Below are 72,089 nucleotides of genomic sequence, written 5' to 3' on the forward strand. Positions count from 1 at the left end.
TGACCTTGGATGACCTTGACCTTGGGTCAAAGTCACATGTATTTTGGTAGGAAAAATGTGTAAAGCAGTTCTTAGTGTATGTCATTGCTAGGTTTAGTTATTTGACCTTGACCCTGAAGGTCAAGGTCATGTAAAGGTCAAGGTCAAGCATGTGAGTCGTATGGGCTTTGCCCTTCTTGTTCGCATTTCGTCCCGATATAAATCCGATTCGTATTTTTGCTCTCGCCGAGCTTTGTGAGCTTTGTCGGATGAGACATTGGAGAGTCTGCTCCTCCTGAAATCAAGATCAGGAACCCTCGGCACCAGGCAGTACAGCCAAGCAGAACTTGGCAGATTTAAGTCATGCTATTACAAGTATTTGAAAAGTCCTCTACATCCAAATAAACTCTATGTTCATTCAGCAAACTCTTGATTACACAAATGATGGAGCGCTGGTTATGTGCGAGGCCGATTTCTCCAGATGTGTGACCACTGTGCACATGACATATTTTGCTTTCGTCATCCTAGATCGTTCCAATCAGTATAGTTTCCCAGTGATGTGTTCTAGGGTCGTTTTGACTGACGTCACAATTTGAGAAAATCAATGAAATTTTATTTTTGCGAAACAACTGAATATGAACAGAAAGTGTGCAGAAGAATGTTTGTGTCCTGCAAGATTTTATGAACAACTATTTCTCCGTTGGGACAAAAATGAGGATGTCTACAGGCAAGGTAGTGTCATATTCTTTATTTGGGTTCTCCTTTTAGTCACACCCACCGATGGCCGTTACTTTTGGCAACGAAAAACTACTCTTTCTACCACCAGATTATTCTTTTTGGCTGGGCTCATTACTCCTTGTAATTTTTGGGGTAGGCAGGTCTGAGTGCTCTTCGCCTACGGTATGTATCTCAGGCTTGGGATGCATTCCGTGCATTCCTTTTTTTTTTTTAATTTGTTATTTACTTTTGTCTTACTTCTTACTTACTGACATAACTTAATGATAGGAAGACCAGCTCATTATATTAATTAGCATTATTCATGATGGTATGATATTGCATGAAGGTGCATTTTGCCTTGCATGAACTTTCAATTCACTTTTCCAGTAATTATGTTATGTTATATGAAGTCTTATATCGCGCGCGTATCTCCAGATTCGGACTCAAGGCGCAGGGATCTATTTATGCCGTGTAAGATGGAATTTTTTACACAATACATCACGCATTCACATCGACCAGCAGATCGCAGCCATTTTGGCGCGGCACCCGTTTAATGAACCAAAAGAAGAAATGGTTCTACCAAAAAAATAGATGCTTTCACCAAAAGAAAAGATGGCTTGAGTGACAAAGAATTAAAGTACACACAAAAAATTTGATCCGCCCAAAAAATTGCTGTCTGAACAAAAAATAAAATAAACTGGCAAAAGCAAATATACTCAGGCAAAAGAAAATATAATCAGGCAAAAGATTGACTACTTCAGGCAAAAGAAAATATAGTTTCAACAAAAGAAATGGATAGTCATTCTCCAACACAGTGAAACACAGTGTGAGTGGTGGTCATTGTTTTGACTCACTGATTTCGCCTAAGCAGAGGTGATTTGTGATCACAAATTCAGCTGAATCAAGCAAGGACACAGATTCTGTCAGTTGAAAATGGAGTTTGAAGGTGGAGAGATGGATTTTGAGAGGATCGATCCAGTGAGATTTGATAATGATACGTCGGAGTCTTGACAGTGAGCCACCAGCTACAAGACGACGGGGAATTGGAAAGCAGTGGACCAAAGACCGAGAATTCACCGAAGAAAAGGTTGAATCATCGTCCTATGCTGACTTCGAGGAGTATGCCACATGTCGGAGGTCGGTGTGGAAGATTACGATCGACAAAAACAATCAGTTTTTCTGCAACTGTCCGGAGTTCCTCAAGTGCTACGTAACGTGTGTCATCATTCCATGGGCATGGAGATTCGTCTGGAGGTGACCAACCCCCCTGCCCAGGCCAAGACCATACCAATCGGCCAGAAGCGAAAGCGCGGGCGCCCAAAGCTGTCGAGACCAGCGCTTATCAGGCAGTGAACACACGGATCTTGACTGCTCTGTACACTGATTTTATCATTTTCATTTAACTTTCTTTGGACGTACAATTATGATATGGAGTGACACTATTTTGTCTCTGAAAGTACACTAAACTTTATATTTTTTGCTGACAGTAGCTATTTTGTTGTTGAAATTAACCTTGAATGGTTGAAAACGACGTCAAACACCAAATAAAGAAAAAAAAGTTGTTGAAATAATTCGTTTTTTTGTTGAGAATTCTTTTGCAAGTCTCATTTCTTCTTTTGGTAGAATCAATCGTTTTTTTGCTAGAAGCATCTATTTTGTGGGTGGAAACATCCGATTTTTTGTTGGAATATCTTTTGCTTACTAAGCAATTCTTTTGGTGAAAGCATCTATTCTTTTGGTGATTTAATTTATTGCCTTTTGGCGCATATCCTACTTTTCACGGCCTATTATTCCAAGTCACACGGGTATTTTGGTGGACATTTTTTATCTATGCCTATACAATTTTGCTAGGAAAGACCCTTTTGTCCATCGTGGGATCTTTAACGTGCACACCCCAATGTAGTGTACACGAAGGGACCTCGGTTTTTCGTCTCATCCGAAAGACTAGCACTTGAACCCACCACCTAGGTTAGGAAAGGGGAGAAGAAAATTGCTAACGCCCTGACCCAGGGTCGAACTCGCTTCCGAGTGCAAGTGCGTTACCACTCGGCCACCCAGTCCTGTGATCCGATTGTTTTAGATTTATGTAAAAACAAAGTGCAAATGGCACAAAAATGACCTTCAAGGGTAAAGCTCTAAAGTCGGTTATTAACTTCGACAAGATTTGAACGTCTTTTGTAGGCTTTACAAAAAGGCGTTTTTTTGTCATTGGGGAATATGCGTACAGTTTGACTTTGTTTTCTTTATGTGCTCTTTTGACTGTTTCAGTGGAGATGACTTTTTTGAAGAAAATTTGTCAACCAGGGATGAATGGATACCAGAGGTATGTATATTAACCCTTAGGCTGGTTGTTGCGACATATGTCGCGCTACTTTACGTATACGTTCACCTGGTTGTCACGACATGTCGCGCTACTGGCTCAGTCTGTTTGGTCGGTTCCGATTACCTCCCATGGATGCGAAAACCTATATGACCGTTTTTCTTTATTTTTCTCTCTGTTAATTCACCAGTGGCTATGTAACATGTGTTACAGAATTGCACCTGTGTAAGGGTTTATTTCCAACAGTAAAGAAATGCACATTTGTTTTCATTGTGACCAAAATGTCTCACCAACTCACACGTAATAACAGGATTGGATTCAATTGTTCCAATGCTCATTTAAAGTGCCCAGACCCAGTGTTTGAAGATGAAAAATGCTTTATGCTGTTCCTTTTTGAATGCATCGTGTTTCTTTGTTATAAATAAACTGTTCACCGGCACGGTTGGCCTAGTGGTAAGGCTTCCGCCCCGTGATCGGGAGGTCGTGGGTTCGAACCCCGGCCGGGTCATACCTAAGACTTTTAAATTGGCAATCTAGTGGCTGCTCCGTCTGGCGTCTGGCATTATGGGGTTAGTGCTAGGACTGGTTGGTCCGGTGTCAGAATAATGTGACTGGGTGAGACATGAAGCCTGTGCATCTTTTCCAACTGTCGAAATGGGAGCAATCATAGCAGCTTTAAGCACATACTCCCCCCTTAAAAGAAGACATGGGTGTTCAATCTTCTGTCTTGTGTGTGGCGCACGTTATATGTCAAAGCAGCACATCCCTGATATGGCCCTGCATGGTCGGCTGGGCGTTAAGCAAACAAACAAACAAACTGTTCGATTTGTGTGAATCTACCGCACCTCAGTAATTTCTTCCAAAGTATGGAAGTGAAGAGTTTAGATGTTAACGACTCTGGTCTCTTTCCTGAGAGAGTGAGTGTATGACCATGTAAGGGATTGTTTACATTTCCCTTAAGTTAGACATTTTGGGAGAATTTTCAAAAAGCTTCATTTAGGGATGTCGGCAATTAATTTTGCTTCAGCAACAGGGTTAAGCATTCTAAGGTCCAGTAAGTGTTTTCAAAAATATGAAAAAAGCGATGTATTTTCTAAATTTTCCATTTTTGAGTCACTTGAGAAAAAGTGACTCTATGTAATCGGTCAGTGTTAGTCTGTCCGGCCGGCCGTCCGTAGACACCACCTTAACGTTGGACTTTTCTCGGAAACTATCAAAGCGATCGGGCTCATATTTTGTTTAGTCGTGACCTCCAATGACCTCTACACTTTAACGATGGTTTCGTTGACCTTTGACCTTTTTCAAGGTCACAGGTCAGCGTCAAAGGAAAAATTAGACATTTTATATCTTTGACAAAGTTCATCGGATGTGATTGAAACTTTGTAGGATTATTCTTTACATCAAAGTATTTACATCTGTAGCCTTTTACGAACGTTATCAGAAAAACAAGGGAGATAACTAGCCTTTTCTGTTCGGCAACACACAACTTAACGTTAGGCTTTTCTCGGAAACTATAAAAGTGACCGGGCTCAAATTTTATGTGAACGTGACTCATTGTGTTGTGAATAGCAATTTCTTCCTGTCCATCTGATGCCTCATATAATATTCAGAACTGCGAAAGTGACTCGATCGAGCGTTTGCTCTTCTTGTTAAAAGATGCATTAACAATGTGTCTTGGTCTGTGATGTTGGTTACGCATACCTTCCGACATCAAAGGCATTGGCCAAATAGGATTGGTAGGAAAATTCATTCAATAATTAATCTGGTAAGTATGAGGGGTGTCCGAAAAGCTCTCGGCCTACCAAGGAAGGACTAATGCTAGATTCACCAAAATGTGCACATACTAGCAGATGATGACATGCAACAGTTGGTGTATGACGTCATAATAGTTTTGAGTAATTGGTCTATGTTAAGACCAACCCTCGCGATTTTCAGAAAAAATAAAACTTCAGTACCAACCAGTGATACGATATCTGTGTAAAAAGGGCGAAACACGCAGGCTAGTCATAATGAGATTGTACAAACCTATGGTAAGGGAGCACCTTCCTATATCACTGCGAAGAACTGGACAACAGAGGTTAGCAGTTCTAATGATGATCAATGTATTAAAAGCCTTCAAATTGCAGGCATGGGAATTGTCCGCCGAACGGCGGATTTCCGCCGAATCTTTTTTTTTGTTACGCCCAAAAAGCAAAAGTGTCCGCCGAAAAAATAAAGGGGAGAGGCACACAAAAAAAAGCACCGGTTACTTTTGCCTTTGCGCAAAAACTGTCCGTACTTTGTTCACGCACTGCTACCGCCCACCTCAGTTACTTGAACTTTTATGTTTGAAAGTAAACTTGATTGCACAGATTGTGTTACAAGTTACATTTTCCTGTTTGTCTCAACAGATCAATTTTTTTTAACAAATTTAAACCATATAATACATGTATATATTTTTTTTCTTCAAAAAAGCAAACATTGGTACTAAAAACTGATTCTAAAAACAGAATTTAATGGCAAACTTGGAGCTGAGATGACACCAGATTGCACCATCTGGGTTCTTTGGAGAATTTGTTTTGCGGGGGGGGGGGGGGGGGGGGGTGCATGCCCCCGGACCCCCTAGTAAGGCTAGGCGCTTCGCGCCGTCGACTTGATGCTTCGCGTCTTCAATTTTCAGCCTTTTTTACAATTTTCAATTCCCATGCCTGAAATTGGTAACCCTGGAAACTATCTCAACGGTTCGTGAACTCATGATTAAAAACTTTCTGTCAGACGTTGTACTTAAACAATTGACATATCATATGCAAATGCCGAATAAATTCTGACCAAGCATCTGGCCACAAGAGAGGTATTTGCCAGGTAGGTGGCAAACTTCTGACGTAAGATTAGAGTGCCTCGGGCTGGAAATGTATCGAGGAAACTTGAAACTGTATGATGGTGATCCAGAGGAATTTCTTGTCACTATGGATAACATACGGGTGCATCTTTTCCAACTGTCGAAATGGGAGCAATCATAGCAGCTTTAAGCACATACTCCCCCCTTAAAAGAAGACATGGGTGTTCAATCTGCTGGGAAGGGTATGGCCTGCGCTTGTTAGGATACCAAAGGGGTGTTGATTATGAAATACCTCAAAAAGGGCTAGAATACCGCCGGAGCTTTAAGCACATACTCCCCCCTAAAAAGAAGACATGGGTGTTCAATCTGCTGGGAAGGGTATGGCCTGCGCTTGTTAGGATACCAAAGGGGTGTTGATTATGAAATACCTCAAAAAGGGCTAGAATACCGCCGGAGAGGATTGTTGAACACAACTAAAACATATCCGGGACAATATGGATGTCAGGCTGTCTAGACGAGGTATGTTTGATCATGATGATGACCCAGCGCTTAAGCAAAACCGTTACCATGACAACTCTGCGAACCTTTGACATCCGGGTTATCGGCAAACCACCGTGCTCCCCTAATTTGCACCATCCGACTTCCACCTGTTTCCCAACTTAAAAAAAGAACTGGTTCGGAGGCGCTTCGGGTGGAACAATGACGTCATCGCTGCTGTTGATGACTTACAACCTTCTGCCACGAAGGCGTTGTAAGGTGCACCGGAAAAAGTAGTTTGTCTTGGAGGGTCAGGACTATGTATAAAAATAAGGTAACAAGGTTGTGCTACCACGCCTCCTTTATAGTTAGGCCGAGAACTTTTTGAACACCCCTCGCATACTACAAGGTTGTCGTCACCAAGACTGAGACTGGTCTTTTTTGCACAGAATCAAATGACGACATTTATAACAAATGACGTCATTATCAAGATTGGTACATAACGTATTATTGTGCATAATTTCTTTGTGATCCGTTGTGTTTTCGTAAAGATACAGTGTATTTAGTCATGTAAGCGAGAGACACTGGCCTAAAAAATGGCGGCAAAAAGCACATTTTCAGAGAAGGATTTTCGATCATACATCAAAATAAGAACGGCACTTGGTAAAACGGCCGGTGACATACTTGAAGAGCTGAGAACTGTAAGCCCAGGCACAGCACCATCTCGCGCGACAGTTTTTCGGTGGGCAAAGCATTTCTCAACAGGGAAAACGTCTGTGGAAGATGCAAGGGGAAAAGTGAAGAAACCACCTGTAACCGACAATAAAATGGTGTCCCATGTGCAACGGTTAGTTGATGAAGATCCCCGAGTGAGCAGTCATTTTATCGCCGAAACACTGGACATTTCGTCGTCGTCTGTCTTGAGAATTTTAAAACACAAACTTGGATACACAAAGGTGTGCGCGCGATGGGTACCACATTTCCTCACTGAAGAGAACAAGAGGTGTAGGGTTACGTTTGCCCAACGGCTACTCAAGATATACGACGGATGTGATCAAAAACGCTTGGATGAGATCGTGACTGGAGACGAAACTTGGGTGTACTTCTTTGAGCCAAAAAGAAAAGCTCAAAACAAAGCATGGATAAAAAAAGGTGCCAATGCCCCTCGGATCGTGCGAAAAAGTCGCTCCGGCAAGAAGGTTTTATACACAATATTTTATGACACAAAGGGCGTCATTTTTCAAAAACCACGCGAAAAAGGCAGAAGCATCACTGGGGTGTACTACAAGGAAAAAGTTCTTGCTGGCATCGTTCGTTACTACAAGAGAGCCAGACCAACTACAGGATTGAAAGGGATCAAATTACTTCATGATAACGCACCTGCTCACAAATCCAAGGTGGTGAAAGAGTACCTGGAGGAAGAAAACTTTGAAACTTTGCCACATCCTCCCTACTCTCCTGATCTTGCACCCTGTGACTTTTTTTTGTTTCCTCATCTGAAAAGACAATTGGCTGGGCGTCGATTTGACAGTCGATCAGCCCTCGGATCGGCTGTTTTCCAGTGTCTGAACCAGGTGCCAAAAAACGACTTCAAACGGTCATTTCTTGACTGGGTCCAACGACTTAAACTGTGTGTAGCCGCTAAGGGAGAATACTTCGAGGGTTTGAAATAAAAAACAACTGCATCATCTAAAGATTTCCCGGTTTTTGAGACCAGTCTCAGTCTTGGTGACGACAACCTTGTACAATATACTGAGATTTCTCAAAATCTATAATTCGTTCCTTCTGCCACGAAGGCGTTGTAAGGTGCACCGGAAAAAGTAGTTTGTCTTGGAGGGTCAGGACTATGTATAAAAATAAGGCCAAAAAAAAAAAATAGGTCTGTTTACGGTAACATAGGCCAAAAAAATAGGGTCGGTAGGTCGGGATTTTTTTTTATATATTTTTTTTTTCTTCAAAAAACCATTTTTTTACGTTATTTTGCACACAAAAAAAAAAAAAGATTTTTTTTTTTTTTTTCCCCCCAAATGCCAAAATAAAGTCCAGGGTCGCGCGAAAAAAATAGGGTCGGTCGCGTTACCGTAAACAGACCTTTATTTTTTTTGGCCTAAGGTAACAAGGTTGTGCTACCACGCCTCCTTTATAGTTAGGCCGAGAACTTTTTGAACACCCCTCGTATACTACAATATAGTGAGATTTGTCAAAATTTATCATTCGTTTTCTATCTGTTTCAGGAAAAAAGCCGTAGCTCTTCTTCTGAAAGTGGTGATCTGTTTGTCGAAAGGTAAGTTGATTGTTGTAAACCTTAACTTATAGGTCAGAGTCATGGTCCAAAAGCGTGACATTCTCACATAGTCATTGAAAAAGAAAAACAAGAGGCGAAGCCTTCAAGGCTCACGTAAGAAATAGACAAACAGTAACACAAACTCAATCACTCCGTCACACATACACACCCACACACACAGTAAGCTTAGGTGACACTGTGCAAGAAAGAGAGACACTAGATCTAGATCTGTCTGTGTCTGCATGTAGCCTACTTACAGGGACACGACTGCCAAATAGTCTCGGCCCGCTCAAAATAACAATGACCGAGACCACACACACCACGCGAGAGAGAAAGACTACAGGGAGGCATGCCGTCATGATGCATTAATTGACGTCAAACACTTTTGACCGTGACGTAATCTTATGCGAGCTTTATCCATAGTCTTGGATAACCACTCACACATAGACTCGGAAATGTTAAAGTTTCTACCACAGACATACACACACACGCACACACGCACGCACAAACGCACAGACAGACAAAGTTACGATCGCATAGGCTACACTTCGTGAGCCAAAAATGAAAATGTGCAATATAATCAATCAATCAATGAGGCTTATATCGCGCATATTCCGTGGGTACAGTTCTAGGCGCTCTGCAGTGATGCCGTGTGAGATGAAATTTTATACGGCCAGTAGATTGCAGCCATGTCGGCGCATATTTACCTTTCACGGCCTTATTCCAAGTCACACGGGTATGGTAGACAATTATTAACTGTGCCTAAGCAATTTTGCCAGGAAAGACCCTTTTGTCAATCGTGGGATCTTTAACGTGCACACCCAATGTAGTATACATGGGGGGTGGTTCGGACACCTAAGAGAGTCTGCACACAAAGTTGACTCTGTGAAATAAATTTCCGCCGAACCTGGGATCGAACTCGCGCTGACAGCGGCCAACTGAATACAAATCCAGCGCGCTACCAACTGAGCTATATTCCCGCCCCAAATATAATAGGGTGTGATCAAACTATAAGTGGACAAAAAGCTCAAAGAAAGTGTTGGTTTCCCTTATACAGAGCGGCAAAGTACGTAACCGTCCAAAACCATGTTTGGTCGAGGCATCGACAAATTGACAGGCACGGAAGTAACTGCAAGTCTCGTGCTCTATAACCAACCATTTCTACTGTTTGAGCATTTGTGGTTCCAGGCTCATGACAGGATGAAATTGTGTTCAAGTAGTTTTTTTTTTAAATACTGTTCATTATTTAATTAAATGCAAAAACGTCTTGTTCGGTCAAGGTCAAAATGTGTGACACCATGACCTCCTCTGAGATTCATGTTGCAATTACCGGCAAACAAAACTATATATTTACAGGGTTCGTACAGGTCATGGAAAACCTGGAAAGTCATGGAATTTGATTTTTAATTTTCCAGGCCTGGAAAGTCATGGAATTTAACAAAAATAAGAAAAACAAAATTAACCTTTAGCACGCCAGCGGCGATTTTCGTCGCCCAGCCATCACAAGGCTTGTTCGTATGACCAACTTCTCGTTCGTATATAATTTGCATACGAGAATAACGGTATTTTTAACGGCACTTGAGCCAAAGCTAGGCTCACTTCCTTCCGTTATCTCGTGTCGTCTGCGCTGCATTTCAGTCGGTTTCGTCAAAGTTTTCTGCTTTTGTTTTTGCATCGATAAAGTACTTTAGCGCTTCGACAAGCAAGATGGAGGATGATGAGGTTGAAACTTTCTTTCGAGTTGTTTCTTGACAACAACAAGTATGCGGAATTGAAACGAATTACCGAGGAAGATCTTCGCAATGAACTGTGTATCGCGGTGAAAAAAAATGACAGTTCGTCAAGTCACAGTGACGGTTATGAAACGGAATTTACGAAAGTGCAGATGGATACAAACAGTGGCTGGTCCAGTTTAGTGAAATGACAGGACCAGCAAACATTACCGATAATCTGACTGCGTAGCAAATGCTTGACTTGCTTGTCGAAGAGACACTGCGTAGAAACTGACTCAAATTCAGTGCAAAGCAAGCCAGTGTCAAAACTGGCAGTGACAAGACGTAAAAAGTTTGCGTGTTCGGAAATGGCGACCTGTGAATCTAGTCTTGGAAAATGTTATTGAGGCTCATGGAAAAGTCATGGAATTTTGTTTCTAAAAACCAGTGGGGACCCTGTATTTAGTAAAAGCTGTGTTTGTGTAGCAGTAATGTGTACAAATAAAGTGTCCCTGCAAGATAGATCCAACACATTGTTATTGTGTGCCCATGAGTTGTGCCAGATCATTTGTGTTTTCAGTATTGTTGGGGGTCTAATGGCCGTGAACCATAATACATCATCAGATATTTGCTTCCTTCAGGATCCATTAAGTCAAAAAGAATAAACAAATTAATGGGGGTTTTTCTGTTATTTTAATGCAGGGATCGTGCAAGGCCAAAGAAAAGGTTGAAGAAATTGGCTTCAAGAAACAAAAACTCTCTCTCTCTCTCTCTCTCTCTCTCTCTCTCTCTCTCTCTCTCTCTCTCTCTCTCTCTCTCTCTCTCTCAATAAGTTTTATGCATGACATATGCAATGTTCTGTTTTTGGTTCACCTGAGTAATCAGTAAGTCTATGTATCAATCAATCAATCAATATGAAGCTTATATAGCGCGTATTCCGTGGGTACAGTTCTAAGCGCTTATCGTAATGAGCAGTGTTAGGCTGAACAGCTGGCTGGCGTATCAAAAAACTTTAACGTTAAGGGTTTCTCTGACATTATTGAAGCTGGAGCTTTAAAACTTCACACACTTCTAGGGTGTGATGATCTTGAGACATGATGCAAATCAACCTTTGTCAAATACCAAGGTCACGGCGGGGTCAAGTTAGAAGAAAATGAGTTTTCACTTTTTTCACCCTAAGATTTGAAAGCTAAAGCTTTAAAACTTGGATTACTTCTAAGGTGTAAGATTGTGTATATTTGATGCTAATTTAGTTGACCCTCGTCAAATACCAAGCTCACAGCGGGGTCAAGTTTGAGTTCAAAAAGTGAAAATTGTGGGTTTTTTTCTAAAGTTTATCAAGCTAAAGCTTTCAAACTTGGCTCACTTCTAGTGGGTGGAGGAGTTGGAGTTTAACGTATTCTATGGAAAAGAGGGAGGGAAGCCACCACATTTTTGACTCACATGCGAAGCAAAAGTGAGTCTATGTACTCACCCGAGTCGTCCGTCCGTCCGTCCGTCCGGAAAACTTTAACATTGGATATTTCTTGGACACTATTCAGTCTATCAGTACCAAATTTGGCAAGATGGTGTATGATGACAAGGCCCCAAAAAACATACATAGCATCTTGACCTTGCTTCAAGGTCAAGGTCGCAGGGGCCATAAATGTTGCCTAAAAAACAGCTATTTTTCACATTTTCTCTGAAGTTTTTGAGATTCAATACCTCACCTATATATAATATATAGGGCAAAGTAAGCCCCATCTTTTGATAGCAGTTCGGTTTACCTTGCTTCAAGGTCAAGGTCACAGGAGCTCTTCAAAGTTGGATTGTATACATATTTTGAAGTGACCTTGACCCTGAACTATGGAAGATAACTGTTTCAAACTTAAAAATTATGTGGGGCACATGTTATGCTTTCATCATGAGACACATTTGGTCACATATGATCAAGGTCAAGGTCACTTTGACCCTTATGAAATGTGACCAAAATAAGGTAGTGAACCACTTCTTCTTCTTCTTCTTCTGCGTTCGTGGGCTGAAACTCCCACGTACACTCGTGTTTTTGCACGAGTGGAATTTTACGTGTATGACCGTTTTGTACCCCGCCATTTAGGCAGCCATACGCCGTTTTCGGAGGAGTAGTGAACCACTAAAAGTGACCATATCTCACGGTAGAAAGAGCCAATAAGCACCATTGTACTTCCTATGTCTTGAATTAACAGCTTTGTGTTGCATGACCTTGACCTTGGGTCAAGGTCACATGTATTTTGGTAGGAAAAATGTGTAAAGCATGTGAGTCGTATGGGCTTTGCCCTTCTTGTTTGTTTTGTTTTTATGGTTCTGTTCAATTTAATCTTGCTCACTTGTGCACAGATCCTGTTTGCAAAATATCTAGCTCGATCACTGGTTATTTAATAGCTCAATTCATGTCATGTTACTTAAAGTCTTTTTCCGTAATCATTTACCTAGTCTTTTACATCTCATTTGTCAATATTACCACAGAAGTTAAAGTCTTATCATTGGCCGTGACAGGGGCAGCAACGACTGTGGTGACAGTGGCCGTGACAGGGGCGGCAGCGACTGTGGTGACAGTGGCCGTGACAGGGGCAGCAACGACTGTGGTGACAGTGGCCGTGACAGGGGCGGCAGCGCCTGTGGTGACAGTGGCCGTGACGGGGGCAGCAACGACTGTGGTGACAGTGGCCGTGACAGGGGCGGCAGCGACTGTGGTGACACTGGCCGTGACATGGGCGGCAGCGACTGTGGTGACAGTGATGATGGTACCGGTAGGTTTTCACAAAATTTAACTTCATGGGGGGGGGGGGGTTGGAGTGATGCAGGCGACTTTGGGAGCACCTTTTAGCAATCCATCATATATGGCGCCTATCCAGTCAACGCCATGCTCAAATGTGGGTGATTCCAACCATCTTGAGGGTCCAGCTTTGTTTGCCTTTTTGAGTCACTTGAGAAAAAGTGACTCTATGTAATCGGTCAGTGTTAGTCTGTCCGTCCGTCCGGCCGGCCGTCCGTAGACACCACCTTAACGTTGGACTTTTCTCGGAAACTATCAAAGCGATCGGGCTCATATTTTGTTTAGTCGTGACCTCCAATGACCTCTACACTTTAACGATGGTTTCGTTGACCTTTGACCTTTTTCAAGGTCACAGGTCAGCGTCAAAGGAAAAATTAGACATTTTATATCTTTGACAAAGTTCATCGGATGTGATTGAAACTTTGTAGGATTATTCTTTACATCAAAGTATTTACATCTGTAGCCTTTTACGAACGTTATCAGAAAAACAAGGGAGATAACTAGCCTTTTCTGTTCGGCAACACACAACTTAACGTTGGGCTTTTCTCGGAAACTATAAAAGTGACCGGGCTCAAATTTTATGTGAACGTGACTCATTGTGTTGTGAATAGCAATTTCTTCCTGTCCATCTGATGCCTCATATAATATTCAGAACTGCGAAAGTGACTCGATCGAGCGTTTGCTCTTCTTGTTTAATTTTTCTGTGATTTTTCATATTTTCTCTGCTAATGCTAAATGAATGTTGCTTATCTTTTTATATTTAGTCAAGTTTTGACTAAATATTTTAACATCGAGGGGGAATCGAAACGAGGGTCGTGGTGTATGTGCGTCTGTCTGTCTGTCTGTCTGTGTGTGTGTGTAGAGCGATTCAGACTAAACTACAGGACCGATCTTTATGAAATTTGACATGAGAGTTCCTGGGTATGAAATCTCGGAACGTTTTTTTCATTTTTTTGATAAATGTCTTTGATGACGTCATATCCGGCTTTTCGTGAAAGTTGAGGCGGCACTGTCACGCCCTCATTTTTCAACCAAATTTGTTGAAATTTTGGTCAAGTACTCTTCGACGAAGCCCGGGGTTCGGTATTGCATTTCAGCTTGGTGGCTTAAAAATTAATTAATGACTTTGGTCATTAAAAATCGGAAAATTGTAAAAAAAAATAAAAATTTATAAAATGATCCAAATTTACGTTTATCTTATTCTCCATCATTTGCTGATTCCAAAAACATATAAATATGTTATATTCGGATTAAAACCAAGCTCTGAAAATTAAATATATAAAAATTATTATCAAAATTTTTTTTTCCAAATCAATTTAAAAACACTTTCATCTTATTCCTTGTCGGTTCCTGATTCCAAAAATATATAGATATGATATGTTTGGATTAAAAACACGCTCAGAAAGTTAAAACAAACAGAGGTACAGAAAAGCGTGCTATCCTTCTTAGCGCAACTACTACCCCGCTCTTCTTGTCAATTCCACGTGCACTGTCTTTGCCACGGGCGGTGGAGTGACGATGCTACGAGTATACGGTCTTGCTGCGTTGCGTTGCGTTCAGTTTCATTCTGTGAGTTCGACAGCTACTTGACTAAATATTGTATTTTCGCCTTACGCGACTTGTTTGTTAATACCAGGGATGTTGCTACAAATCCATACCTATAGGACAAATGTCCTGAGTTCTTCAGCATCAATAGGACATTTGACCGCTTTCAGAAAGTGTAATAGGACATTATGAATTTGCGCCAAACAGCTTATAACACATTCCATGGAATTGTTCCAAAGTCATGTGCCCACACACACACGCACATACACACACACACACCGGGCCACGCGCGCGCGCTGTAGAACACACACATAATATAGTAAATACAACAACACAGTGTGTGTATAATGTTGTATTTGTTTAGTTTCAAAGAAACCACAACAAAGAAACCAACATGAACAACTTCAGAGCTCTTACTTTGATTACAAACTGCATGATTTGGATAAAAGTTGAAAAACAAAATGATCGGTTTGATCTAATGCTGATCTTTTGCAGGCTTTAGGTTTTTTTCAGCGGCATAATTCAGTGCTTTGTTTTGTATCGAAAACAAAAGCAGACGACAAATTTAGTCAGTTGGAGTTGTCTCCCGTACTCCTGCAGCATGCACTGATCTAAAAATAATCCACTATAATAGACGGTTATACCCAAACGGCGCATACCGCAAACGGTTCGGGAATTCCCGACAAAAGAAAAGATCCGCACTGGCAACTCCAGTGTCAGCTGAACACGAGACAGCGTTCGGTCTTTTAGAAGATTTGTATCTTGAAATGAAAATTAACGAATATCGCGCTGTCCGAAGGAATGGAGTACATATCGGACAATGACCACGCTCAGGCTAAAACGATAGGACATCTGACCGACATGCGGCAATGTGAATCGGACATTTGGGGATTTTCATCGATAAATGTCCGATGTCCGACGCCTAACGACATCCCTGTAATACATGTACTTTGTTTTCGGTAACTTTACTTTTTCAAGTAAATTAGCTTTAGGATGGTATAAACTTCTGATTTATCTGTTTCACAGGTGTACCCCTGAAACGGACCAACAAGTCAAGACAAAGAAAGAAAAGGGTCCCTGATGCCAAGCGGGTGCGGAGGCAAAAATCATGCCCTGTTAAACAATGTGTACCCCTGAAACGGACCATCAAGTCAAGACAAAGAAAGAAAAGGGTTCCTGATGCCAAGCGGGTGCGGAGGCAAAAATCATGCCCTGTTAAACAATGTCCTGGAAGAGTTATCAACATCCCTCGTCATCTCTTTCAAATGCATAAAGACATACCACAACATGATATCGTCAAGCTTTTAGAAAACCTGAAGCCAAAGAGGAGCGGGAAGAGGAAGCTGAAATCTTGGACATGTCCCGAAGATGGCTGTGGGTGGAGGGGGGATCGTTTAGATCAACATTTAACTTCAAAAAGTCATGCATTTGACAAGGGTGTTGCCAATGCAATGGCCAAATTGGCCAGACAAAAGTAAACCAAATACCCATATTTCTTCTTCTTCTTTAGCGTTCCAGAATTGTCTGGTGACGTGTGAGCTCGTTTGCCCATTTGGGTTCCCCAAACTATACTTTGAGAGCATAGTCAGCTTCACTCCGCTTTCGTTGAGTAGGCATGCTGGGTATTTTCGTGTTTCCATTACCCACCGAACTCTGACATGGATTACAGGATCTTTTCCGTGCGCACTTGGTCTTGTGGTTGCGTGTACACACGAAGGGGGTTAAGTCACTAGCAGGTCTGGACATAAGTTGCCCTGGGAGAACCCATATTTCAAAGCGATCAGGTTCATCATCCTTCGTTAATTGTGAGTCTTTGACAGAAGCTTTCTTTGAATGGTTTACTTCCATATATATATGTTGCTTCCTTTTTGGAAGAGCACAAACAAAAAAGAAAGAATAACTCAAAATCGTAGCATAGCTCAAATGGTAAAAACTGTCTTGTTACATGCTTTTGGTGTTATGTTATTATTATTACGATATCATGTTGTGGTATGTCTTTATTTTTGATTTTGATCCCTTTCATGTTGTGGTATGTCTTTATTTTTGATTTTGATCCCTTTCGTCTGTCAGAGCTTGTACACATGGGTTAGGTCCAAACAAACAAAAAAGTCTGTTTACGGTAACATAGGCAAAAAAAATAGGGTCGGTAGGTCGGGAATTTTTATTTTATTTTAATTTTTTTTCCCAAAAAAACATTTAAGTTATTTTGCCAAAAAACAAAGACTTTCTTTATTTTTTATTTTTATTTATTTATTTATTTATTTTTTCAAATGCCAAAAAAAAGTCTAGGGTCGCGCGAAAAAACAGGGTCGGTCGGGATATCGTAAACAGACTTTTTTGTTGTTGCCCTAAAGGCTTCACCTTCAATTGTGACAAAGCTCAGTGAGGGACATACCTGGGGTACAGTTCGCAACTATCTCCATGCTTTTAGTCACTTCAAGGACTTTTTGGGTTGTTCCATTCCTAACATGATTGACAATACAAAAAGCAAACCAAACAAGTTTGACAATTTGTCAGTACCCAGCCATCTTCAGGAAATTTCCACTTTGGTCGGGAATGTGTCTTTACAGAGACAATTCACATAGGATCAAGCTATGCTGTTCTAGTGTCATTGAGAAAGGGAGACAAAAGGAATGCGTTGTTACCAAGGAAATGATCATGAGTTCCCTAAAGTCAGCTGGGCCTAATTTTGTCGACTTGCTCCTTGGATACAGATACACAAATCTGCACCAAAGTCGGTACAGAAATTAGAAAAAAGTGAACTACCTGCCATTGCATCTGTAATGGAATAAGTAGACTGTGTGTGATGCACTTTTTTTAAAGCGCACTTGCTACTTCTCATGCCCTTGTCCTGTTCAATTTTCTGGTAAAATGTGAAAGGGATCTGCTCATAAAATGTTTCATTTTGTATGAGCCAGCATCCATTGTGGTATTTGAAATTATTTCCATGACTTGACAAATACAAAATTAAATCTTGTATCAATGTATTGAATGAGGGGGGGTTTTCTTCTATAATATATTTTTGTAAGTAAAGCTGTTCTCACATGAGCCTGTGACAAGAGGTGCTCCCCTGTCCACCTCCAACTTTGAGTGAATGTAGTTCATTTTAGAGCCATGCAATGATAACCAATTCTGGCATGATCTTAAGCACGCATATCACAGAGTGGTTTCAAGTGGGAAAAACAAGTGTAAAAGTTCGTTTGTGGTAATAATTTAGAAATTCTTAGCGCCGATGAGGGAAAAATGGCCGCCCCAAAATGGGGACAGCTTGAGGTGGAGGGGGAATAACAATGTACAGCACACAAAAATGCAAGTAAACAAAATACATGTTATTGTTTATTGGGTATGGATGTCTTCTGTTCATACAATTTGATGCGCGAAACGATTAAGGTTGTGAAGATATAGACAGCGGAAAATGTGTTGATCGGACGTTACATCCTGTGTCCAAAACGAGACACATGAAAACAATGTCTGCTTTCACTTCAGTATGCATTTACTGCGGTCCTACTAATGCAACATAAGAAACAAAATATTAATACTGCAAAAAAGCGTAAAAACTGTGCCAACGGACTTAATTATGCTACCAAAAGTAACAAGTGTCTTTCACGAAAAATTACTGTGTCCATTTGTAACGTCTGACCAATCAACATTTTCGTGGACTATATACTCCGGATCCCTTTTCTGCATGTTGCTAAGAATAGAGTTGACCAACTGTTACTCTGTACAAACGCACATTTGAGCTGTAATGGTTGTGTTTCAGCAACTCGAAAAGTTGAAAAACTGTGCCCATGCTTTTCATTCTGTAACGTACGACACATTGTATTACGTCTGACGTGCAGAACACTGGTTAACAGCTTTGATTCAAGACTGAAGGTTTAAATGTAGTTTTATTTAATAAGATTTGGTGTTTCATATTTAAAAATCGATGGTCTTTTCATGCTTTGAATGTGTGAAACTACGTTGCAAGCCCCTGGAGCAATTTTTTGATTAGTGCTTTTGTGAACAAGAAACACTTAACAAGTGGCTCTATCCCATCTCCCCCCCCCCCCTTTCCCCTATCCCATCTCCCCCCTTTCCCTCGTCGCGATATAACCTTCGTGGTTGAAAACGACGTTAAACACCAAATAAAGAAAGAAAGAAATGTGTGAAACATCGTTGAGCATACTTTTTTGAATTTGGACACAGGCTCATGCTGTGTCCGGGTAACGAATGAGAGATCTTCTGCTGAGATTAGTATCTATTTTTAGCTTCCATGATTGTTTTGAGTTGTGCGAAATAGTTGTCTGGGTGTACATTCCTGGAAAATGCAGTTTTAATTTCTGTATGGTCCATTTCTTGCTTTTGAATTCAAATTTGTGTGTGTTAACTGTGTCCGTCTCTAGTGCAGTAACGTATGACACAAGAAATGAGCTTGGTGTCTATTTTTAGCTTCCATAATTTGTTTGAGCTGTATGAGATGAGTTTCTGGGTGTGCATTCCTGGTAAAAGCAGTTTTAATTTATGTATGGTCCATTTCTTGCTTTTGAATTAAGGTTTATGTGTGGTAACTGTGTCTGTGTCACAAACGCATACATACTATTTGATAAAGCCAACTAAAAAGGGATCACATTTCACATTTATACTGATACTAAACACATTAATCCGAGATAATACAAAATACGCAACATCACACGTTCAGAACATACAGTAAACACTTCCAATCACTGAGTATAAAAAAACATAGATCATTCCAGTCCCAAAGGCAAATCCACGGAATCCACTGGCTTGATCCACTAGGCACCAATGTTGAATTCCCGGATAGGCCAGTCCAGATGCAGGCAGTCGATTCACCATTGACTTTCTCTAGCTCGGGGTCACCATTGTCCCATGGTGAAATCATGCACTTCCCCCTGTCTGTATACCGGCACCACCATCACAGCCGTTGACCAGAGTTCCTGACACTGACAGGGATTGCTCGCGCACTCGACGTGCCGGCGCCCTCCCTTCCCAGGTTACACGCCCTCTCAAGGGCGTTTTAGCACTCTAAATTATGGTGCTGGTTTTAGTCAGCTGCTAGCTCAGGTAACCGCCCACCATGGAACCCAATACCATGACGCGTTCTCCATCTTATTACGTCATCTGCTTGTCTTGACGTAAACGCGACTAACTAAAATAGACGGATCGCTCGAGAGCTGGTCGAGACTACTACAGAACATACACGAAAGAGCGGCCTGGCATCAGCTCTGGAAAACTTGCACTTAATATTAAAATCATCAAAGTCAGAAGTTCTTGACAAAAGCGATCCTTGACACTACCCTCACCTCAAGATGAAAACTCCCGTTTTCTAAACATTTTCACTGCAGAACAACAATGACCCTTTTTTACAAAAAGGGACTTAGGTACGAACGTAGGTCGGCCTCCCTGGCCAACGGGACAACGTGACAACACGTCTGCTTCAATGTTTGACTGCCCTGCAATGGGCACGATCTGAAACTTGTGTTCCTGAAGAGCCAACGCCCAGCGGGTCAAGCGACAGTTTTTCAGCTTGCTTTGCTTCAGGTACGTTTCCTCCAAAAGCGGCGTATGGCTGCCTAAATGGCGGAGTAAAAACGGTCATACACGTAAAATTCCACTCGTGCAAACCACGAGTGCACGTGGGAGTTTCAGCCCACGAACGCAGAAGAAGACAGAAGAAGCTTCAGGTACGTCAACGGGCGGTGGTCCGTCTCAAGCATGAACTCTTGTCCATACAAGTACCTGGAGAATTTGTCCACAGCCCAGACGATGGCGAGACATTCTCTTTCAACAGTCGAGTAACGCTCTTCCCGGTCCAGAAGTTTTCGACTGGCGTAGGTGACGGGGTGGAAGCGTCCGTCACGCTCTTGGAGCAGTACGGCTCCGATGCTTATGTTTGATGCGTCCGTGTGGACTGTGAAAGGCTTCTGGAAGTCAGGTAACACAATCACGGGGTGTTCAGACAAAATTTCCTGAATCTTTTCCAGAGCCACCTGGCACTTTTCATCCCATTTTACCTTGTTTGGGAGTTTGCCTTTCGTCAGATTTGTGAGTGGGCTGACAAGATCAGAAAACTTTGGAACGTATCGGCGACAGTAGCTGATGAGACCAATGATCGCCCTCACTTGTTTCTTAGTCTCTGGTCGGCCAAGCTTCAACATCTTGTCAACCTGTGACTGAACTGGTCGCATGGTACCGTGACCAATGATGTGACCCAGAAAGTCAATCTGTTCAAAACCAGCTTCAACCTTAGGTCTCACTGTTAACCCGTTTCGGTCAAGTTTGTCCAGGACCTGTTCTGTGCTAATCAAGTGTGATTGCCAGTCCTCTGTTGCGATCAAAATGTCATCCAAAAAACTGACAGCCATGTTTTCCTCCAAATGGAGTTTGCGCATCTCCCCCCGCGGGTTAGGGGGAAGAATTTACCCGATGCTCCCCAGCATGTCGTAAGAGGCGACTAACGGATTCTGTTTCTCCTTTTACCCTTGTTAAGTGTTTCTTGTATAGAATATAGTCAATGTTTGTAAAGATTTTTAGTCAAGCAGTATGTAAGAAATGTTAAGTCCTTTCTACTGGAAACTTGCATTCTCCCAGTAAGGTCATATATTGTACTACGTTGCACGCCCCTGGAGCAATTTTTTGATTAGTGCTTTTGTGAACAGGAAACAATTAACAAGAGGTTTTATCCCATCTCCCCCCTTTCTCCGTCGCGATATATTAAACCTTGAACGGTTGAAAACGACGTTAAACACCAAATAAAGAAAGAAAGAAAGGTTTTTTAATGCACAATAAGCTGCTTAGTTGCTTATAATCATTTTTTTTTACTGAAGCATTATCTTTTTATTAATTTATCCTAATGTCTGATGTGAACGTCTGCTGAGGGTGAGAGAGAGACAAAATAACATTGCACTAGGTCACACAATCACATGATCTAAAACTGGGGCAACTGTCAAATAGTTATTTGGACTTAATGGGAAGTTTCTATGTCATTTAGATTATGGCAGAACCTTAATTTGACTTTCAATGACTAAAAGTACTGTGTCCACTGTAACGTCTGACTATAAGCATATACACACATTTGAAAAGGTCTCTCTTTTGTAAACAAACAATTAACAAGTGGCTCTATTCCATCTCCCCCCTTTCCCCTATCCCATCTCCCCCCTTTCCCCTATCCCATCTCCCCCCTTCCCCCGTCGCGATATAACCTTGAATGGTTGAAAACGACGTTAAACACCAAATAAAGAAAGAAAGAAAGAAAAGGTCTCTAGGAGCAGGTATTCATGGAAACCATTTTTTTTCAGCTGATTTACAACCATAGAATATACCACTACCAAGTAGTAATGTGAAAAAATGCAACCCTGAAGTCTGATATTTGGACTTTTGTCCTTATCTGGACTGGCACCTTCTGTCACAGGCTCACATGTATTAATAGTGTGAGTCACTGAGTGTGTCAGAAGTCAGAATTTGATTGGGGCCATAGCCCTTACAACCCCCCGCGGGTTAGGGGGAAGAATTTACCCCCCGCGGGTTAGGGGGAAGAATTTACCCCCCGCGGGTTAGGGGGAAGAATTTACCCCATGCTCCCCAGCATGTCGTAAGAGGCGACTAACGGATTCTGTTTCTCCTTTTACCCTTGTTAAGTGTTTCTTGTATAGAATATAGTCAATGTTTGTAAAGATTTTAGTCAAGCAGTATGTAAGAAATGTTAAGTCCTTTGTACTGGAAACTTGCATTCTCCCAGTAAGGTCATATATTGTACTACGTTGCAAGCCCATGGAGCAATTTTTGAGTCACTTGAGAAAAAGTGACTATGTAATCGGTCAGTGTTAGTCTGTCCGGCCGGCCGGCCGGCCGTCCGTAGACACCACCTTAACGTTGGACTTTTCTCGGAAACTATCAAAGCGATCCGGCTCATATTTTGTTTAGTCGTGACCTCCAATGACCTCTACACTTTAACGATGGTTTCGTTGACCTTTGACCTTTTTCAAGGTCACAGGTCAGCGTCAAAGGAAAAATTAGACATTTTATATCTTTGACAAAGTTCATCGGATGTGATTGAAACTTTGTAGGATTATTCTTTACATCAAAGTATTTACATCTGTAGCCTTTTACGAACGTTATCAGAAAAACAAGGGAGATAACTAGCCTTTTCTGTTCGGCAACACACAACTTAACGTTGGGCTTTTCTCGGAAACTATAAAAGTGACCGGGCTCAAATTTTATGTGAACGTGACTCCCAGTGACCTCTACACTTTGACGTCTGCTTTGGTGACCTTTGACCTTTTTCAAGGTCACAGGTATGTCTTGAAGGAAAAAAATTGAAATATCATATCTCTGAAACTATTCATCGGATTTGATTCAAACTTTATAGGATTATTCTTTACATCAAATTATTTACATCTGTATTGTGTTGTGAATAGCAATTTCTTCCTGTCCATCTGATGCCTCATATAATATTCAGAACTGCGAAAGTGACTCGATCGAGCGTTTGCTCTTCTTGTCTTTTCTTGTAATGGTGCATGCGAGTGCATTTGAGCTTGCATATATATATCACAAGTGTTTGTGTGAGAGAAAGCCATATGTGTGAGAGAAAGCTATTATGTGATTTTTATTTTGTGTAATTTATTTTATGCATGACTGATTAACGATTGCAAATCGTGTCAATAGTCTCAAGGTTCTGTCGTTGTGTATTTGAGGAAATAATGAGTGAATGAATGAGAGTAGAGGAAAAGCCGTTTTTAGCCAGCCTGAAGTACATTTTTGTGCATCTGTGCAGACAGAGTTACTTGGATTGAATATATATTTTATTTCGTATTTTAGTGTTTTTTTTACTCGAATATCTGTATAAATGATTTAATTTTCAATTGTTGACTGAAAATAAATCAATCCTGAAAACAAATGTGGTTTGTGTGTGTGCATAATAATATCTGAAATCAGCTGGCTTGAGTCCACGATACATGAGTTCATTTGGGAGTTTAAAAAAAAAAACGAGTAACGAGCTTAAAAATTAATTAATGACTTTGGTCATTAAAAATCGGAAAATTGTAAAAAAAAATAAACATTTATAAAACGATCCAAATTTACGTTTATCTTATTCTCCATCATTTGCTGATTCCAAAAACATATAAATAAGTTATATTCGGATTAAAAACAAGCTCTGAAAATTAAATATATAAAAATTATTATCAAAATTAAATTGTCCAAATCAATTTAAAAACACTTTCATCTTATTCCTTGTCGGTTCCTGATTCCAAAAACATATAGATATGATATGTTTGGATTAAAAACACGCTCAGAAAGTTAAAACAAAGAGAGGTACAGAAAAGCGTGCTATCCTTCTTAGCGCAACTACTACCCCGCTCTTCTTGTCAATTTCACTGCCTTTGCCATGAGCGGTGGCCTGACGATGCTACGAGTAAAATGGCATTGCGTTCAGTTTCATTCTGTGAGTTCGACAGCTACTTAACTAAATATTGTATTTTCGCCTTACGCGACTTGTCTTTTTTCTTTTTGGGGGTGGGGGTCGGGGTGGAATTGGGGATGAGTAGGTGGATGGGGGTGCTATGATGCTTGAGTTAAAATTATCCATTATTCTCTAACTCATTTGTTCCTTTGTAGTTTCCCTTTCTTTTGTGTATAAAAAAGGCAGGGAGATAGCTCAGTCGGTAGTGGCGCTGGCTTGAAACATGTTGCTATCGGTGTGGGTTCGGCGAGGAATTTATTTCCCTGGGTCAACTTTGTGCAGACTGTTCTCGTTGCCCGAACACCCCCATGCGCAATAAAAAGATCCCAAGTTCACAGCTTGGTTCAGGGCTTGAGAACACGCATGCTTAGTTCTTAACAATTTTTTTTTAAAGCCACTTTTAACAGAGAGCACCCATGCTGTTCATTGTTGGACTGTGAACAAGTGGATGGATGATTTTATCCAATGTAAAAGCCTGACCAGATCTGAAACGGCGGAGTGGGCCTTTAACTTGGATTCAGGGGTCACAATGAGAATCAGTTACAGTTTGATTACAGTGCTAGTCTGTCTGTGTCTCTATGCGTGTGTCTGCCGTTCTACCTTCCTGCCTGTCGTTGCCTTTCTAATGAATGATCGACCGGTGCTCATCAGTGCACAAGGAAGGTCAGCCCACACAGAACACGTGCAGCGTCTGGCGGCGCGAATCGCTCAGTACGTGTTGCGTAAAATCGTACGGATCACTATAACGCCTCGATTAGGGGAGGGGTTGCGGAACCCCCTCCCCCCCCTGGCGTAAGCATGTACGTCCCAAACGCTGTTTTTGTGTGGGAGGGGGGGGATTGCATCTGGATCAATTCTTCATTGCCTATACAGCGGCTTGCTGTCGAATTTACCTTTTTCGTTCAAGGAGAGGCTTCCTTTCCCTCCAGAAACATCAACTTGAAAAACGTTCAGCTTCAAAAATTCGCCCCCTTGCAACCCCCACCAAGGGGGCTTCGCCCCCTGGACCCCCATATGCAACCCCCCCCCTCTAGTACTTACCTAGTCCGGCCCTGTCGATTGCTTGGATTGTCCGATTGCTGTCGACATGCGGCTTGTCACCGTCACAACAATTACAAGTGTTACCAGAGGGCTTGGTGTTACCCACTTGAGGTATTGGTATTAAATATGGATTTATGTTTTTCGGCAAATTTGCCGACATACTTGTATACATCAAAATTGTCCCCACATTTCAGGAAGCAGTACTAACTATGTGTTCCCCTCTTCGATCTTCTTGCAATCTATTCCTGTCCAAGTCTGTTCAACTTACTGCGTGAACAAACACGCAGGCGGTGTTATGCTTTGCTTTAATTTTTTTTTCTTCTAAACTTTAGATACTTGGAGAACGAAATGTGTTGACAAAAAGACCACGCAGGAGTAGGACAACAGATATAATGATTACACGGATTTTGACCTGGTTTCTAGTTTATTTTTTTCCCGCATAAATATTTTTTCATATTGTATGCTTTTGCCGAAAAAACGGAAAAGTACTTTCTAAGTACGTCGCCAAAATTGTTATGCAAGACTGACATGTACAATGTCATGTATTTTTGTGTGACTTCAACATTTGAAGACTGAAGGCGTAATAGGGGGCGCAACTACGTTCTTCTGGCAGGTAGTGATACTCTCCCTTAGACCAGAGGGAGGTTGTGAGTGTGCGTGCGTTAGTTACGTAGAGGTTACATGCCGAGTCTCAGTGATTATTAAAAATAATGGTCGAAGTTAGCGGATCATGAAAATTGCGAGCTTTAGCGAGTTTTGCACGAGTGGAATTTTACGTGTACAGCTGTATGACCGTTTTTACCCCGCCATTTAGGCAGCCATACGCCGCTTTCAGAGGAAGCATGCTGGGTATTTTCGTGTTTCTATAGCCCACCGAACTCTGACATGGATTACAGGATCTTTTTCCCGCAGTGGGGCACTGCGGTTATGAAATTAAAGGCCCCTCCTGTTTTTGGAACCGCAGGAGCTTTCTAGTTTGCTGTTAGGTAGATTTTTGGTTCCTCTTTCCTGTCATGCTCTCTTTTTCTTCATGAATTCTTTTCTTTTTTCTGCCTTCTTGCTCATTCACCTGTATTTTTTCCAAAAATCTCTTCTCTTGCCGCTTGTCTCGCGATTCATGTATAGTTTAATCTGTTAGTGTTCTGATGTAAGTCCAGCAGTAGATAGGTTAAGCCTATTTTAACATACTGGAAACTGGTAATCTTCCAGTAGGTATTAATTTAGTTTTACTAAAGCCTGCTGGGACACAAGTAATGGGTTAATGCATTTGTAAACAGGAATCGCTTGACAAGTGGCCCCCTTCATCCCCCCCTTCCTCGTCCTGATATGGCTCTGCGTAGTCGGCTGGACGTTAAGCAACAAATAAACAAACAAACAAACAAACAGGATCTTTTTCGTGCGCACTTGGTCTTGTGCTTGCGTGTATACACGGGGGTGTTCGGACACCGAGGAGAGTCTGCACACAAAGTTGACTCTGAGAAATAAATCTCTCGCCAAACGTGGGGACAAACTCACGCTGACAGCGGCCAACTGGATACAAATCCAGCGCGCTACCGACTGAGCTACATCCCCGCCCCATAACAGAATACAGAACTACCTAAATAAAATAAATATCAGAGATTTTGCACAAAAACGAAACTACAAAAAGTTATGTATGAATTTTATTTTATATTCTTGAACATGATGGCAAGAAGACGGAGGACCTAGCTAGGACCTGGGGATAATGTGATGGGGGGCACAATGCTGCAGAAAAAATGTAAACAGGTTTTCTGCAGTAAAACAACAGCACCGTTTTACTGCAGCATTCTTGATTTCAATTTTACTGCAGTAAAATGTTTTGCTGCAGAAAAAAACGCTGCTTCGGCGAAAGATGACATTATGCAGAAATGCTGCAGAAAATAACAGTTTTTCTCCAGCATTTGTCTTTTCTAAAGAATAACTGAATAAAGTCATAATCCGCTAAGGATACAAGAAGGGTGTTGCAGGTTGCGAGCGGATGATGTTGCTGCTTGTTTTGATAGTGTGTGTTCCTACAGGACCACACATTTGGCGACTTAAAGCCCTTTAGGTTGCAATCGACGTGTGGATGGTGACTTAAACGGTTTGGATTGCTGTCTGGCTGTGTGGATGGCTACTAAACTGCCATTGTGGATGGCAACTTACAGGTGGAGTGCTTCCCCGAATCGGAAGGAAGGCTACTTTAAAATATGTGTGGATTGTTGCTTAGATGTGGAAAGGCTACCTGCAATTTTGGCTCCAAACCTACTATTTTTACATTTAGTCAAGTTTTGACTCGAGACACACACACTATCAAAACAAGCAGCAACATCATCCGCTCGCAACCTGCAACACCCTTCTTGACAAGTGCCCTATTGAATGTGATGGAAAAGAGGGTTGTAATCTAAACAAGTCGCGTAAGACAAAATTACTACATTTAGTCAGGGACCTATATTGTCATTAATTAATTTTTAAGCCACCAAGCTGAAATGCAATACCGAAGTCCGGGCTTCGTCGAAGATTACTTGACCAAACTGAATTTCAACCAATTTGGTTGAAAAATGAGGGCGTGACAGTGCCGCCTCAACTTTCACGAAAAGCCGGATATGACGTCATCAAAGACATTTATCAAAAAAATGAAAAAATTTTTCGGGGATTTCATACCCAGGAACTCTCATGTCAAATTTCATAAAGATCGGTCCAGTAGTTTAGTCTGAATCGCTCTACACACACACAGACACACACACGCACGCACACACACACGCACATACACCACGACCCTCGTTTCGATTCCCCCTCGATGTTAAAATATTTAGTCAAAACTTGACTAAATATAAAAAGGAACTGAAGAACATGATCAAACATCTACACTGATAAGTCTTATGCACACACTTTATCAAGGCCTGGTTTTGGTGAAAAGGTCACAGTAAATGACTCCTGGGTACTTGGACATATATCACAAGTCAACAGCCTGGCTGTGTTCAAGTTGTTCAGAGTTGGATGTTATTTTTGTTGACGTTCTTACTACCGCGCTAAACAGGCTCGTCAGTTTCACTGGGCCGTTTTGCACAAGCGGCTGACGGCTACGGCCATGGTAATGGAAAATATAGGGTTACGGCCTCAGTTAGGCTTTACATTGCTCTGAATACCCCTGCAAGGATTTGTAGATATTCGCAGTCAGTTAGTTACATCTTCTTAGTTACAAGTTTATCAATATTCTGTTTTGACTGAGAATATTATTTGAATAATTTTGATAAACTTGTAACTTAATACCGAAACATCCCATCTTGAACACAACGCTTCCCAAATTCTGCGATAAGCTTACGAGGCGTTGTGTTCAAAATACGAAACAACCCAGAACCCCTCAAACCCTCCTCCGACACTCCAAGGCATGATTAATATGTCTCGTTCTAAATACTTTAACAAATCCACAAAAAATACATTAAATGATTAACTGAGTTTTATATTTTGCCATGCCGACAAAATTTCGGTTGGTTTCGGTCGATTCCGCTATCAAGCAACTCGTATCGCCAACAGCGGCACTCCCTCTGGTTGTATGAGCGAAAGACGGTAGTCGTAGACCATGGCCGAACTGTGCGACGTTGAAAGAATACTAAAAACACGATACAGAAAGGTAAGCGATTGACATTATTCTGATATTTGGTTGTTGTGTAGTGTTATGGACCAAGCGCAGGCGAAGGCGGAGATCTTGAAGATGGAGATGAGTGCTGACCTCAGCAAAAATGCTCCCACGTGGATTCAAAAGTGTGCTTCTTATATCACTCGAAAATCTAGATTTTCCTCTTTGACAAAAAAAAACACAAAAATGTTGACATTTTGTTTTTCTAATTAAGCTTCAAACTTGACAGTTGTTAGTTGAATAGAAAATATCTGGTTTTGATTTACCAGGGTGTTACAATGACAGCATTACTTGCAGCTTTGTTCTGGATCTGGAACGTTGCAGGGACCTCTGTTGGTCATCTTGGCATTCTACCACAGGCGGAAGGTATCGTCCACTGGACTACTACTATCACAGAAAGACGATACCTTCCGCCTGTGATTCTACTACAGTGCTAGCTTTTCACCTATCCACAGAACCCCCCCCCCCCCACCCCACCTTTTTATATTTAGTCAAGTTTTGACTAAATATTTTAACGTAGAGGGGGGAATCGAGACGAGGGTCGTGGTGTATGTGTGTGTGTGTGTGTGTGTGTGTGTGTGTGTCTGTCTGTCTGTCTGTCTGTGTGTGTGTGTAGAGCGATTCAGACTAAACTACTGGACCGATCTTTCTGAAATTTGACATGAGAGTTCCTGGGTATGAAATCCCCATACGTTTTTTTCATTTTTTTTGATACATGTCTTTGATGACGTCATATCCGGCTTTTCGTGAAAGTTGAGGCGGCACTGTCAAGCCCTCATTTTTTAACCAAATTGGTTGAAATTTTGGTCAAGTAATCTTCGACGAAGCCCGGACTTCGGTATTGCATTTCAGCTTGGTGGCTTAAAAATTAATTAATGACTTTGGTCATTAAAAATCTGAAAATTGTAAAAAAAAAAAAAAATTTATAAAACGATCCAAATTTACGTTTATCTTATTCTCCATCATTTGCTGATTCCAAAAACATATAAATATGTTATATTCGGATTAAAAACAAGCTCTGAAAATTAAATATATAAAAATTATTATCAAAATTAAATTGTCGAAATCAATTTAAAAACACTTTCATCTTATTCCTTGTCGGTTCCTGATTCCAAAAACATATAGATATGATATGTTTGGATTAAAAACACGCTCAGAAAGTTAAAACAAAGAGAGGTACAGAAAAGCGTGCTATCCTTCTTAGCGCAACTACTACCCCGCTCTTCTTGTCAATTTCACTGCCTTTGCCATGAGCGGTGGACTGACGATGCTACGAGTATACGGTCTTGCTGAAAAATGGCAGCTACTTGACTAAATATTGTTTTTTCGCCTTACGCGACTTGTTTCTCCTTAAAGCTGTGGTCTATTTATGACTTTCCGGGGCTACGAGGTTGAAAAATAGGGACAAAATCATGTACAGATTTCTGTACAGCAAACACTACCCGAAACCCCACCTATACGGCGTGTACGACCTTGAGAGCTTCAGTCAACGCTTGAATTTTGCAGTGGTAACATCTGGTTTGCTCTCGCAGAGCTGAGCATAATTGTCAAGAAGGATCGAGCAGAAAATATAAACGACTTGGCAGGGATTCGAACTCGGGGCCTCGAAATGTCGGGGCCGATGTCTTAACCGCTAGGCCACTTCACCAGTGTTGTCAAAGATAAAACAAGTCGTGTAAGGCGAAAATACAACATTTAGTCAAGTAGCTGTCGAACTCACAGAATGAAACTGAACGCAATGCAACGCAGCAAGACCGTATACTCGTAGCATCGTCAGTCCACCGCTCACGGCAAAGGCAGTGAAATTGACAAGAAGAGCGGGGTAGTAGTTGCGCTTAGAAGGATAGCTCGCTTTTCTGTACCTCTCTTCGTTTTAACTTTCTGAGCGTGTTTTTAATCCAAACATATATCATATCTATATGTTTTTGGAATCAGGAACCGACAAGGAATAAGATGAAAGTGTTTTTAAATTGATTTCGAACATTTAATTTTGATAATAATTTTTATATATTTAATTTTCAGAGCTTGTTTTTAATCCAAATATAACGTATTTATATGTTTTTGGAATCAGCAAATGATGGAGAATAAGATGAACGTAAATTTGGATCGTTTTATAAAAAAAATATTTTTTTTGCACAATTTTCAGATTTTTAATGACCAAAGTCATTAATTAATTTTTAAGCCACCACGCTGAAATGCAATACCGAAGTCCGGGCTTCGTCGAAGATTACTTGACCAAAATTTCAAAATTTGAAAAATGAGGGCGTGACAGTGCCGCCTCAACTTTCACGAAAAGCCGGATATGACGTCATCAAAGACATTTATCCAAAAAATGACACACACACACACATACACCACGACCCTCGTCTCGATTCCCCCCTCTACGTTAAAACATTTAGTCAAAACTTGACTAAATGTAAAAAAAAAGAAGATAATTTTATATCATTCTACGCTTGAATTACCATTCACAGACCTGTTTACCAGTACGATTTGGGCGTATTTTTTACGCCAAATTATTATCGGTACGCAAATACGCGACACACGCACAAAATACGCATGAGAAAAAGTCTAGAATACGTTTTCCGGTGTTGGTGTGCTGATTAAGGGATGGTACAACTGATACCGGTTTCGGTCGAAGGGAGATAACCATGACAGCGAGTCTTCATCTGTGGAAACCCTGTTCAGTTGTTGGCACGTGCGATCGTCTGGAAAATCGTGGCAAAATGAAGCGGAAAAATGTTCCAGTTTCGGATGACTGTACATGTACCAAATCTAAACAGCAGAAGCAGCAGATTTTCTTGGAGAAATATAAGAAAGAGCCAGGAATTGTGGAGTCTACTATGTGAAAAAGTCATGCACACTGCAAGTATTGTAAATCAGATTTCTCCGTTGCCCATGCTGGGAAATATGACATCGAACGACACTGCAGTTCCAAATCTCACCTGGACAAGGTTGCTGCAAAGAAATCCGCTGAAAGCTGCCAAGGAATTATGAAGTTCATTCCTGCAAAGCAAATCCTGCCAGAAGAAAAGGCTGTAGTCCGTGCTGAAGCAATGTTTTCTGGGATGATTGTAAAAATGAACTTGCCACTGTCAACCGCAGATGTTATTTCACGAACTTCATCTTTTCATTATCAATCTGTTTGGAAGACACTGGTTATAATGCTATAAACTGACAGGTAAATAAAATTGTTTTATCCCTGTTGTATTGGAAGGAGTTGAATTCTGAAGGTGTTCGTTCACAAGACTGACATGCTATTCTTACACAAACACGTTTGCACCCACGCGTACATTTTCCCAAGCCCATATGGCTTTGCTTGCAAAGTACACCAACTTTTTGAAAAATACACTCAACTTTTTGGGAAAGTACTCTTGCCTCGGGTTTAGGGTAAACAGGTCTGCATTCATGCGTTGCAAAAACGTAAAAATTGACATTTAAATGTGCCTTTATTTGCAAACATGTTTCACGGAATCACAGTACATGTGTATGTACACCGTCATGCTACATGACATTCGCGCCATGCAATTAGCTGCGATACTTACAACATGCAAGAACAGTAATTGAATCTCTCCAAAGCTCTGTGCAGTTGAAACCAGACATCTAAGAAATAGTTATACATGTATTCACTTCTGAACAATGGGCGGATAGAGATATAAATCATGCTGCTTCGAGAATAACATAACATTAATTCAATCATATCAATGTTTTTCCTTCTTTTTCTCAATTGGCGCAGTAGCCTATTGGTTAGGACATGAGACAAAAAGTCTCGAGGTCGAGAGTTCGAATCTTCGCTGGGGCGTTTATTTTTTCCCCTTGATCTCTCTTGAAGATAAAATATGATTAGTCTTGAGAGAGCAAACCGGATGTTTTATCCCTCCAAAATTCAAGCGTTGACTGAAGCTCTCAAGGTCATACACGCCGTATAGGTGCGGTTTCGGGTAGCGTTTGCTGTACAGAATTCTGTACATGACTGTATCCCTATTTTTTAACTTCGTGGCCTCGGAAAGTCATAAATAGACCACAGCTTTAACCGCGAAACCCCCACTTTCCTTGAACACTACATTTGCAGAGTACCTTGCCTGTACATGGGAATGTAACTGTTAATGATCAGGGCCGGAATGTATGTATCAAGGTCTACCTTATTATATATGAAGTCTTATATCGCGCGCGTATCTCCAGACTCGGACTCAAGGCGCAGGGATCTATTTATGCCGTGTGAGATGGAATTTTTTACACAATACATCACGCATTCACATCGACCAGCAGATCGCAGCCATTTCGGCGCCTACTTTTCACGGCCTTAACCTGGGATAAAAGCTTAGCTCGGACTATCTATCCCCAGGATATCATCAATACTTTAGCGCAATGCATGTGTCAAGACTACAGAAAAGGTAACTAACCCGAGCTTTCTCGTCAATCTATTTTTGGCATGGGGATTTCCGCATCTCTGCGCATGATAGAATGTCAATTGTCATTGTCAAGGCCGTTCTAAATTCAGGAATCCACGTTCGAAAGGTGACGTGGCTCTGTTCTAAATGACCCATGTAGACCTTGACGTCATGAAAAACGTGACAAAATGTTTCTTCGAACTTGGTTCCGGTCTTGTTCTGGTGCTATTGTTTTCTTCGCGTTGTTGTTTTCTTGAGCAAAATCACGTTTGGTAAGGCGGAATGCGGCGCATCAAGGACATTATTTTGTTCTAGGATTCAAGTGAAGTAAGTTCGGGGAAAAGGGAGTGGTTGGGTGGATCACCATTTCGATTTGAAGCTCAAATTCGTTTTGAACACAGTCAGTGATCACACAAATTTCCGCGGCAAAACCGACATTGTTTTTTTACAGTTCATTATCAAATACATCAAACACATTAAACAGGTTATTCCTGTATGTAAAACTGAAAACATGGTTTCTTCGCACTTGAACTTGAAGTGCGACCGCCGCCATGTTGTTTTTCAACTAACCTCGGGATAAAAGACTTTGTCAGCTTCAAAACGAAGGGATAGTTTGACGCGGATTTTAGCGCGAGGATAGAGCTAACCTTGACTCATGCGTTGGGATATTTTTACAGTGGCATAGCTGCCAACCCTCCCTAGAAAACCGGGAAATTCCCAATTTTATGTCCAGTCCCGGATTTAACAAAAGTTTCCCGAATAAAAAAAATTCGAGTATAGTTATTATGACTGGAGTGTATTTTCAAGCGCCTGTACTTGGCATAGTTTCACTTCTGAAATCTCGTTCAGCGCGAGGCTTCGTCACACAAACGCTGTGAATGTGATCGAAACTAAACGAGAATAGGCGAGATTTGTGGCTGGCGCATGCGCTTCAGTCGAATGTGGATGAGAAGCAGAAGAAGAAGCAGCAGCAGCTAGCTAGACGACCACAAAATGAAGAAAACAACGGTCCAGCGGCCGAAAGTCGGCCCAAAAGTTCTTGTAAAATTTCAAAAGTTACAAACAAGAGTATGACTTCATCTGCGAATCGACAAGACGCGGCATACATTTCGCGTTTTGCACCAACTGTTGTGAACTGTGATGCCTGATGGCAACAGCAATCTCCTTCATACCCCTGGAAGGTATAGTGTGTTGTGACTTTTGGATTGTGAAATAAACTCAAGGAAATAACTAACATGAACTATGATTTTGGTGCTGTTGTGAACTGTGATAGCAAAAGATATCTTCCCCCACACCATTGGAAGATGTGACTGTCAAGAAGTATGAAATACTGTAGAAGGAAGCTTGACGTGCATTGGTAAGGCCCAAAAAAATAATAGGTGTGGTTACGGTAACATAGCCAAAAAAAATAGGGTAGGTAGGTAGGCAATCACTTTTTTTTTTTTTTACTTTTTTTTCTAATGTGTACAAATTAAACCTACTTGACAGGGAAATAAGTGTGCGACACGGGCGCTTTCGCTTTCATTGCGTTTTTTGCACTCGTTTTTTTTGTTTTTTTTTGTTTTTTGTTTTTTTGACAAATGTAATAAAAAGTTATAGGATCGGCCCCAAAAAATAGGGTAGGTCGGGTTACCGTAACCACACCTATTTTTTTTTTAGGCCTAAGTCACTACATCTACTCTCTCTCCAGCTCATTCTTCCTTTTTTGTGACAAAATGTGCTGCCAGAAACTGGCAATTATAATCCTCAGATTGCACCGTATTGCATCCTTTTTTTTTCAAAAATTTCCGGGGGGGGGGGGGGGCATGCCCTCGGACCCCCTTATCATTCTAGCAGACCTGTTTACCAGTACGATTTGGGCGTATTTTGTACGCCAAATTATTATCGGTACGCAAATACGCGACACACGCACAAAATACGCCTAAGAAAAAGTCTAGAATACGTTTTCCGGTGTTGGTGTGCTGATTACGGAATGGTACAACTGATACCGGTTTCAGTCGAAGGGAGATAACCATGGCAGCGAGTCTTCAGCTGTGGAAACCTTGTTCAATCAGTGTTGGCACGTGCGATCGTCTGGACAATCGTGGCAAAATGAAGCGGAAAAATGCGCCAGTTTCGGATGACTGTACCAAGTCTAAAAAGCAGAAGCAGCAGATTTTCGTGAATAAATATAAGAAAGAGCCAGGAATTGTGGAGTCTACTATGAAAAAAAGTCATGCACACCGCAAGTATTGTAAATCAGATTTCTCCGTTGCCCATGCTGGGAAACTATAATATGACATCGAACTACACTGCAGTTCTAAAACTCACCTGGACAAGGTTGCTGCAAAGAAATCCGCTGAAAGCTGCCAAGGAATTATGAAGTTCATTCCCACAAAGCAAATCCTGCCAGAAGAAAAGGCTGTACGTAGTCCATGCTGAAGCAATGTTTTCTGAGATGATTGTAAAAATGAACTTGCCACTGTCAACCGCAGATGTTATTTCACGAACTTCATCTTTTCATTATCAATTTGTTTGGAAGACACTGGTTATAATGCTATAAACTGACAGGTAAATACAATTGTTTTATTCCTGTTGTATGGGAAGGAGATAAATTCTGAAGGTGTTCACAAGACATGCTATTCTTACACAAACACGTTTGCACTCACGCGTACATTTTCCCTACCCCATATGGCTTTGCTTGCAAAGTACACCAACTTTTTGAAAAATACACTCAACTTTTTGGGAAAGTACTCTTGTCTCGGGTTTAGGGTAAACAGGTCTGTTCTAGGCGCTTCGCTCCGTCGGCTTGGCGCCGAGACGCTCATTCCTCCCAATTTTTATCTGGGAAAAGTTGTCAGCTATGCAGTGGGCTGATTAAGCTCGAGAATAGAGTTTAGCCCGGGCTAAAGTCTCTATCCCCGACACATACATTCCGCCCCTGATGATCCAAAGTGCAAGTTTGTGTTGCTGATAATAAAGATATGCATTTCTATGTTCACATTTGTCTTTCTCTTTTACAATTGCAGGGACAAAAGGAGTGTCTTGTTAAATGGAAAGGGTGGTCCTCTGAGTAAGTATATGCACGGCTTTTGATATACTACACATTCACTATCTATTGTGTGATGCTTTAAGTGACTATGCTAATTTCAAATCTAAGAATTTATTTTCATGACAGTTTAAATGATACCAAGTGCATTACTTGATTTACAAATGATCTTATGAGTCACATCCGATTGACTTCAAATCAATGTATGATAATTTATGTCTTCGTCACAAAAAAGGTGAAATAGAATTGAATTGAAACAACTGATTTTGAAAGGATGTTTGTTTATTTAGAGATATATTAGTAGTTATCGTTAGATGTGGCTGTGATATCCACATTTATCAGTCACAATGTCGAGAAAGGAGGAATCATATCAGATCGAGGCGTAACCTGAGATCTGATATGTTTCCGCCTTTTGAGACATTGTGACTGATAAATGTGGATATCACAGCCACATCTAACGATAACGAATTTATTGCGTTTTGTTTTGGACAGTTTCATGCATCCTTTTTCAAAATAAACAAGACAGGCTCTTCCGTAAACCTCCCGTCGGTAGCTGCTAAGGAGTCTTCTTTGGGATCACCTCAAGGTCTCGGCCAACCAAGACTATGGCATACTCGTAGCAAAGCCGCCGAATGGTACCGTAAACCAAGAATAGTGACGTAAGAGAATAGAATGTCGTCTTTTGATTTGGAACGTGACGTGTTTCAGAACTTCTTCTCGACAACTCGGGTGGTCGTTTTCACTGAAGTGATCAGAATTTCAGATAATTGTCTTTTACTTTCACAGAACTGTTCCTGCTGAAAGACTTGCGATTATGTAACAATGCGCGAGTCGCAATGATCCAGGTAGGAATTATGCACAGTGAATGTGACCTCTTCCAGTCTCTCTCCCTTTCATTCCCTCTGTTTTCTTCATCGAGTCGTCAAGTCAGTTACGTTTTAATCTCAGGGCTGGTGCGGTGTAAACCATTGTGCATGCAGACACTTTTGCTTCTATCTCGCTAGGGGGTGAAATCTCTTTCAAATTGTAGTCAAAGTTACCCAGTTCTCACAAGTGTCTGCTGCTTGTTTCTTGTTGTTTTTTCTGCTAAATTGCCATTCAATGCAACCCCCGTCGGTAAGACTTCAGATCCAATTTCTAGGACACATGACTGCGTACAAAAGATTGGGCATGCTTTTCTCTTTTTTGACGATTTGCCTTTTCGCTTGTTGTGTACTCAATTCTTCATCAAAGAATGTTTATGGGAAATATCTCGCTCCACTGTTTTTGAAGTGACCGTCTAAAGATGGAGCCCATAAGTGATTAGTCACTTCCTGCGAGATATCACTTGGCTATGACGACTTCCTGCGATATATCAATTGATATAGGGTGCATGTTTGACCAATGGTTAGTTACAGTTTCGTCATGTGACCCGTAAAAACGCAATAAAAATATATATATACAGAAACATCTGTGAAGAAAGGACTTGCAGTTACACCTTTGGGACTTGAACACAGGTCTGTCCTTTCAAAATTCAATGCAAGTCAGCCAAGTGTTCTTTGAACAGAAGTAGAGAATACAATAATAATGAAGGAATTCAATTGTTCTTGCAGAACTGTCCATTGTTTGGGGAGTGTCCTTTCTTTTGAGTGTCCTTTCAACGCAGGTTTTGATGTACCGTATTTGACGGATTACAAGACGCACCGTTTTATAAGCCGCACCCCTGACTTTAAAAAAAAAAATTGGGACGAGCCACGTATAGGCCGCGTCATTATATTAGCCGCCGTCGAACAAAATATAATCAGATCGTGTCAATCAATCAAAACAACCAGGCAAACGAAAGTACGGTATTTGGCGAAATCGGCTCCGAGAATAAACAAGTGAAACAAAGAAGGAAAGTGAAAGTTTGAAGAAAAATATCACACACACAATTTGTAACCAGCACACACATGTACTCCGCCGGGAATAAGCTTTTTTTGGATGATTTACGACTTTTGCGTAGATTTTGAGCAGACAAAAACACAACATGGCGGCTCTCTCTCCTCCAACTATCGCAAGACACAAAAAAACTCAATCTCGCGCACGCGCGAGATCCTGATACATGTATCTGGTGTTTCTCTGTATGCTATCTTGTCACGACGACTTGTTGACAAAGGAAGATTCGCGAAAGAAAGAGAAAAGCGCCGAGTCGTGAGTAGAGAGCTAATAAAGTACCGGTAATCGCTAATCGAACGAAATGAAAATCCGCGGCGACTTCCATTAGGTGAATGCTATTCAAGTTTAGGTAACGTTTTAGCCGCATCTTTTTAAAAGCCGCAATGCGATTTATTTATTTTTTAAAGTCGCGGCTTGTAGTCCGCCAAATACGGTACAATCATTTATGAAATCTCTCCTATTTATTCATAGCAATAAAACTCTTAACTTATTTTTGTACTCGCTGAGGCTTTCTGTTTTGATAATGATATCATATTTTGCAGACACAACACATGGGAACCTGAACAGAATGTTGTGTAAGTTATTTGGTCTTTTGTGTGTGAGGTTAAAAAGTTGTTTTTTTTATGTTGAGGTTATCAATTGTTTTTGAGTCACTTGAGAAAAAGTGACTATGTAATCGGTCAGTGTTAGTCTGTCCGGCCGGCCGTAGACACCACCTTAACGTTGGACTTTTCTCGGAAACTATCAAAGCGATCGGGCTCATATTTTGTTTAGTCGTGACCTCCAATGACCTCTACACTTTAACGATGGTTTCGTTGACCTTTGACCTTTTTCAAGGTCACAGGTCAGCGTCAAAGGAAAAATTAGACATTTTATATCTTTTCTCGGAAACTATCAAAGCGATCGGGCTCATATTTTGTTTAGTCGTGACCTCCAATGACCTCTACACTTTAACGATGGTTTCGTTGACCTTTGACCTTTTTCAAGGTCACAGGTCAGCGTCAAAGGAAAAATTAGACATTTTATATCTTTGACAAAGTTCATCGGATGTGATTGAAACTTTGTAGGATTATTCTTTACATCAAAGTATTTACATCTGTAGCCTTTTACGAACGTTATCAGAAAAACAAGGGAGATAACTAGCCTTTTCTGTTCGGCAACACACAACTTAACGTTGGGCTTTTCTCGGAAACTATAAAAGTGACCGGGCTCAAATTTTATGTGAACGTGACTCATTGTGTTGTGAATAGCAATTTCTTCCTGTCCATCTGATGCCTCATATAATATTCAGAACTGCGAAAGTGACTCGATCGAGCGTTTGCTCTTCTTGTTTGTTTTTTTATGTGACTGTGTCACCCACGTTATTTTGTGGTCTAGGTTTGGAGATCGAAAACTAAGGGTAGGTCGGGTTACCGTAACCACACCTATTTATTTTTTTAGGCCTTATCACGTGACACTTTTGCCATATTTAGAGTTGTTTGCACATTAAATACACCCGCGAAAGATAGCTCGCTTGAAACTGTATTACATGTGAGTTGTTCTTCAGTACTGGTGACAGAAAGGGGGAAAAGTGGTCAAAATTCAAATCTCTAGTTTTGTTTTTGAAATATTGCTTTTCATAAAGCAGAAATACTGTAGTATCTGTTGTACATAAGAAAAAATCACTGGTTCACATGGTTCCTACATAATCTAACTTTTAAAGCTGGTTCTTGTGTGTCTGTGTGTATGTTTGTATGATGACGATAGGACCCGAAACGGCTGCACGGACTGAGACAGGAATTGCAGAGAATGTTCTTTGCCACTCGAGTCGTGTCATAGGGTACTTTTGGAATAGCAAATTTGAAAGGATTCTTCAAAAAACGGCGGAAAACATTATATACCCTGTGAGCTATCGAGGATCCTCCCCGTCTGGGCTGTCGAAACATGGTCTTGTTAAAAGACGTTTTCAAATGCGGTTAACGGGGAGATACACTCGAAGCACATTTAGCCAAGTTATGTTGCCAAATCATCAAAGATCAACATTTCACTACACGGATCGGGCGGGGATGTAGCTCAGTCGGTAGCGTGCTGGATTTGTATCCAGTTGGCCGCTGTCAGCGTGAGTTCGTCCCCACGTTCGGCGAGAGATTTATTTCTCAGAGTCAACTTTGTGTGCAGACTCTCCTCGGTGTCCGAACACCCCCGTGTGTACACGCAAGCACAAGATGAAGTGCGCACGAAAAAGATCCTGTAATCCATGTCAGAGTTCGGTGGGTTATAGAAACACGAAAATACCCAGCATGCTTCCTCCGAAAACGGCATATGGCTGCCTAAATGGCGGGGTAAAAAACAGTCATACACGTAAAATTCCACTCGTGCAAAAAACACGAGTGTACGTGGGAGTTTTAGCCCACGAACGCAGAAGAAGAAGAAGAAGACTACACGGATCGATGCACACAGTCGAAATAGATGTGACTTTCACACGACCGAAGACTACTTACTAGCAGACTAGCAGATGACAAGATCTAAATATTTAGATCAGTGAGAGCAATCCGTTGAAGAACAGTTACTCCGCTTATTCGTCTTCAGTTAAGCTTATTTCCCCTGCTATAAGTTTCCTTGCAGATCTGCAGTCGCGTAGTGAAATGAACTAGTGTCATCGGAAGATTCTTCTCAGTCAATAATCAAAGCACAGTAAGTTCTATGCTGACAAAAGTCACTTTCGGACAACACGACGATTGACTTAATTTATGAGCCCAAAGGTAACAATATCGACAAGAATGTACGCATTTGACATTAAATGAAACATTCATAGACAGTTTCCAACTCACCAGATCTGCCAAAGAGTCGTCATTCGGGAAAAAAACGATGATTTTAATCAGACAGGTATCGGAAACAAGTCTTGGTCACCTGCGTTATTCCTTCCGAGGCGACGTGACGGCGCCACATTTGTTTGTTTATGGCTGTTTATCGCGAAACAACACAGTTGAAATTTGTGTGTAAAATACCACAAATGTGTGGTGAATCAGTTCGTCATCTGCGTTTCGATGGTAATTCAGTCAGATTGGAGTTGCTTTGAATCGAAGGCGAGGGTAACCTGCGTTATTTGTGTGACGGCGTGAACAAATTTGATTGCAATATTTTACACAGAAAGTAAATTTCAATGATTCTGGCTCAGACTTGTAGATCTGTTATGCAGTGTTTTGGTAGTGTATCTGCTTTTCTGCTATGAAGCTCATTTGGAGTGATACGCTGATCGAAGTGGGGTACCCTATGTGGGACATCAGCCGTATGCAGATTACGCCTCAGAACACTCGCATTTCACAAAGACAACAATAATTTGCAACATTTCAAGAACTGCATCAGTTTTATTAGATACTATTTCAACAAAAACAGCACAAACACGACTATTATCAACAACACAGAACGGGAGGCAAGTCTTCAAAGACGCACCAAGTGTGCGTTCCCATTTTTGGACGTCATTTTTGCTAGCATTTTCACAGTAAATCTTAATATTTCCATATCTATTGAATGATTTTGGTATTTTTTTTGATTGTGGCGATTCTTCTATCTCTCTGGCATGTACTGGGTGCTTTGTGACCAGTTTCTCCCCTAGACTGTATTGAAAAAATGCGTCCGTGTGAGCTGACCCCCACTTGTGACCAGTAGCAAAGAACAACTCATGTATATATCAAAAAACAAGAAAGATAGGTTGTTGGAACGTTTGTTATTGACAAAGCAATACATTCATATTTATTTAAATATATTTGTGAATGTATTATTTTGTCAATAACAAACGTTCCAACAACCTACCTTTCTTGTTTTTTTATTCTGAATTTTGGAACGTTGGCAGTCTCTTTGTTTTTGGATTTGTCTTACATATCAATTCCTTTGTAAAACTTGGCCAAACAATTATTGCAACAAATTTCAAACCCAAATTAAAGCATTAATTCCTGTGTCATTTCTTTAAAACTGTATATGCCAGTTAAGGCCGTTCACTTAACCTTCAAGATCACCTTCTGGATTAAATATTTCTTTTACATGGATCGTGTGACAGCCGCTCAAGTAAGGGTACCCTCAAAATCGACCAGACAAAAACGGAAGAGCCGAATAAAAAATCGACAAAAAATCACAATAGGCAAAACTTTCCAACTTTGACATACGAGAAGAAAGTCAAACCAATGATCTACCCTGAACAGATTGTTTTGTTTTGCTACCTTGCGTATTTCGCGTGCTATGCTATTCCTACTGATGCAGGTGTCGATCGCAAGAGCAGTCAAAAACGGGACGTTTTACGTCAATTTTTATGGGTATCTACTATGTCAAAAAGCGCTACATTTTAGCAATGACTTGGTGGATTGCTTTGAAACTTTCCGAATATTTTACCAACATACTAGAGATACTTCGTGCGAAAGATTGGATTGTTTCGGTTGTTTATCCAGATGTGACGCAATGTTTCGGAAAATGTTGTTAAACTTGTCATAGGATTGTTCACTTGTGTCCAAAAAATTCATGACTTTGCATATATCTACAGAGAAATGATTCTGTCTAAGTTTCATTTGCGTGTAGCCGCTGGCGTTAATTTGCTAGTCATGTAAACACATGAGAAAAAAATGGAACGTTCACACTGTTTCGCGCTTACAGCTGTTATTGCTGCGTGCCTCTTAAAACATGCTACGGTCACGCTTGGCTGGGCATCTCTGTGGCACCAGAATCATCGCTTAAATATGTAGCGTGTTTACAAGCACAGCAAATTTGCGTCAGTGCTTACACGCACATAAAACTTGAGCAGTGTGTGTATCAATCATTTTTCTAAGGACATGCAAAGTCATGAATTTTTGGGACTCAAGTGAACAATCCTATGACGAGATTAAAAACTTATTTTGAAAAATTGCATTACATTTTAACAAACACCTGTAAGTTGTAACACTCCATAATTTTGCTCGAAGTATCTCTAGTATGTTGGTAAAGGATTCTGAAAGTTTCAAAGCAATCCACCAAGTCATTGCTAAAGTGCATCCTTTTTCGTCATAATACCCCTAAAAAAATGATGCAAAAAGTCCCGGTTTTGACCGCTCTTGCGATCGACACCTGCATCAGTAGGAATAGCATAGCACGCGAAATACGCAAGGTAGCAAAACAAAACAATCTGTTCAGGGTAGATCATTGGTTTGACTTTCTTCTCGTATGTCAAAGTTGGAAAGTTTTGCCTATTGTGATTTTTTGTCGATTTTTCATTCGGCTCTGCCGTTTTTGTCTGGTCGATTTTGAGGGTACCCTTACTTGAGCGGCGGTCACGTGATCCATGTAAAAGAAATATTTAATCCAAAAGGTGATCCGGAAGGTTAAGTGAACGCCCTTAACTGGCACAATTATACAGTTTTAAAGAAATGACACAGGAATTAATGTTTTAATTTGGGTTTGAAATTAGTTGTAATAATTGTTTGGCCAAGTTTAATTTAAAAATTACGCAACACCATGAAAAATCATTATCTTTATTTTCTTTTGTTGTTTAATAATATACATATAGTCTTTGCCATGAAACCGACTTGGAACACGTTTGAATGATTGTCAGCACAGTATTCTCTAGGCTGTGTCTCTTGGCTTTGGGTATTTCTGTTACACTGTGAGAGATTGGTTGAATGACAAATAGTCACCGCGCAATAGCGGCCCCACGCAATAGCAGACCCGCGCAATTGTGGACCCGCGCAATAGCGGGCCGACCCCATTTAAACAACACTGATGGCATTTTGATCCTGACAATGTGTAAGAATTTTTTTAACACTATCAGTGAGAGGTGTTTGCAACAATTTAAGTTGTACAAATGTTTTTGTTTGCACAGTGAACTAATTTCTTGTGCACAGTGATCCCCGTTGTGCTCATGTGCAAGTCTCATGGCAAGATCTAACCCACTGGGGTCCTGCTTTGGCCCCAGTCACCTGCAAGACCATAAAAGCAGCAACAAACTATTTATTATGTTGCAGGAGACCAACAATGGTCTTGTCGAATGGAGATTTGAAAGAAAGATTGCATGACATGAAAGGGCTCCTAAGCAACATCGCAGAGGGGTCCGTGGTCACAGAACGACGCAAATCTTACCAACAAGGTTCAAGGCGTAAGTTGCTCTTTTAGTTTTACAAGACTATCTCAATGTTTTTTCTTTGTGACCATGCACCATATTTTACTTGTTTGCATATTATTTTCTTCAGGAATGTTCCTGACATTTTGGTTGGTTACCATTTTAAAGTTGTTCCTATAATGTGGGTTTTTCCCCCCGCGGGTTAGGGGGAAAAATCTACCCGATGCTCCCCAGCATGTCGTAAGAGGCGACTAACGGATTCTCATTTTACCCTTGTTAAATGTTTCTTGTATAGAGTATAGTCGATGTTTGTAAAGATTTTAGTCAAGCAGTATGTAAGAAATGTTAAGTCCTTTGTACTGGAAACTTGCATTCTCCCAGTAAGGTAATATATTGTACTTCGTTGCAAGCCCCTGGAGCAATTTTTTTATTAGTGCTTTTGTGAACAACAGGGCCTAGCATTGTAAGCCGTTTGGCTTACTTTACGCCGAAATAACATCTCCAGTACGCGGAACTCGATTTGGTGTACGCCGAAATGCAAAAACCTGTTATTCCCAAACGGTAAACCCAAACAGTCCCAGCTTTCGTTTTGTGCGCCTTTCGGTTCAATTCTCAATCGGTTTGATAGTTTGCTTGAGCACGGTACTTCCTCTGGAATCGCGCGAGCATGCTTTGTGCCGGTGTTTTGTGGCTCTAGACTTGAAATAATGTCTCGAAGCGACATTGTTGAACGTGGTCAACCATTCAGTGACAAAGAATCCAGGTATTCCTGGAAGTGGGAATGGCTGGATTTCGTTCCGAAGGCGGAAGGCAAGTCAGAAAAAGTAATGTGCCGATACGGACTATGGCTCCGAAAGGTTGCTATTTCTGGCAAAGCATACTGTCAATTGTGCCGGAAAGAAATAGGTTACGCGAACAAGGGCTTCGCTGCTATCACAGGCCACTGAAACGCAGATGTTGGTGAAGGCATAATTTAGTTGCTCAATCTTCTTTGGGGGGGGGGGGGGGGGGGGTCATTTTAGGTAAAAAAATCTGCAGATCCCCGCCTTTGTAAGCTGAACTCACTTTTTCCAATGCTAGGCCCTGGAACAAGAAACAATTAACAAGTGGCTCTATCCCTTTCCCGTCGCGATATAACCTTGAACGGTTGAAAACGACGTTAAACACCAAATAAAGAAAGAAAGAAATATGGGTTTTGAAATACAACTTTTGCGATTTTGCACACTCCTTTATAAGACCTGTATGTTGCTTTTTACTTTTAGAGTTCCAAGACCCACAACAGTAGTCAGTAACTCATGCCTGAACAAATGTGAAAACATTTTCCAGAACAATATTTCCAGATCTTTTGCTTGTGACTGAAACTGACCACGATGGTGTGATGAAAATGTACTACCAAAAGAAATCAGAGAGCTGGGGGTGGTGTTGGTATAGTTTATTATGGTACGCATTGTTGTGTTTCGGTGCAATTTGTGTTTACTGAAGTACAGTTAAACTTGTTCGTTGGGTTCACGGAAAATGGTGATTCCTGTTTAACAATTACTGCCCACAAGATATCTGGGTTGTCTTCTAAAATAAATGGGTTTGCAAATCGGAAGATGTTATCATTGTTAATTTATTGACTCACATGCGAAGTCTATGTACTCACCCGAGTCGTCCGGACGTCCGTCCGGAAAACTTTAACGTTGGATATTTCTTGGACACTATTCAGTCTATCAGTACCAAATTTGACAAGGCCCCAAAAAACATATATAGCATCTTGACCTTGCTTCAAGGTCAAGGTCGCAGGGGCCATAAATGTTGCCTAAAAAACAGCTATTTTTCACATTTTCTCTGAAGTTTTTGAGATTCAATACCTCACCTATATATGATATATAGGGCAAAGTAAGCCCCATCTTTTGATACCAGTTTGGTTTACCTTGCTTCAAGGTCAAGGTCACAGGAGCTCTTCAAAGTTGGATTGTATACATATTTTGAAGTGACCTTGACCCTGAACTATGGAAGATAACTGTTTCAAACTTAAAAATTATGTGGGGCACATGTTATGCTTTCATCATGAGACACATTTGGTCACATATGATCAAGGTCAAGGTCACTTTGACCCTTATGAAATGTGACCAAAATAAGGTAGTAAACCACTAAAAGTGACCATATCTCATGGTAGAAAGAGCCAATAAGCACCATTGTACTTCCTATGTCTTGAATTAACAGCTTTGTGTTGCATGACCTTGGATGACCTTGACCTTGGGTCAAGGTCACATGTATTTTGGTAGGAAAAATGTGTAAAGCATGTGAGTCGTATGGGCTTTGCCCTTCTTGTTTTATGATTCTATGAAGTTTCCTTTTCGTGACTGGAAACTTTGCATGTGCATTTTTTTTTTGCAGGCTCGTTTGACATTGACAATGGGCTGGCGCTGCTGCCAGATGACCAAGAACACGTCATGATGGACACACTGATGTCTATGTTCCCTATGCTGGCTTTAAAGGTATGCTTTTATTGCAGTGTGATACATGAATCGGGGCATTGCTTTATATTTTGAACTTAAAGGAGCCAGCTAATCAAAATGATTAATTTGTGGTAAGGCATTAATGTTGAAGCAATAATACACTTGAATTATATTATTCTTGAAAGTTTGGGCGAAAAATATTCCTAGAAATACGTTTATGTTATTGATAAGCATCGGCTAAAGTTTCTTCTACTACTTACAGATCTAAAAAAATAATGTTTTCTTTATACATGATCAAAAATTGACAGTGGAAGATAAATTTCTGCTAATTAGAGACTGAAAGCTTGGATTTTTTTTATCTGCCACGGTTTTTTCAGTGCATTAGAAAATGATTTATATGCAGAAATTAGAGTTATGTCATTTTGTTCTCAAGTGTGAAGTTATGTCATTTTTTTTCTCTCTAGTTTGCACGTTTTTTTTCACTTTTTATGGCGTTGGAGAATAAGATAAACAAGAGGCGAAGCCTTCAAGGCTCACGTAAGAAATCGACAAACAGTAACACAAACTCAATCACTTCGTCACACATACAAGGGCCGGACCAAGTTCGTTTGAGGGGGGGGGGGGGGGGGGATCCAACTGAAGGCAGGGGTCCAAAGTCCACTTCATTTTTTCCTCTGAGAGGTACATTGGATGGCCGGGGGGGGGGGGGGGGGGGGTCCGGAACCCCAGGAACCCCCCCCCCCCCCCCCCCCCCCCCCCCCCCCCCCCCCCCCAGATCCGGCCTTGCATACACACACACACAGTAAGCGGCATAGGTGACACTGTGCAAGAAAGCGAGACTCTAGATCTAGATCTGAATGGCCGATTTCAAAGAAAAAACTAGTCTCGGCCCGCTCAAAACTAACAATGACCGAGACTTTCAGTAATTCCTTCGACGGGCGCTGTGGCGTGGTGGTAAGACGTCGGTGGGTTAAGTGTGGAGATTTTTCCGATCTCCCAGGTCAACTTATGTGCAGACCTGCTAGTGGCTTATCCCCCTTCGTGTGTACACGCAAGCACAAGACCAAGTGCGCACGGAAAAGATCCTGTAATCCATGTCCGAGTTCGGTGGGTTATAGAAACACGAAAATACCCAGCATGCTTCCTCCGAAAGCGGCGTATGGCTGCCTTAATGGCGGGGTAAAAACGGCCATACACGTAAAATTCCACTCGTGCAAAAACACGAGTGTACGTGGGAGTTTCAGTTCACGAACGCAGAAGAAGAAGAAGAAGAAGTAATTCCTTCGCGTGACGTCTAACCCTCTTACGTCATAATGTGACGTCTTCAAATGTTGTGACGTCTTCAAATGTTAAAGTTTCTACCACAGACATACATACATACGCACGCACGCACGCACGCACAGACAGACAAAAGTTAGCATCGCATAGGCTACACTTACGTGAGCCAAAAAGGGTAACTTGAGTTGCTAGAGACTAAGAGAGCGACTTTGCTCTTCCACTTTTCAATGTTGGAGATTTTTTATATGAAATCAACAGGCATGGTTGCAAGATTTTAAAGAAATCTGTGCCAACTGAAAATGAAAATAACATTCACGTAAATTTTTTATGTTAACATTTTGTGATGTTTTGTAAGGTGATTAATGGCTTGGTGCAGTGGGTTGAGGTCCCATTTGTATAGCTTTGGATGAAAACTGAAGAGTTAAAAGATATTTTACCCTTGAAAACCTGTATTAATGCATTATAATTACACACACAGATGGTTGGCTTCCTACTCTACTTGCATTATGGGCAGAAGGAGAGCGAGTTTATCAGTGGGCTCAATACTGTGTATCGTGTCTTTAATAATGAATTATTTGTACATGCACATAGATATAATGTCATCAAGAACCACCATGGAACACTTATGGAAATGTCTTTCATTCTTTGAATACCATTTTTTTTTTCTTCTCAGAATATGGACTTCATCGTGAGAGTGCTCCTGCCAGAAGCAATTTTCACCATTTACTCGCAGGTACGTTTATCTTTTTCCAGCAGTGCATATTGATGGTATTATTTTACTTCCGTCAGCTTGATTATGCATTCTTCATGCACATTTGCAAGTATTGGTCTTATGCTATTGTCAGTTTTTGGCTCACCTGCGTAATCAGTGAGTCTATGTAATGAGGAGTGTTAGGCCGTCAGGCTGGCTGTCCGAAGAGAAAAACTTTAACGTTGGGGTTTTCTCTGACATTATTGCAGCAGGAGCTTCGAAACTTCGCACACTTCTACACTACTCTCATAAAAAACTTCACAGATGCGTTTGAGTGCAGATCTTTCTGATGAGGCTGTTGATCGTAAAACCAATTACCCCCCGCGGGTTAGGGGAAGTCCCATATTGGTTGGGACTAGAAAGAATTTACCCGATGCTACCCAGCATGTCGTAAGAGGCGACTAACGGTTCTGTTTCTTCTCTTCTTTTGTCTTATTTCTGCCTTACCAGTCCTTTCACCTATATTTCCTTCCAAGAAAACTCTCCCTACTATTCCCTGCAGTTTTCCAATTCTTTTCTTGTTGTCTTATTTCTACCTGACTGGATCCATCACCTTTATTTCACTTACCAAAAGTCTTCTTTTCCACATCCTTATTTCTCTGCACCCCGCATGTCGTATGAGGCGACTAACGGATTCTGTTTCTCCTTTAACCCTTGTTAAGTGGTTCTTGTATAGAATATAATCAATGTTTGTAAAGATTTTAGTCAAGCAGTATGTAAGAAATGTTTAGTCCTTTGTACTGGAAACTTGCATTCTCCCAGTAAGGTCATATATTGTACTACGTTGCAAGCCCCTGGAGCAATTTTTTGATTAGTGCTTTTGTGAACAAGAAACACTTAACAAGTGACTCTATCCCATCTCCACCCTTCCCCTATCCCATCTCCCCCTTTCCCTCGTCGCGATATAACCTTCGTGGTTGAAAACGACGTTAAACACCAAATAAAGAAAGAAAGAAAGTAAAACCAATTATATGACTGGAAAGGCCGTTTATTCCCCTAACTTATTCAGAAAACAGATTGAGTTTACATGACGTAGTGTTGATACAGTGGAACCTACAACACAGACACCCCCCAAAATCAAATTCGCAAAATCAATGTTCCCGCGATAAAATCGACAACAAATCAGAACAACTAAATCGAAACATGGTTAGCATGTCATTAGACGGAACTATCACATCTGCACTCAAAACAGGAAGCACAATGCTGCAATGTAGGGCCACCTGAGCTCAGAAACTGACATTTAATCATCTCTTTCTCTCTCTATCTCTCTCTCTCTCTCTCTCTCTCTCTCTCTCTCTCTCTCTCTCTCTCTCTCTCTCTCTCTCTCTCTCTCTCTCTTTTCTGAAGGGGGGTCCTGGGCCCCCTTAGCCCTGGACCTGGGACCCCCACTTCCTCCCTTTTAACAATTCTCGAATCACAGCGGTCGCGACTGTATTGACATTGAATGTACTCGATTAAGAATAACTTGTTCTCTGTTTCCATTTTACTTGCACCCCAAGAACAAGCAGATGATCCTGCATGATTGACTGGGCACCATGGAAAAAAATTATTGAATTGTAACAGGGGTGTGCAAATTTAAAAATAAACAACTCACCCACGGGTTAGTAGAATCTCATTTCCAGCTCACCCGGGAAAAAAATAGGTAACCCACTCCAACTTTTCTTATTTTGTCTTTGAAGTTTCACACACAGAAACATTGGATTATAAGTCACTGAAAGGTAGCATCTGCCGACGACCAGTCTGTCCGAACTAAACAACGCCATGGTTGTTTTTTAGTGGCCCGAAATAAATTAGGGAGCGCTTTCTCATTGGTCAAAATGTAAAACTAAACTAAGGGATGTAACTCACATCGTTGAAGCAGACGACATTTTCGAACACGATCAATACTTCAGAAAAAATGCCTTAGAAACAGTACTTACCGTTTGGGCTTTGGTTTGGGCTTTGTTTTCATTATGAACAAGAGGCGAAGCCTTCAAGGCTCACGTAAGAAATAGACAAACAGTAACACAAACTCACTACACGAAGCTTCGCAAAGTCTTAATACCAAAAACCCGCAGCTACGGCGTGGTACTTTGACCCCAACATCGCTTCTCAAGTATTGACATGCGAAGCTTCGCCGTAGCTCGCAACTAAGTTGGGTTTTTTTGTAAGAAGAGTGCTTTTCGATTCAAGATGGACGACGAAATCAGACTCAATACCATAGTGAAGAATGCATTTATCGACTTTGGTTGACCCAAAGTACAAGAACTAACCTCCTACCTGTATTATTTCATACTGCGATGCATTGACATGTCGAATGAAACTCGAAATCCCAGCGCTCACGCCAACTGGTCCCGGCCGTGCTCAGTCAACGAAATAGAACACATACAATTAACTTACATCATCATCAAGTACGTAAGTACAATTTGTGACGTAAAGTACTCAGAAAGAAGCACACCACGCGCTGGTCGAGACTACGTGCATGCGCTTTCTGACTAATAAGATTTGAGACGCCAAGACATGAAAAGAAAAAGATAACTTGCCTTCCAACTAGTCTCGGCCCGCTCAAAACCGAGACTCTCAGTAATTCCTTCGCGTGACGTCTAACCCTCTTACGCCATAATGTGACGTCTTCAAATGACGAAATGTTAAAGTTTCTACCACAGACATACACACGCACAAACGCACAGACAAAGTTACGATCGCATAGGCTACACTTACGTGAGCCAAAAACAAGGGGCACTGTATTTTGGCCATTCATTTTAGTAAGGAATTCAGTTGGCATTTGAAGCTCTATCTTGAGTTTTGTTTGTGACATTTTTAGCTAACCCACGGGAATGCTACTCAAAGACCTCAGCTAACCCGGATAATTTTTAACTCCCCACGGGTTAGTGGATTTGCACACCCCTGTTGTAAACAATATGTGCCATTCTTACTCTTCATCAAGCAAAATTGAACTAAATACATTTGGTTTGAAGTTAGCCTGAGTTGTACAAACCACAATTTATCCTTATGTATGTATGTATACATTATTACTATTGTTTTTTCAAGGTTACATCAGAAGCGCTGGAAGACATGCCAGAAAGGACACAAAACAGGTGAGTAGATGGAAAGTGTCTGGCTTTGAGTGTGTCTTGTAAAGGAGTTGTACTCTTACAAAGTTACACTTACACTGTATTTGCATGGGGAAGTACATGCATGTACAGACCTGGGAACCCATATGATTTCGGCGTATTTTGTCCGCCTGATATAGGGGCGGGGATATAGCTCAGTTGGTAGCGCGCTGGATTTGTATTCAGTTGGCCGCTGTCAGCGTGAGTTCGATCCCAGGTTCGGCGGAAATTTATTTCAGAGTCAACTTTGTGTGCAGACTCTCTTCGGTGTCCGAACCCTCCCCCCGTGTACACTACATTGGGTGTGCACGTTAAATATCCCACAATTGACAAAAGGGTCTTTCCTGGCAAAATTGCTTAGGCACAGTTAATAATTGTCTACCTATACCCGTGTGACTTGGAATAATAGGCCGTGAAAGGTAAATATGCGCCGAAATGGCTGCAATCTACTGGCCGTATAAAATTTCATCTCACACGGCATCACTGCAGAGCGCCTAGAACTGTACCCACGGAATATGCGCGATATAAGCGTCATTGATTGATTGATTGATTGATTGTCTAAAATACGATCAGCACGGTCGGTGGAAAATAAATACGATCAAACAAATTCAAAGACTACTTTTCTTCACAATCGTAACTTACAGGCAAGAGAATCTTCCACCGTTTGGCGGAAATCCGCCTTTTTGGTGAGCCCCAGGGTCATTTCTGAGATCGGTGTAAATCCGTTGAGAAATTTTTTTTTTTGGAGGGGGGTACTTTCATCCGCGTAACAGCTTCCATCGGCGATAGTTTATTCTCAATTGACGTATTATTTGGACTGAATGTTGCTTGTACGAAATTTGCCGAGTAGAACCCAAGGATGATAAGAATGCTGTCGGAAACAGCCGAGCAAGTGGTGTTATGCTTGTTCCGGAATTTGCTGAAGATTTCCGAGCGCTTTCTTTGTTTTTACGGATCGTGCAGTTTCTAGACCACCATGCATCGACGAATTACGAAAAGCGATAAGGCCCTTGCGGCCGAAATCGACTCAAGTGTGAAAAACAAATGGAATTTTGGTTGGCTTGAGGAGAGAGTGAAGACTTCGATCTGGTTGACGAAAGGCAAAGTCTAAAACAAACACACAGTGGAGCTCTCTGTTAACGATTTTGAACACATTGGTGAGAAGTTACTGCAGCTTCAAGTGCACTGTTTTGTAAAGTTATGGTGTCTCCTGGTGCACGTTTTAGGTGTGGAAAATACAAAAAACCCTCAGCTTCAGGGGGCAACGCCTATGGCAGCCCCCGCATTATTTTCCTCCTTTTTGATGATTTCCGGTTCCCATGCCTGAACTTAAACCATTCCCAGGGATGGGATTTCTTCCGTCCAGGAAGAATTTGGCAACTTTTTTTTTATATACCTTGTTTTGTTCATCCCTGGCAGCTGTTGTTTACCAATGTGGTTGTGCCAGGTCAGCCACCTTTTACCATGTCCCAGACCGATTTCAATAACTTAAGGTGGCAGCAATGTCATGTCATTTGGGGGAATGGGGCATCTTAGTTGCCATCTATTTGAAAACTCAGCTCACCCACATCTTTATATACCCCTCTTGCAGGTATTCAGAGACCTTCAGTGGTGTGGGGTAGAGAAAACTTGCATTCCTGATCTATGAACCAGTGGTATTTAGCTTCTGATACATTGAGTCCTTAAGAAAGTTAGCAAGTGAGACAAACTTAATTGAAACATATTTCTCTTTTAATTCAAGCTATAATTCAACAATCATTTTAGAATATAACTCCTGAAATGATGAATTGAAAAGCAGCATCTGTGTATAGCATTAGCAAGGGATATAACTCCAGGGGTTTCTGTTTTTGTCTAAACCTTCTTGTTTAACCTGAGCAGTTAGCCCTTTTGAAGGTGTTCAATTGAAACAAACTGACTTGAAACTTGTTTCTCATTTGGTTCAAGCTATGGTTCAACAATTATTTGAGAATATACCACCTGCAATGATAAAATCATAAGCTACAAGTACAAGTAAAAATGTGTAATACAAGGGAGGTGACTGATATTTCCTGTGTTTGCCTAACTTTTTGTTAGCATGGCGATTTTCCTTCAATGCAGTAAACATGTTTTAAATCAAAGACAAAACTAGGTGATGAAATACCTTCAAGTTTACAAGATTTTTAAATTTTGTGCAGCTCCTATTTTAAGTTTTTGTTTAAGAAAGGAGAGGCTTCTAAAAACCCTTCTTGAAATTTGTTTACCACTTGTTTTTGAAGACCCCCCTAGCAAGAGTGATGCAACCAAACACCTTCAACTCCAAGTATAGAGGTTTTTGATTTTGTGCATTCACACACCCACCCCCCCCCCCCCCTCCTCCTCCAAAAAAATTTTTGTATGCTGTTTTCTGTTTTAAAGCCCCAAGTTTTCAAGTACATGTATAGAGGTTTTTGATTTTGTGCCCCACCCCTCATAAATTTTGTTTTTTTAAATGAGTGTGATGTTTTTAGTTTTAAAGCCAGGAGAGGCTCAAATAGCACCTTGAATTATTAAAATTCATTTTCAGCTGGTTACAAATACCTTCAAGTTTACAAGATTTATATATTATGCATCTCTAAAAAGCTTGTTTGTTCTAAAATTTAGAGTTAGGAGAGGCCACCTAAACCCTCCCTATAATGCTAAAATTCATTTTCGGCTGGGGGGCGCTGCCCCCCTAGACCCCCAAGGGCGCTGCCCCTGCACCCCGCCGGAGCCTTAGCGGCCCCTGGACCCCGGCCTTCCAAAATGTTCAGTCCTGCCAACATTTTGGGCTCCCACCCATGCAATCCAGTATTTGGGAGGTTTAAATGATGTGTGGAGTACACTAATTTTTCTGAAAATACGCCAAGTTTCTTTGAGAATGCTACAAGTGCAAAACAGGGGGTCCCAGGTCTGCATGTACCATTTAAGACAATCTAGCTGGATTGTTGTTTGTTTGCTATGCACCCTCGAAGAGATGTGCATATTGCTTTTGGTTTGACTGTGTCTGTCAATATGTTCCCTTGAAAAAAGAAAGTACGTGCTATGCAAAATACAGAGCAAACCTACCTACCCTTACGATTTGGGCATAATTTACGACGAATTTTATTCCAAATTACGCTTTCCGCGATGGAAATACGATTTTTATGAAATACGATTTTTCGCATTTCGTCCTGATATAAATCCGATTCGTATTTTTGCTCTCGCCGAGCTTTGTGAGCTTTGTCGGATGAGACATTGGAGAGTCTGCTCCTCCTGAAATCAAGATCAGGAACCTTCGGCACCAGGCAGTACAGCCAAGCAGAACTTGGCAGATTTAAGTCATGCTATTACAAGTATTTGAAAAGCCCTCTACCTCCAAATAAACTCTATGCTCATTCAGCAAACTCTTGATTACACAAATGATGGAGCGCTGGTTATGTGCGAGGCCGATTTCTCCAGATGTGTGACCACTGTGCACATGACATATTTTGCTTTCGTCATCCTGGATCGATTCGTTCCAATCAGTATAGTTTCCCAGTGATGTGTTCTAGGGTCGTTTTGACTGACGTCACAATTTGAGAAAATCAATGAAACTTTTATTTTTGCGAAGCAACTGAATATGAACAGAAAATGTGCAGAAGAATGTTTGTGTCCTGCAAGATTTTATGAACAACTTTCTCCGTTCGGACAAAAATGAGGATGTCTACAGGCAAGGTAGTGTCATATTCTTTATTTGGGTTCTTCTTTTAGTCACACCCACTGATGGCCGTTACTTTTGGCAACGAAAAACTACTCTTTCTACCACCAGATTACTCTTTTTGGCTGGGCTCATTACTCCTTGTAATTTTTGGGGTAGGCAGGTCTGAGTGCTCTTAGCCTACGGTATGTATCTCAGGCTTGGGGTGCATTCCGTGCATTCCTTGTTTTTTTTTAATTTGTTATTTACTTCTGTCTTACTTCTTACTTACTGACATAACTTAATGATAGGAAGACCAGCTCATTATATTAATTAGCATTATTCATGATGGTATGATATTGCATGAAGGTGCATTTTGCCTTGCATGAACTTTCAATTCACTTTTCCAGTAATAATGTTATGTTATATGAAGTCTTATATCGCGCGCGTATCTCCAGACTCGGACTCAAGGCGCAGGGATCTATTTATGCCGTGTGAGATGGAATTTTTTACACAATACATCACGCATTCACATCGACCAGCAGATCGCAGCCATTTTGGCGCATATCCTACTTTTCACGGCCTAGCTATTATTCCAAGTCACACGGGTATTTTGGTGGACATTTTTGAGTCACTTGAGAAAAAGTGACTCTATGTAATCGGTCAGTGTTAGTCTGTCCGGACGGCCGGCCGGCCGGCCGGCCGGCCGTCCGTAGACACCACCTTAACGTTGGACTTTTCTCGGAAACTATCAAAGCGATCGGGCTCATATTTTGTTTAGTCGTGACCTCCAATGACCTCTACACTTTAACGATGGTTTCGTTGACCTTTGACCTTTTTCAAGGTCACAGGTCAGCGTCAAAGGAAAAATTAGACATTTTATATCTTTGACAAAGTTCATCGGATGTGATTGAAACTTTGTAGGATTATTCTTTACATCAAAGTATTTACATCTGTAGCCTTTTACGAAGGTTATCAGAAAAACAAGGGAGATAACTAGCCTTTTCTGTTCGTCAACACACAACTTAACGTTGGGCTTTTCTCGGAAACTATAAAAGTGAGCGGGCTCAAATTTTATGTGAACGTGACTCATTGTGTTGTGAATAGCAATTAAATTACATATCTTATCCCGACTCACATCTAGCATTAACCTCTGGTTTAAGTGCCGGGACGCTGAACTACGCTTCACCCCTTAAGGGGAAGTAACCCTAAAAAAGAACAGCCTAGACCCCGTAAACTGGGTCACAGGTCAAGGCCATACCGTCACGTGACTGAGCACGCGAGACCGCCGCCGCCATATTGGAATACTTCACTCTTTCCTCAGCGGTCCTAGCGCTAGGACGTTGTTCTCTCGAGCTACGCATTTTGGCTTTCAGCCTCATATAATATTCAGAACTGCGAAAGTGACTCGATCGAGCGTTTGCTCTTCTTGTTTATCTATGCCTATACAATTTTGCCAGGAATGACCCTTTTGTCAATCGTGGGATCTTTAACGTGCACACCCCAATGTAGTGTACACGAAGGGACCTCGGTTTTTCGTCTCATCCGAAAGACTAGCACTTGAACCCACCACCTAGGTTAGGAAAGAGGGGAAGAAAATTGCTAACGCCCTGACCCAGGGTCGAACTCGCTTCCGAGCGCAAATGCGTTACCACTCGGCCACCCAGTCCTGTGATCTGATTGTTTTAAATTTATGTAAAAACAAAGTGCAAATGGCACAAAAATGACCTTCAAGGGTAAAGCTCTAAAGTCGGTTATTAACTTCGACAAGATTTGAACGTCTTTTGTAGGCTTTACAAAAAGCAGACCTGTTTACCAGTACGATTTGGGCGTATTTTGTACGCCAAATTATTATTGGTACGCAAATACGCAACACACGCACAAAATACGCATAAGAAACAGTTTAGAATACGTTTTCCGTTGTTGGTGTGCTGATTACGGAATGGTACAACTGATACCGGTTTCGGTCGAAGGGAGATAACCATGACAGCGAGTCTTCAGCTGTGGAAACCTTGTTCAGTTGTTGGCATGTGCGATCGTCTGGACAATCATGGCAAAATGAAGCGGACAAATGTGCCAGTTTCGGATGACTGTACCAAGTCTAAACAGCAGAAGCAGCAGATTTTCTTGGAGAAATATAAGAAAGAGCTACCAGGAATTGTGGAGTCTACTATGGGAAAAAGTCATGCACACTGCAAGTATTGTAAATCAGATTTCTCCGTTGCCCATGCTGGGAAATATGACATCGAACGACACTGTGCAGTTCCAAAACTTACCTGGACAAGGTTGCTGCCAAGGAATTATGAAGTTCATTCCCGCAAAGCAAATCCTGCCAGAAGAAAAGGCTGTAGTCCGCGCTGAAGCAATGTTGAGATGATTGTGAAAATGAACTTGCCACTGTCAACCGCAGATGTTATTTTACGAACTTCATCTTTTTATTATCAATCTGTTTGGAAGACACTGGTTATTATGATAATGCTATAAACTGACAGGTAAATAAAATTGTTTTATTCCTGTTGTATTCGAAGGAGTTAAATTCTGAAGGTGTTCACAAGACATGCTATTCTTACACAAACACGTTTGCACCCACGCGTACATTTTCCCCAGCCCATATGGCTTTGCTTGCAAAGTACACCAACTTTTTGAAAAATACACTCAACTTTTTGGGAAAGTACTCTTGCCTCGGGTTTAGGGTAAACAGGTCTGAAAAAGGCGGTTTTTGGTCATTGGGGAATATGCGTACAGTTTGACTTTGTTTTCTTTATGTGCTCTTTTGACTGTTTCAGTGGAGATGACTTTTCTGAAGAAAATTCGTCAACCGGGGATGAATGGATACCAGAGGTATGTATATTAACCCTTAGGCTGGTTGTTGCGACATATGTCGCGCTACTTTACGTATATGGTCACCTGGTTGTCACGACATGTCGCGCTACTGTTTGGTCGGTTCCGATTACCTCCCATGGATGCGAAAACCTATATGACCGTTTTTCTTTATTTTTCTCTCTGTTAATTCACCAGTGGCTATGTAACATGTGTTACAGAATTGCACCTGTGTAAGGGTTAATTTCCAACAGTAAAGAAATGCACATTTGTTTTCATTGTGACCAAAATGTCTCACCAACTCACACGTAATAACAGGATTGGATTCAATTGTTCCAATGCTCATTTAAAGTGCCCAGACCCAGTGTTTGAAGATGAAAAATGCTTTATGCTGTTCCTTTTTGAATGCATCGTGTTTCTTTGTTATAGATAAACTGTTCACCGGCACGGTTGGCCTAGTGGTATGGCGTCCGCCCCGTGATCGGGAGGTCGTGGGTTCGAACCCCGGCCGGGTCATACCTAAGACTTTAAAATTGGCAATCTAGTGGCTGCTCCGCCTGGCGTCTGGCATTATGGGGTTAGTGCTAGGACTGGTTGGTCCGGTGTCAGAATAATGTGACTGGGTGAGACATGAAGCCTGTGCTGCGACTTCTGTCTTGTGTGTGGCGCACGTTATATGTCAAAGCAGCACCGCCCTGATATGGCCCTTCGTGGTCGGCTGGGCGTTAAACAAACAAACAAACAAATAAACTGTTCGATTTGTGTGAATCTACCGCACCTCAGTAATTTCTTCCAAAGTATGGAAGTGAAGAGTTTAGATGTTTACGACTCTGGTCTCTTTCCTGAGAGAGTGAGTGTATGACCATATAAGGGATTGTTTACATTTCCCTAAAGTTGGACATTTTGGGAGAATTTTCAAAAAGCTTCATTTAGGGATGTCGGCAATTAATTTTGCTTCAGCTACAGGGTTAAGCATTCTAAGGTCCAGTAAGTGTTTTCAAAAATATGAAAAAAGCGATGTATTTTCTAAATTTTACATTTTTGAGTCACTTGAGAAAATGTGACTCTATGTAATCGGTCAGTGTTAGTCTGTCCGGCCGGCCGGCTGTCCGGCCGGCCGGCCGGCCGGCCGTCCGTAGACACCACCTTAACGTTGGACTTTTCTCGGAAACTATCAAAGCGATCGGGCTCATATTTTGTTTAGTCGTGACCTCCAATGACCTCTACACTTTAACGATGGTTTCGTTGACCTTTTTCAAGGTCACAGGTCAGCGTCAAAGGAAAAATTAGACATTTTATATCTTTGACAAAGTTCATCGGATGTGATTGAAACTTTGTAGGATTATTCTTTACATCAAAGTATTTACATCTGTAGCCTTTTACGAACGTTATCAGAAAAACAAGGGAGATAACTAGCCTTTTCTGTTCGGCAACACACAACTTAACGTTGGGCTTTTCTCGGAAACTATAAAAGTGACCGGGCTCAAATTTTATGTGAACGTGACTCCCAGTGACCTCTACACTTTGACGTCTGCTTTGGTGACCTTTGACCTTTTTCAAGGTCACAGGTATGTCTTGAAGGAAAAAAATTGAAATATCATATCTCTGAAACTATTCATTGGATTTGATTCAAACTTTATAGGATTATTCTTTACATCAAATTATTTACATCTGTATTGTGTTGTGAATAGCAATTTCTTCCTGTCCATCTGATGCCTCATATAATATTCAGAACTGCGAAAGTGACTCGATCGAGCGTTTGCTCTTCTTGTTTAAAGATGCATTCACAATGTCTTGGTCTGTGATGTTGGTTACGCATACCTTCCGACATCAAAGGCATTGGCCAAATAAGATTGGTAGGAAAATTCATTCAATAATTAATCTGGTAAGTATGAGGGGTGTCCGAAAAGCTCTCGGCCTACCAATGAAGGAGTAATGCTAGATTCACCAAAATGTGCACATACTAGCGCTATAGCAGATGATGACATGCAACAGTTGGTGTATGACGTCATAATAGTTTCTGAGTAATTGGTCTATGTTAAGACCAACCCTCGCGATTTTCAGAAAAAATAAAACTTCAGTACAGTAAAACCTGTCAAAGAAGGACACCCTTGGGACCAGACAAAAGTGTCCTTATTCTGCAGGTGTCCTTATTAGACAGGTGCAAGTAAACGCGACAAAGTCAAGTTGAGAGAGAGAGAGAGAGAGAGAGTACTGCACATGTACATGTACATTTATAAGAAAAACAGAAGCTGTTTAGATTAAATAGAGAAACATTTAATATTGACTGTTGTAAAACAAGTTTAAAAGCTTTTTATCATATCAACTGTATAAATTTAAATTGTTAAAAAGTTACTGGATCTCATTCATACAACACATTCACATTCACTTCATTCTGCACTCATCAGCTTTTGAAAGAATTTGTCCAGCGTTGTCTGAGTGGACCATTGATGGCAATGTGATTCGCACGTTTGGTTGAAAACCACTCGAACACGGCGTCATTTAGCTCTTCGTATTCGGTTGTCTTCTTCGAAACCCATTTCTGGTCAGCACGTCCGTCTCCCGATTCCCACAACTTCATTATTTTTTCCCGATCGACGCTGATTTTCGAAATCTGCGTTCTCCCACACCCAAGCTCTTGTGCAATCGTTCGGCATGATTTCCCACTTTCCAGTTGTTTGACAACATTTATCCTTTGTTCTAAAGTCAGCTCATTTCTTCCTTTTCTTGAATTTGAATTTCTTGCTGCCATCTTGTTAAACGCGAATCACTCTTTCGAAGAGAAGATACATTCACTCATACACTTTCACTTCCGTTCCGCCGAACACGTTCCACGTGTTGGATTGGCTGCCTTGGAACTCTAGCAGCCAATCAAATGCGTCGACTTAAAACACTCACATATCAACTGATCGATTTATCGTCTTCTTCGTCGATCGAACTTCCCAGCTTTCTGTGGATGTCCGTATTTAGCAGGTATATGACTTATTATGGACCCAAAATACGTGTCCGCGTCCGTAATGCCGAGGTGGCCGTAACGTACAGGTGTTTCACAGTGTAAAGCAGTCCGTGCCGAGACTGACTGTCCGTATTCTGCGAGTGTCCGCTAAGTCCAGTGACCGTATTTGACAGTTTTCACTGTACCAACCAGTGATACAATATCTGTGTAAAAAGGGCGAAACACGCAGGCTAGTCATAATGACATTGTACAAACCTATGGTAAGGGAGCACCTTCCTATACCACTGCGAAGAACTGGACAACAGAGGTTAGCAGGGGAGCAGGTCTTCTATAAGTTCTAATGATGATCAATGTAGTAAAAAGCCTTCAAATTGGTAACCCTGGAAACTATCTCAACGGTCCGTGAACTCATGATTAAAAACTTTCTGTCAGACGTTGTACTTAAACAATCGGCATATCATATGCAAATGCCGAATAAATTCTGACCAAGCATCTGGCCACGAGAGGTATTTGCCAGGTAGGTGGCAAACTTCTGACGTAAAATTAGAGTGCCTCGGGCTGGAAATGTGTTGAGGAAACTTGAAACTGTATGATGGTGATCCAGAGGAATTTCTTGGATTTTTTGTCACTATGGATAACATACGGGTGCATCTTTTCCAACTGTCGAAATGGGAGCAATCATAGCAGCTTTAAGCACATACTCCCCCCTTAAAAGAAGACATGGGTGTTCAATCTGCTGGGAAGGGTATGGCCTGCGCTTGTTAGGATACCAAAGGGAAGGGGTGTTGATTATGAAATACCTCAAAAAGGCCTAGAATACCGCCGGAGAAGATTATTCAACACAACTAAAACATATCCGGGACAATATGGCTGTCAGGCTGTCTAGATGAGGTATGTTTGATCATGATGATGACCCAGCGCTTAAGCAAAACCGTTACCATGACAACTCTGCGAGCCTGTGACATCCGGGTTATCGGCAAACCACTGTGCTCCCCTGATTTGCACCATCCGACTTCCACCTGTTCCCCAACTTAAAAAAAAGAACTGGTTCGGAGGCGCTTCGGGTGGAACAATGACGTCATCGCTGCTGTTGATGACTTACAGTCCCAAGATACAACCTTCTGCCACGAAGGCGTAAGGTGCACCAGCACCGGAACAAGTAGTTTGTCTTGGAGGGTCAGGACTATGTATAAAAATAAGGTAACAAGGTTGTGCTACCACGCCTCCTTTATAGTTAGGCCGAGAACTTTTTGAACACCCCTCGTATACTACAATATATCGAGATTTCTCAAAATCTATCATTCGTTTTCTATCTGTTTCAGGAAAAAAGCCGTAGCTCTTCTTCTGAAAGTGGTGATCTGTTTGTCGAAAGGTAAGTTGATTGTTGTAAACCTTAACTTATGGGTCATTCTCAGAGTCATGGTCCAAAAGCGTGACATTCTCACATAGTCATTGAAAAATAAAGTATGAAAATGTGCAATATAATAGGGTGTGATCAAACTATAAGTGGACAAAAAGCTCAAAGAAAGTGTTGGTTTCCCAGAGCGGCAAAGTATGTAACCGTCCAAAACCATGTTTGGTCGAGGCATCGACAAATTGACAGACACGGAAGTAACTGCAAGTCTCGTGCTCTATAACCAACCATTAAATTACATATCTTACCCAACTCACATATAGCAATTAACCCTGGTTCAGTGCTGGTAACGCTGTACGCGTCCCCTTGGTAACAAGGAAGGAGCCTCTAAAAAAGAGTGACCGGGACCCGTAAGGGTGTCTAGGCCAGCCCGGAAACGAGCCTGCCTTCCGTATGCGCGCGCATACGCCGCCATATGCATCATTCTAAAACTCAGCGTCAGTGAGACTGGTCGCATTTGATGTACGCTCCGGCTGTTCAGCCGTTGTTACTTAGTCATTTTGACTTTGTTTCGCTCCTCTTGGTATCTTTTTGTCTTCTGGACTTCACAACTATGTTGAGGTGAGGTCGTTTCTGGTATGTTTCTTGATTTTGGCAGCATTGTCGGCCGCATTTTGGACTTAGAAATTTTTTCATAAATTTTTCGTGAGTCGTTTTTTGTCATGGCCGACAATGCTAAGAAGAGGTCAGCTCCTTTATAGGTTCTGCTGTGCCCTCTTCGCCTATGAAAGCTCCTAGAAAGTCTAAACAATTCCGGTCAAGCGTCCGTTTCTGTTGAAGATACTCTTGCTTAAAAATGTTTTGATGTGTTGGGATTTTACCCGCAAAGCCGGTAGACAGTACTGCGTCCATTTTGTCTACTAAGCCGGTTGACAATATCGCTCATGTTGATTAACCTGCTATAGGGGAGTCTTCCCCGGTGGGGCCTGTTTTGGCATCCGCGGATGTCATCGACGAGAGGGGAGCTTCGTTCTCTCCCTTCCGGGTGGCTGACGTCGCTGCCCTTGCCAAGGTTCGACCGTCCCCTTCCGCTACAGTCACGCGGGTGGATGTGCATGCCTCTCAGGATGAGGATGTCTTTCCGTTTGCCGCTTTTGAGGGGTTCGCCTTCCGGCGTGCCGTCACAAACACAAGGTATGTCTGCTGAGTTAGTAACCGGGTTCTCCGGCCAAAACTCGGCACGCGGTCAGGAGCGAGTAGCCTCAGGCGCATGGCGGCCGGGCGAAAGTTCTTATCTCTCGGCTGACTCAACCCGCTTTGGCGGCCTTTCAGTAGGGAGTAAGAGCCCTGGTGCGCGTAAGGAAGTTCCACTGCACTCTGCTCAGTCCGTGGACAGGGGCGAGTGTGTGTGGCTTCCGCTTCCGCCCTCTGGGCGGGAGGTAGACAGTAAAGCTGGTTCTCTGCTAGACGATGGTAGTCAGTACGGGAGTCAGCTTTCGGATTGCATGGTAGTGCAAGACGACTGGTTTACTGTGTGCAAAGCTAGGTGGTGCTTGGATCGACCAGGAGTGTCTTTCTGGGTGTCACCTTCCTGATTGCGATTGCGAGCATGAAGGAGAGGTTAACGAGGGTGCGTCCACGGTGGTGGACGACTCCCAGCTTACTTGCCGTTCAAGTTGTCCAGCGCAGTGACGTGGGCAGCGGAAAACGGCATTTAGGTACTGTGTGCAAAACTAGGTGGTGCTTGGATCGACCAGGAGTGTCTTTCTGGGTGTCACCTTCCTGATTGCGATTGCGAGCATGAAGGAGAGGTTAACGAGGGTGCGTCCACGGTGGTGGACGACTCCCAGCTTACTTGCCGTTCAAGTTGTCCAGCGCAGTGACGTGGGCAGCGGAAAAAGGCATTTAGGTATTGTGGAAATTGGTGATTCTGGGATCGACCGCGAACGGCTTGGCCGGGAACGTCTTTCCGGGGGTCACCTTCCTGATTGCGTTTGCGAGCATGAAGGAAAGGATAACGAGTGCGTCCACGGGGATGGACGACACCCAGCTTAACTTGCCGTTCAAGTTGTCCAGCGCAGTGACGTGGGCGGCGGAAAACGGCATTTAAGTTTTGACCGGAAGGGGTGGTTGAGAACAAAGGGGTAACTTACTCCACCTCTATCTGGTTCCGACTTCTGGAAGTTCGGAGGAACAGGATGTTCTCTTCAGCTTCCTGGATTTGTTGTCCATTGCCCTGGAGTTGGCAATTGGCCGCGTGTAGCCGGGTTCTCCGGTGAAAGTGGTGTACGTTCGCAGGAGGAATGTAGCACGCATTTTCGTGGCTGGGCAACGTAAGCTTCCGCCCTGGGGGCAGGAAGTTGTTGGGCTGAGTGATTCTTGGATTGACCATGCGAGTCTCTCTGGGGGTCACCTTCCTAACTTTGTAACCAAGTAGGAAGGAGAGGATTGTGAGGGTGTGTCCACGGTGGTGGATGACACCCAGCTTAACTTGCCGTTCAAGTTGTCCAGCGCAGTGACCTGGGCAGTGGAAAACGGCATTTAGGTTTTGACAGGAACGGGGGGCAGGTAGCGAACAGTAGGGCTGGTTCTTTGTTGGACAGTTAAGTCAAACAGGGAGTCAGCTTCCGGATTGCACGGTTGTGCTTGACGGCTGTTCAGATGAAGGTGCTTATGCATTACTGAAGAGCACTGAATTTAGGTTCCGTTTCATGTTAGCAAGTGCAGTGGTGCTCGCAGCTGAAATGGTTTTTATGCTACCTGTGGGTTCTGATGTTTACTAATCCACGGCCGGTTTCGCTTCCGCTTTTGTGGCTGTGTCTTCCGGTACAGGATGGGATAGCCTTCTACCGTTAACACTGGGGTGTTGGTAGTCGGCACCTATCAGCCTTAGGCTTTCGGTTCCGTCGCTGCGGTTCCTTTGCTGTTATTCAGGCTGTGTCCACTTCCTTTTCCAGTCTTCCAGCTGGAAGGAGACAGGTGGATGGAGTTTTGGTCATGGAGTTCCGGTGTTGAATTTTTCAAAACTTTTCCGATTTTTGGCAAGTATTGCCTTATCGGGATTGGTGACTGGTTCTCATCATTTCGATGATTGTTATGATGCTTTTGAACGAGGGGAGGCTCATACTTCAGCTGTGTCGCTGTTCGCGGCATTTTGTAGTTGATTTGAGCCTTCTGAGGAGAATCTTTGAGTGTTAAGTTCTTAGATCCTCTGGCGGGGTCTTTTTGTTCTTGTGGAGTTTTCACAAGCGAGTCTTCTTTGTCACCACTACCTGTGTAGACAACGTTCGACTTTATACCTGCGGCGGTGTTGCTTTAGCTTGTGTCTTACGCTCAAGAGCGTGTCACTCGCGGAGCACTTTCTGTAGGCTTCGGTTAACTCCAAACTTAAGAACTTAGGTTCTCTGTTTTTGTTCTACGGAACCGCCCTCGGGTTTGGCTATCATCCATCTGGATTTTGATAGCTAGGAGAAAGTGTCTGTAAGATCAAGATCTCCTAGCTCGGGGAGATTGTGGCTTCGGGTTTTTATGATGGGCTCGTTTGAACAAAACGCGCTTTTTCTCTCGCCTGGGTGGTTACGTTCTAACTGGATATCTTTGTGGTCTGATAGGACGCAGATACAAAGGAGTTAACTTTGCCGGTTTTTACCTGAGGTTAAGCCTCTGCCTTTAAAGTATTGTTCTTTTGGCTAGACTTTAATCTCTTTCTTGTTTGAAAGGTCTCTTTTTGAGACCCCTTCTATGCACGCGGGCTTTTATCTATCAAAGAGACGCTCACGGTAAAAGGAAAGCGCAAGGCAGGCCTTGGCTGTTTGTTTCCAAACGAAAAGCTTCAGGCTGGCTGTTATCTACTTTAGCTTTTGGCTCTATACCCTCGCTTTCACAGGATCTTTCTCATAGATCGTTTTGGCGACCTGTTGGTCGCACAGTACGGGTCTTTGCAATCTTGGTTCCAGACCTCTTAAGGCTGGCAAGAAGGCGTCTTTGCTTTCTCACATTCCAGTTACACGGATGTCTACTGTAAGGGTATCCTTGAGATACTTAGGGGCTTCCGCCTCAACTCTGGATTTGGTTCAGAGTCTTTATAGGGGTTTTGGCGTGTTTGTTCGCTTGTCACTTAGACTGGCTTGGTACGAAGCGCTTATTTCTTACGGAAAGAACTCCTCTTCTCTACGGGTAATGCAGGTGGCGATCCACCTATTCTGGGTTTCCGTTTTTCTTCCATGTCTTATTTTTAAGACTTTATGTAATTTCTGTCACTTTGGTACGGCTTGGTGCAGCGTTGCTTTAACCCGTTTCAAGACTAGCCTGGCGGATCTACACGGAAAACGGCCAAGCTTACTCTAGTAGCTTCTGTTAGAAGTGGGAGTAAGCGTACTTTCTGGCTATTTTGAATATAGACATCTTTTTCAAGAAAGACTGATCTATGACTTTTGGGTTTCTTCGAAATTTTCTGGCATTTAAGCAAAAATGGAAAAACAAGCTTCGAGTTGCATTTTCAATTCATGAAGCAAGGGTTTGGCTCCTTTAGAGTCACGTGTAGTCAATTAAAGCTTTTCGGGTTTCGAAGTTTTTTCCGACTTGCACGGATCTTGTTAGATCATTGAATCAAAGGTTACTTGCCTTATCTTTCATCTCCATCGTGATTCAACCTAGGCTTTTATGCGGAAAACGGGGAAAACCAGCTTCCAATTGTATTTTCAATTCATGAAGCAAGATTTTGGCTCCTTTAGAGTCAGGTTTAGCCGTTTTAATATTTCGATTTTCGAAAAAATTTCTGACTTTCACGGACCTTGTTAGATCGTTGAATCAAAGGCCATTTGCCTTATCTTTCGTCTCCGTCTTGATTTAACCTTAAACGGTTGGAAATGACGTTAAACACTGTATTAGGGTGGGTACAGGTCTATCTACTCTGGTAGGGGTATGACTTTTTGAAGTCAACCTTACCTAGATGGACTGCTACACTGGACTCTTGCTCCTGGGGAGCTTGATGTGGTTATTTGTCCCGTGAGGACTCTCAGAAGGTACCTGTCACGGACTCGGCATTGGGTCAGAAAATCTGAAGCTTTTATGATATCACTTAGCACAGCAAGGTGTAAGGATATTGCGAAAGTTTATTTAACCAAGTGAGTCTCCACTTTGATCAGACAGGTGCTTACCTGGTGATTAACACAGTCTGGAGATGTTAGGGCAGTTTTGCCTCACTGTATGAGGCAAGGCCTTGGGCCTCCTCTTTGACAGTCCTCTGGTCGGGCCGTTTTGGCTGAAGTACTGGAGTCGGCTTACGGGCGGTCTGAGGAGGTTTTTTATTAACTTCTCCCTCAGAGACGTCTTGGGACAGGACGGCAGTTCCGCGTTACCGGTTGGTAGCCTCGGAACAGGTTCTAATTTCATGATTTCACTATATACCCGCCACCTATAGTAGCAATCTGCTATATGTGAGTTGGGTAAGATATGTAATTTAATCAAAAATTTTAGTAATAAATTTTCATTTGATTAATATACTTACCCAACTCACATCGTTTATTCCCTCCCGCCTCCCCGCTGTGGGGTTGTATATGTCTAAAAAAGAAGTGAGTTGGGCTTCGTTTTAGAATGATGCATATGGCGGCGTATGCGCGCGCATACGGAAGGCAGGCTCGTTTCCGGGCTGGCCTAGACACCCTTACGGGTCTCGGTCACTCTTTTTTAGAGGCTCCTTCCTTGTTACCAAGGGGACGCGTACAGCGTTACCAGCACTGAACCAGGGTTAATTGCTATATGTGAGTTGGGTAAGTATATTAATCAAATGAAAATTTATTACTAAAATTTTTGATTTCTACTGTTTGAGCATTTCTGGTTCCAGGCTCATGACAGGATGAAATTGTGTTCAAGTAGTTTTTTTTTACTGTTCATTATTTAATTAAATGCAAAAACGTCTTGTTCGGTCAAGGTCAAAATGTGTAACACCAAGACCTCCTCTGAGATTCATGTTGCAATTACCGGCAAACAAAACTATATATTTAGTAAAAGCTGTGTTTGTGTAGCAGTAATGTGTACAAATAAAGTGTCCCTGCAAGGTAGATCCAACACATTGTTATTGTGTGCCCATGAGTGGTTAGTTGTGCCGGATAATTTGTGTTTTCAGTATTGTTGGGGGTCAAATGGCCGTGAACCATAATACATCATCAGATATTTGCTCCCTTCAGGATCCATTAAGTCAAAAAGAATAAAATTATTGGGTTTTTTCTGTTATTTTAATGCAGGGATCGTGCAAGGCCAAAGAAAAGGTTGAAGAAATTGGCTTCAAGAAAGAAAAGGTCTTCAAGAAAGAAAAGGTTAATCTCTCTCTCTCTCTCTCTCTCTCTCTCTCTCTCTCTCTCTCTCTCTCTCTCTCTCTCTCTCTCTCTCTCTCTCTCTCTCTCTCTCTCTCTCTCTCTCTCTCTCTCTCTCTCTCTCTCTCCATAAGTTTTATGCATGACATATGCAATGTTCTGTTTTTGGTTCACCTGAGTAATCAGTGATTAAATTACATATCTTATCCCAATTCATATATAGCAATTTACTTCAGTTTAGTGCTAGGACGCTGAAACTACGCTCACCCTGGAAAGGGGGAAAGTACCCTAAAAATAGAACAGCCTTGACGGTCACAATGACGTCATGACTGGGATACCCTCCCAGCATGCACTAAGCACGCATGCTCCCGCCGCCATCTTGTAAATCCATTCCACACTTCAGCGACTCTGACTGCGGACGTGTTTTGGTCTACGCTCGGGCTATCCTTTAGCCCACTGCTTCTTGGCAGTTCCAAATCTGGATACACGTTTGTTACTTAGCTTTGGCTGAGTTTGGGTGAGATTTTTCCAGTTTTACCTTGTTGTTACTCTTTCGTTTGCCACAAATTAGTCTTGTTTACGTTTTACGTTTCTAGACTTTCGCCAGTATGGCAGACAGTGGGAAGAAGAAATCTAGCGCTAGACAGGTAGGGACAACAGAGTCCCCGTCTAAGAAGGCGGTAAAGAAAGTGAAGGTTTCGAAAACCACAGTTAGTTGTTTTGAACCAGTTTCTGAGACATCGTTGTCAGTGCAAATTGATGATCCCAAAAGTCCTGAAATGCCGGCGTTGAAGCATGAGTGCAAGACAGCGTCGGAGCTGAAGCAGTTATGCAAGACAGCGCCGGTTAAGTCTAGCGTAACGACAGATAAAGAAGCTTTGTCAGTGAAAGAAGATTTGTCAACCATGTTTGCCTCGTTTAGCGAACAAATGCGTGCCATGTTTTCAGCGGAATTACAGTTGGCGAGCGCGCACTTGCTTTCTCTCCACGCGGGAGCGGACAAAGCAAGCGCGGGAGCGAGGACTAAGGCAACCCCGTCAGCCACGGTGACGAGTGCTGATGTTCACGCTGAGCAAGATGCCGGGAGCGACAATTTTTCTGAAGGTACCGTACTGTTCCAACTTCCGCCCGGCGTCGGGCAGGAAGCCGTCAATAGACGTGCGTCATGTCGAGGCGTTTACGCCCTTCCCACGCTAGCTCTCAGTACGGGAGACACGGAGTGTATGTCCGGCCAGGAGTTGCCAACGACACAAAGGTCTCAACTTCTGCCACGGGAGCAAGCAGCTGTCAATAGAGAGGCATCTGGTTCGAGGAGTGACTCCCTTCCTATGCTTTCTCTTGAGACAAGAGATACGAGGTGCTTGTCTGGCCACGAGTTGCAGACAGCACTAAGGTCTCTACTTCCGCCACGGGAGCAGGAAGCCGTTAATAGTCGGGCATCTGGTCGAGGAGTAAACTCCCTTCCCATGCCACGGCTTGGAACGGAAGACACGCTATCGTCGGTACGGCCGATTCAGGTTCCGGTATCGGCACAGCGTTCCACATTTCCGCCCGGGGGGCAGGAAGTATTCTCGAGGAGGGATGCTAGCGGTGGTTTTACCTCACAAGCACCTTCACTTCCGGGGGGATACCACCTATGACGATGCTAGTCATTATGGGGGCGAACTTCCGGAAGGAGAATCGGAATATGAAGATTCCGCTGTGGATGATACCAATGTCCGGTTACCAACCAGGCTTAGCCAAGCAGTAGCTATGGCAGCGCAGGTAGCCGCACAGTATTTTGAGGAAGGAGTGGTGTCAGCAGCTAACGCTACGGCACCTCCACCCTCAGCTGTTGGTGATTTTCACGCACCACAAGAAGGGACACCAACTTTTAAGTTTCGTGAGTCTCCTTCAGTGGCGTATGAGATGTCTTTGATTCTGGCTAAGCGTTCGGGATCCAGGGGTGTGACGCCTGTTCCTGTGCCTATTCTAACAGAGCATGGTCAGGCACCGGACTCGGCCAAGCCTTGGCTGGCGGACGCACATCGAGCCCCTCACGTCCCGCAGGCGGCACGTAAATTGGTGTTGAACGCTTACCCACGCAATCTCATTGATTCCTTCTCTTTACCGCGTACTACGCTCCCGGTAACACCGGAGTTGGCGACGCTCAGAGAAGACAGCTATGGCAAAGACAAGGCTGTCCCTTATACGGAAGCCTCTCTCTTGGGTTTGGAAGAATCAGAGAGATACAGCTTGGAATTAGCGTCTCTGTCAGAGACGCTACTCAGGTCTCTCTCCCGTTCTATCGCCACGTCACTGGATCCGTTTGTATTTCGGAGTGACGCGAGTGTAAAGGACGTGACTACTCTGCTCGCTACTTTGGCTAAAGTCTCAGCAGAGCAAATGCGTTATTCTGCGCAGCTTTACGCACATGCAGTGCATTCGTGCAGGTCTGCGTTTCTGACTGGCTCTAAGATTCAAGACAAAGCCACGCTGGAGGTGCTTAAGTTCTCGCCGTTCACGGACGGTTCCTTGCTGGGGCAGCCGTCTCTTGACGCCCTCCAGAAGGAAACACAGGACAATCGTGACTTAGCGATCGCTAAGTTAGCTCAACACGGGTTCTCTAAACCTCAGAGCAAGAGCTACGGGCCACCTAAACCTCCCGCCTCTTCGGCGAATAGGGGCGGGGCTACGCAAGCCAGCTCTTCTTCAAGGGGACGGGGAAGAGGCGCCTTACCCTAAGAAGAAGCCGTCTTTCGGCAATTCAAGGGGGTCTGGACGCAAAGCACACCCCCAATGATGCACCCCCGAACCGCTACCCCACACACCCAACATGCCTTTGGTGGCGGGCGGCCTGTCTCGGGCGCTCACACTTTGGTCGCTAAAGGTAAACAGTCAGTGGATAGTGGGCGTAGTGCGTTCGGGGTTCAGGCTACTCTGGAAGGAGCAAAAAAGCTCCCTTAACCAGAGTTCTGCCGAAGTTCAAGTTTTCCGTCAAGCTGGAAGCAAAGACGGTGATACAAGCAGAAATTTTGTCTCTACTTCAGAAGGAAGCGATAGACGAAGTAACGGACCACAACTCCCCGGGTTTCTACGGGAGAATTTTCGTGGTACCGAAGGCTTCAGGGGGCTGGCGCCCTGTCTTAGACTTGTCTCCTCTGAACAAATTTCTGAGACAGATCAAGTTTACAATGGAGACTCCAGCGTCAGTCAGAGACGCACTCAGACCGGGAGACTGGGTGACGTCGATCGACCTGACAGACGCTTACTTTCACAT

General features: G+C 42.2%; 1 protein-coding gene and 1 long non-coding RNA gene across 2 annotated transcripts; both read left to right on the forward strand.

Moving 5' to 3' along the window:
* The first annotated feature begins 11,740 nt into the window (after positions 1–11,740).
* On the forward strand, positions 11,741–23,539 carry LOC138968561 (uncharacterized). The gene is made up of 2 exons (XR_011456226.1): positions 11,741–13,075; positions 15,673–23,539. It is a non-coding gene; the product is annotated as an uncharacterized lncRNA (long non-coding RNA).
* Positions 23,540–28,516: 4,977 nt separating this feature from the next.
* On the forward strand, positions 28,517–58,665 carry LOC138969680 (chromodomain Y-like protein). The gene is made up of 9 exons (XM_070342538.1): positions 28,517–28,775; positions 36,178–36,221; positions 38,654–38,686; positions 44,075–44,205; positions 46,552–46,652; positions 48,565–48,624; positions 51,673–51,719; positions 58,173–58,227; positions 58,636–58,665. Exons 1-9 carry the CDS (start codon positions 28,725–28,727, stop codon positions 58,663–58,665), a joined length of 552 nt encoding a protein of 183 aa, XP_070198639.1. The 5' UTR covers positions 28,517–28,724.
* Positions 58,666–72,089: the final 13,424 nt, after the last annotated feature.

This window comes from Littorina saxatilis, linkage group LG6 (assembly GCF_037325665.1).
Source record: "Littorina saxatilis isolate snail1 linkage group LG6, US_GU_Lsax_2.0, whole genome shotgun sequence".
In the NCBI taxonomy this organism is placed as follows: domain Eukaryota; kingdom Metazoa; phylum Mollusca; class Gastropoda; order Littorinimorpha; family Littorinidae; genus Littorina; species Littorina saxatilis.

Excerpts from the sequence above, each read along its gene's own strand:
- LOC138969680 (XM_070342538.1), top strand. The coding sequence starts at position 28,725 with ATGGCCGAACTGTGCGACGTTGAAAGAATACTAAAAACACGATACAGA. Across the intron at positions 44,206-46,551 it reads TTACCAACAAGGTTCAAGGC|GCTCGTTTGACATTGACAAT; the intron begins GTAAGTTGCTCT and ends TTTTTTTTGCAG. Across the intron at positions 48,625-51,672 it reads TTTTCACCATTTACTCGCAG|GTTACATCAGAAGCGCTGGA; the intron begins GTACGTTTATCT and ends TGTTTTTTCAAG.